This window comes from Balaenoptera acutorostrata, chromosome 6, assembly GCF_949987535.1.
Source record: "Balaenoptera acutorostrata chromosome 6, mBalAcu1.1, whole genome shotgun sequence".
Taxonomy (NCBI): domain Eukaryota; kingdom Metazoa; phylum Chordata; class Mammalia; order Artiodactyla; family Balaenopteridae; genus Balaenoptera; species Balaenoptera acutorostrata.
This window is the reverse complement of record NC_080069.1, coordinates 71492964-71565052: the sequence shown is the minus strand read 5'-3', so window position 1 is coordinate 71565052 and position 72089 is coordinate 71492964. Positions and strand designations below refer to the sequence as shown.

Below are 72089 nucleotides of genomic sequence, written 5' to 3'. Positions count from 1 at the left end.
GGAGCAACTAAGTCCATGTGCCACAACTACTGAGCCTGTGCTCTAGAACCCATGCACCACAACTACTGAAGCCCACGCACCTAGAGCTTGTGCTCCGCAACAAGAGAAGCCACCGCAGGGAGAAGCCCACACACTGCAATGAAGAGTAGCCCTCGCTCGCCTCAACCAGAGAAAGCCCACATGCAGCAACGAAAACCCAACGCAGCCTAAAATAAATAAATTTATTTTTTTAAAAAAAGATTGTTTGGCACAAAAGCTGTTAGTGTCTTTGCTCACAAGATTGTGCACAAATTGATAAAGAACTGTCTCCCCACAGTAATGATACAACACCTCTAAATATCTTGGCATGTGTACTCTAAATAAATTCTCCTGTATAATTACTATAACATTATCACAAATAAGAAATTTGACAATGATTTCAAAAATCACAACTCCAGTAATTAATATCCAGTCCATATTAAAATTTCTCCAAGTATGCCAATAAACTGTTTTATGGCTTAAAACACAAACCCAAAACAGAATCTTATAAAGGTTAACCATTACATTTGGTTGTTTTGTCTCTTTAGTATCATCTTGTCTAGCACAACCCCCTCTCCTTTATTTTTTCCTATTGGGGAAAAAAATCTCACATTCTGAATTCATCTGATAGCTTACTTGTGATACCATTTATTTATTTATTTTATTTAAAATTGATTTTTAATATTTTTTTAAACATTTTTATTGGAGTATAATTGCTTTACAATGGTGTGTTAGTTTCTGCTGTATAACGAAGTGAATCAGCTATACATATACATATATCCCCATATCTCTTCCCTCTTGCATCTCCCTCCCTCCTACTCTCCCTACCCCACCCCTCTAGGTGGTCACAAAGCACCGAGCTGATCTCCCTGTGCTATGCAACTGCTTCCCACTAGCTATCTATTTTACATTTGGTAGTGTATATATGTCCATGACACTCTCTCACTTTGTCCCAGCTTACCCTTCCCCGTCCCCGTGTCATCAAGTCCATTCTCTAGTAGGTCTGCGTCTCTATTCCCGTCTTGCCCCTAGGTTCTTCATGACCATTTGTGTGTGTGTGTGTGATATCATTTAACCTGCTCCTCTCCCCCATGTATTTATGATAAATTGGAAATTTAGTCTAGAGACTAGATGATTCAGATTAAGCCATTTTGGCAAAATTACTTCATAGGTGATGTTCATTTTAAATACAGCGAGAAAGCATCATAGCAGGAGGCACTTAATGTCACGTTGTCTTGCTACTAGTTTTATTACTTGGATAAAGTGACAACTGCAAGATCTCTCCTTCAAAGGTACCATCTTCTCCTTGAAATGTGTAAGCAATCTGAGATGTAATCGTTTTGGCATCAAGCAAATAGCCTATTCTCCAACAGATTTTAGCATCCATTGAAGTTTCTTTCCTGAATTAATTATCCAGTGGGGTTAGGCTTTGCTACTAATCATCAAAGCCAACCTTTTAAAATTAAAAGAAGTGAGAATGAAAGCAGGGAAGGAGGAAGAAGGAACACCTCTCTTCCTGTAAAAATGCATCTCTTAAAATTGACAGCTGTGGCTTTCAAGAGCTCATTTTGGAACAAGTAGTCAAGAATTTTACTCTGTTCTTAAAGGTCCCCAGCATCCACCCTTCCCTGGGGCGGTGAGCCTTAGTCCCAACAATGGAAAGAACACAGAACAAAGAAGAATTATTGAGAAGGAAAAATACACCAGGGAATATTTCAAATATTATCCGGCTATACCTAAATGGTAGGGGTAGAAAATCATCAAAGGATGCCAGAACTCATGGGCAAAGGTTTGAAGGGAAACAGTATTTACATAGTCTCAGCATACATTCCTCCAAATTCCTTATTAATTTAAAAAGAAGAAGTAGCTTTCAAGTTAAGAAGGCAGACCCTCCTTAACCAAAAGTTCAAAGTTAACTTCAGCAAAAATAGGACAAACTGAAGATGCCTCCTGATGTACCTGGGACACAACATCATTTCTGTGCTACTCCTGCCTAGATAAAGCAAACTCTGGGTTAAATCAGGCAAACCCAAGCTGAGGGACATTTTTGAAGGACGTGCTCTTCAAAAATGTTACAGTCAATCATGGCAAAGGAATGCTGAAGAACTACTGCAGATTAAAGGAGATTAAAGAGGCATAACAACTAAATGCCATATGTGATTCTGGAATAGACCATGGACTAAAAAAAAGAAGCCATAAAGGAACTTATTGGGATAATTGACAAGATTGTAATATAGACTGTGGATTAGAAAATAGTATTACATCACTGTTATATTTCTTGATTTTGAGAACTGTACTATGATTTTGTGAGAAAATGTCCTTGTCTAAGGAAAGAGATACAGATGTATTTAGGGATAAAGGGACATATCTCCAATTTACTCTCAAATCGTTCCAAAATACACATGTACAAAAATATGTTTAGAGAAAAAATGAGAACATGGGGCAAATATAAACAATTGGTGAATCAGGGTGAAGGGTATATGTATGATTCTTGCAACTTTTCGTAAGTTTCAAATTACATTTCCTCCACCACCCAAATAAAGCCACTCCTGTTTTTTTCACTTTCCTTACTTCCTGCTCAAAAATTCCTGTGGGAGAATGAGAACTGGCCTGGAGACAGAAAACCTGATTATAATTCTCACCTTCAACAATTCACCTTCAACAATTTCCCATCCTATATCACACAAGAAGCCTTGGTAATGCTACTAACAGAAGCCCACTTGTGTGTAATGCTCAGTTCATAAACACTTTCACACACACCATCTTACTTCATTCTGAACATAACCCTGAGCTATAGGCAGGGAGACAACTATTTCCACCTATCAAATGAGAGGAAAAAACAACAAAAAAACCAAAACCCGGAGGCTTAAAGTGGCTTGTCCAAGGTCACTGAGTCAGTGAGTAGCCAGGGTGGGACTAGACCCCAAGAACATGACTCCCTTTTGAATGCCATAGCCATTATGCCCTGCTGGTCCTAGTTCAGCAACTGGGGGACTTGGTTGCATAGGTCTTACTTTCATGTCCTTTTCCCCAAGGACAGTTGGAGTATGGAAGATTTGGGAAGTGAAGAGGTGGCTGTGAAGATGATGTCCAGGAACAGGATTTTGGTTATGAAGGCTAAGGTAAAGCCAGGAGAATACTGAGTCCCAGGCCAGGGATGTGGTGTATCACCGTACCATGGGATCAGGAAGAAAGCATTTGCCAGCTCATGACCCCTAACCTGAAAAAGAGTTCCTTAAACTGAAAGATGAAAGCAACAGAGAAAACTAACTAGATAAAATGGCAATAATTCCCACTAGGAAACCACAGAGTGGGTTCAGCTATAGCACTGATGACCTCAGATGTCTTTATAATGACGTACAAAAGGAATGACCATGGCAAACACGGAATTTTAATCTGAGGGAACTACAGTCTTACAAGTGTCAAGGAAACTTGGTGGGTTGAGGATCTCACAAAGTATGACCCCGTGGAAAGTTGAATCATTGAAAAGAAATATCTACAGAGGAGTAAGAAGAATCATATGAAATGTTAAGAGCGTGTAGACTTAGTTGGAAATCCATAGACCTGAAACAGACAGAGTGAAGAGCATGTGGGTGAAGCAAAAGGAGAGAGAACCAAAATTCTACCAGTGGAAGTATGCTTCTTATCAAAAAGGCTACAGCAAACATTATTAAGAGAGACACAAATGTCAAGACTGAAGAACCGATTAGAACTCTAGTTTCTTTCCATAAGGAAGGCCTCTAGACCCATAAGAAATTGCAGATCTGTTGGAGGGAAAGTAAATTCTGGCAAAATTACAAAAATAAAAATGATAAAGGTTAGACAAAATTCCAACTCTAGTCATTTCTGATTTCTCCCATGTCACATACCCAAAATAATCTGTGAAAGTGAAGAGAGACTGGACACAGACCATGTTCAAGTTTTCCGAGTGGGGAGAAGGAGAGATTCCAGAAACAATTGGCAAGCAATAAAAGTCCTCCCCCAGAGTGCTTAGCAGGTGGTTTGCCATTTAGAATGGAAAACAGTGGTCTTCAGGAGGCAGCATGGGTCACTGAAGCAAGCCATGACAAGGTGACTCCACTTCCTACAAGGACTGGACTGACAGCACAGAGGGGTGCAAGAATGTAGAGGACGTGCCGTTAGCAGAATTCCTGACATCTTCTCGGAATAGTGGACAAAGTATTTAGAAACATGGGCTGGATGTTAGTAAAAAGAGTTAAATCCGTAGCTTGTTGGGCTTGCCCAAAGAACGTTGATTGACGTATCCACAACAACTTGGACAACAGCAGAGAGTCCTCTAGTTGGCTTCCGAGCTTGATCCTTGGCTTGGTTTTGATCAAAATTTGTATTAATATCTTGAGTAAAGATATAGAAGCCGTAGTGTGCTGAAGCTGGCTTATGAGCATAGATCATTAAATTCTTAGAAGCTTTGTGAACAGGCTGACATGTTAGCTTGTAATTGGTCATAGTGGGGTATTTAGACTATAGAAATTAGCAAGCACTGTAAATCAGGGCCTTTCCTTTCCCTTCCCAACGAGAACTGGTTGTTAACATCTACTACCACACCACTAAGTAGAAAACAGTATATTAGTTAGGACTCATTTGACTGAAGCTAAAATCGGTTTAAGCAAACAAACAAAAGAACAGCAATTTCATGTAACTGGAAAGTCCAGGTCAGAGCCTTAGGCAGAGTTGGACACTGGCACAAATGGTGTCACAAAGACTCAGTCTCTCTCCTTCTACTGCTCTCCCTCTATTCTGCTTTCTTCCATGTTGGCTTCATTCAGTAGTAACTCAAGGCTTTTATCATATTGGCATTGCAATGCCAGTGGAAAGAGAGGCCCTCTTCCTCAATAATTTAAATGAACGATCCACTCACTATGATGAAGGGAATAGAGTGTTTTGATTGTTCAGTCCTGGGCTGTGTTCCTATCTCTGGGTATAAAGACTGAGAATGTGGAAGTGGCCAGCCAAATCATGATGATGTTACCAGGAGAAAGGGAGATGGATGCTGGGCATCTAAGGAACATGTGCCCAAAGTGCATTTACTTGATCTGTGAAAAAGACTGAGAAATTATAATTCAGCTAAAAAAGTGTAATCTCGGGATGACTGAATCAATGGGCATAGAGTGCCAAATCAGGAAATGTAAGAGCTGTTCTATAATTACTTAACTACTCGGAGTGTTGTATTCAGTTCTTGGCACTGCAGTTTACAAGCGCCATTAAATATTCATGAGAAAGTCCTAAAACCATGGATGTAGAAGAATGTACTAAAAATGGCTGAAGAAATCAAAGAATGTTTGCTTTGGAGAAAAGAAGATTTAGGAGCACATGGGATCTCTGTTTTCAAGTACTGAAAGTCCTCTTCTAACAGAGGCTGTCCTCTGTGTGACTCTAGAGGGTAGAGTCACAGGACCAGGGGGCAGATTTGGTTCAACGTAAGAAACTACTCCCTGACCCTGAAGGCTGCCCAACAACTTGACTGGGTTGACTCACATCAGGGAGCTCATGCAGGTTAGACTCTATAGTCAGTAAGGCAAAAATCACAGGCAGCCAAAATCACCTTGAAAATTACCTACAAAGAATGGTTAATATAGATCATGGGTTTGTGCCTGTGATATGTATGTATAAACATACAATGTATTTAATAATGTACAACATAATAGAGAGCACAATCTTTTAAACACTGGCCTGACAAAACCTTTGAGAAGTGTGTGGCGACCAAATAAAACCACCACTGATTCCAGTCTCCCATTCACATTCACTTTGGGGCACAGACTGATTGGGTGTGACAATCACTCTTCCCCCCCACTCCTCTACAAGCACATTTAGTTAAACCATCCTGTTGTGTAATAAAAAATTTGACTTTGCTTTGTCCCTGCTTCTTGGGAGAAAGACTCTTAATCCTTAGAATTTCCCAAGTAATAGGAGCATGTATTTATTCATGAGCCTCTTGGATCACACTTGAGTTTATGCTAAGAGATGAGATAAGTCAGGATGGGGGCTGGTCACCAGAAAGACTACACGATTGGAGTTTGGGGACTTGGAGCCAGCCCAACCTCCAGGGAGGGGAGGGGGACTGGAGATTAAGTCCGATCCCATAACCAATGATTCCATCTATCATGCCCACTAAAAACTCTAGAGATCAGCTAAGTGTAATTTCCTGATTAGGGAACACATTGAGGTGCTGAGAGAGTGATGTGTTCCACCAGGAGAGAGCACAGACGCCCTGCATTTGAGGCCCTCCCACACCTTGCCCTGTGCATCTCTTCCTTTGGCTAGTCCTGATTGTATCCTTTACAATAAAACTATAGTCACAGCGTGGTGCTTTCCTGAGTTTTCTAAGCCTTCTAGTGAATTACTGAGCCTGAGGGGTTGTGTGAACTCCTGAACTTGTAGCCAGTGGTCAGAAGTGTGGGTGGCCTGGGGACTCCTAAAGTGTGGCTGGCATCTGAAGAGAGGGCAGTCTTGTTGGGGACCATGCCCTTAAGTCTATGGATATGACACTAACTCTGGGTGATCAGCATCAAAAGCACACAGCAGTATTCCAGTTGGTGTCAGAGCAATCGTAACTTAAACATGGGATGTGATTGTACAGTACATCTAACAATAATTCTCTAATAACTCCAAAAATCTACATTTTTAAACTACAGACTTAACAAAATTAATACTTTTATCTTGGCCCATAGAAAAGCCATTAGGCAATAGTCTTGTACTATCTTACTTTACGAAATTTATGTTTAAAAGAGGCAAGAGGGCTTCCCTGGTGGTGCAGTGGTTAAGAATCTGTCTGTCAATGCAGGGGACACTGGTTCAAGCCTTGGTCCGGGAAGATCCCACATGCTGCAGAGCAACTAAGCCCGTGCGCCACAACTACTGAGCCTGCGCTCTAGAGCCCGGGCGCCACAACTGCTGAGCCCACATGCCACAACTACTGAAGCCCGCGTGCCTAGAGCCCGTGCTCTGCAACAAGAGAAGACTCCGCAACGAGAAGCCCATGCACCGCAACGAAGAGTAGCCCCTGCTGGCCACAACTAGAGAAAGCCTGTGTGCAGCAATGAAGACCCAATGCAGCCAAAAATAAATTAAAAAAAAAAAAAAAGAGGCAAGAAAACAGGAATCTGAGAGTCTCTGGCTCATGCAATTTCACATTACTGATTCAGGTTACCAGAGAGCAGCTAAGGTCTAGTGATGCAACAGCTTCTCCACAGTGAGGTCAGGCCAGTTAGGAAAGGAAAGCAGACACCCTCTTTCTAAATCAGAATATGACCCAGGAGACACTAGCACCATAATAACAAGATGGGCACTCCCATGCCTAATAGCTTAAAAGTTTGGCGAGATTTTTCTTTTCCTTTTTTCTTTGAGACAGATGTGAATCAAAAATATCCACTGCCAATTTCACAGAAATTTAGAGAGAGGGCAAATCCACTTGCAAGCTCTTTCAGGGCAGAAAGGACAATGCATTTTTTCCCCAGCCCCTTCAGTCAGAGGCCAACAGCAGCAGTATTCATCCCCAACACAACATCTATTCAAATCCCTTAAGATGACCCCAGAGATGTTGTCCTGCTCCCCCGGCAGTAAAGGGCAGGGAGTGAATTCCCAGAAAGCAGAACTGATCAAGGGGGGAAGTTATAGGGGTCCTTCTCAGCTGAGCGTAAGGAAGGACTTTCTGAGTGGAAGGTGCTTCTCAGGAGACTGGGGATGAACTCCCTGTTACTAGCAGGTCTAAGCTCAGGGTCACAGCCAACTCATGGGGACAACTGGACAAGGAGATGTGCAAACCCGATAAGGGATGAGGACATCAGAAGACATTTCAATCTCTGCAGCTCTGACAGCCTGTGGTTCTGTCTGTATGTTCAAAGTAAAACCAGGGAAAATAATCCCATGCAATGAGACTCATCCGCTGTGTCCTTATCACAGACATTTCTCAACAATAAATCCCACTAGAGTACTTCCTGCATGATGTTATTTAGGGAAGTTAAGGGAGATTTTGGAACTACTTCAATGCTCTTAAATTCATTATCTAATGCTAATTAAAATGATCTGTTTTGCTGTCACCAAGGAAAATCTTGTTAGCGAAACTGATGAGTTGCAGCGAGCTCTGTGTCACTGAGCTGGGAGCAGATGCATGCTTACAGCACCACACATCCTATGTCACCGACAGTTACAGGCCAAGGAGAATTAACCTGGCCGTGTACCTGGCCTCGAGCAGGTTTCTAGGGCCAGCCAGACATCTGACGAGCACTCGGCTGGACAGCAGGAGACCTGCCTCTGACCCTCTATGCCACCTTGGGGCAGTCACCTCATCTCTCTGAGTTGGTTTAGATCAGCCTCATTCAACCTATTAAAATCACCACAGGATCTTTCAACAATTCAGTACCCTGGCTCCACCCCAGACCAATTAAATCAGAATCCCTGGAAATGGGGCCCGGGCATCAGTATTTTAAAGCTCCCTAGGTGATTCCGATGTGCAGGTAAGGTTGATTATCACTGCATCTGATGGCCTCTAAGAACCCCTCCCTCCAGCCCTGTGCCCCTCCCCGTTTCCAGACTAATCAAATGATGGGCAATCATTTGCTCATTTCATCACTCTCTTGCAGACACTGGTCCTAATGAGTCTGATTCAACGGACTTCCACATGAGTATCAGCTGTTAAATCATGGAGATTAACTACTGTTAATCATGACCATGTCTTAGTTATTTTTGTATATGCTTAGCGCATACTAGGTGCTCAGTACTGATCTGACAGATGAACGATGCAAAGGCCAAAAATTCCATGTGCAATTCATCCCATCTCTCTGCTTCACTTTGAGTGGCATTTTAGTCATGTTGCTGCTCCTCATCACTCAGCAGAGCAAGTAGAGTTAGTTACTAAAGTTAAATAATGTATAAGACTCAACTTTAATAATAAAATAGCCCCAAATAGTGGCTTAAACAAGAAAAGTTTATTTCCCTAAATACATAAAACTTTGGCTTTCAAAACATGGTTCTGGGACCAGCACAATCCATATCACCTGGGAACTTGTTAAAAATGCAGACTCTTGGGCTCCAAACCATTATCTACTGAATCAGAGACTTTTGGGGTAGGGCCTAGAAATCTGTTTTAACAAGACATCCAGGTGATTTGAGAACCCTGCCTTTATAAAAGCATTTGAGAGCTGGTAGTCCAAGGCTAATATAGCAACTCCATGAAGTTGTCAGGGACACAGGCTCCCTTCTGCTCACACGCCTAGGGTAAAAACCTTGTCCACATTCTCCAATACAGCTGCTGAAGTTCCAGCCATCACATCTAAGTTCAAAGGAATGAGAGAAAGAAAAGAGCAGAGGAGGGCACTCTCTCTCCTTTAACGTGACTTCCTGAATGAGTACATTTATTCTTACATCTCATTGGCAAAAAAACTTTTCTGTGAAGAAGGCAGAAATGTTTTTGAGTTGGGCAGTCTACCCAGCCAAAAACTGGCGTTTTGTTTCTGAGGTACTGAGATAGGAAACTAGTTGTTTCTATCTCGACTAATCACCCAATAATGATAATAAGGAAAACTAAAACTTATGAGTGCTTTTCATGTCCAGGCACTGTGTTAAATACATCACATGACAGTATTCTATGGGGAATTGTTACACAGTATGCGTTCTTAGCCTCAAAGCTATGCTACTCTGATAAAAATGTTGGTGGAGGAGAAGAAAGAAGATGAGCAATAACCAATATTATATATCCATTCTTATTTAGCAGGAATAATACAGCACTGGTTTTGCCATCACTTAATAAAGTTGAGCTTCCAAAGCAACACCCACCCCCTTCCAAATGGCTGGTTTGTTCTTTCTAAGGGTGCACGTTCAGTTCACTAGGACAGGTGTGTAGTGATGTCTGTACATTAAGAAGCTTGCATCTTGTGCTTCCCTGGTGGCGCAGTGGTTAAGAATCCGCCTGCCAATGCAGGGGACACGGGTTCGAGCCCGGGTCCGGGAAGATCCCACATGCTGCGGAGCAACTAAGCCTGTGCACTACAACTACTGAGCCTGCACTCTAGGGCCTGCGAGCCACAACTACTGAGCCCGTGTGCCTAGAGCCCATGCTCCGCAAGAAAAGCCACCGCAATAAGAAGCCTGTGCACCACAATGAAGAGCAGCCCCCGCTTGCCGCAACTAGAGAAAGCCCGCAGCGCAGCAACGAAGACCCAACACAGCCAAAAGTAATAAATAAATTAAAAATAAATTTCTAAAAAAAAAAGAAGCTTGCATCTAACGCAAGGGATCCAGGATTCGTGGGGCCTAAAGCCTGTACAATTTAGGATCTCCCCTTAAGAAAAAATTAAATTATGAATACAAAATGATGTAGCAGGCTTTGGAATGCCAAGCAAGCAAGCGGCCCAGATGCTTAAGCCTCGCTGGCTTCACAGGAAATCTGCTTGCAGTCTAATGCCTCCCTTCTGGCTCAGCTTGCTGATTGCATGTGGCACTGAGGACACAGTGCAGGAGATTGCAATCTCAGTGGTTTTCTAGCTTTTTGTTTGTTTTTAACAGCAGAACCCTGTTACAAAAAGAAACCTAACTCCAAATCTGAACACGTTAAACAGATATTAGTGGGGCTGCTCTCACTGGAGCCCAGGTGGCTGGTCAAGAGCCCCATCGGCTCTGCCCCCACCTCCTACCACAGTGCTGCTCCCAAGGCATCTCAGGGCAAACGGGGACTTTGAGCACCCCATCTAGAAACCACCTGATCTACTGGTGGGTTGGGGGTTAGAACTCACATCTATCCCAAGCTCTTTTCATTCTACCATACTAATCCTTTGCTTCCCAGGCCAGGCCTCAAACGCCTTTTGCTGAGCTCTCACCTTATCCCAAATGCAGGATTTGTTGTACTGTAGAATCAAAGTACAACGTATTACCTGCTTCTAAGGTGAGTCAGAACATGCCTGTCCCACCACAATCCTGGTGGAGGAGGGCTGTGTACTTCTTGTATTAACTTAAGTCACCGAAGGTTATTCCCCTGAACTACTGGTCCTCTTTCTCCCCTTCTTCCACCCTGTACCTCTGGTCAAGTCGCTGGCACACTGCAACCCTCTGACTTGGGAACCAAGCAAGGCAAGGAATATCCAATCTATCTGGGGAATCATGAACACCTACAAAGTATTACAAGGCACCGTCACATACCAATCTCATTTGATTCTGACCTCAACCCTCTGAAATTTTCAGGTACTAACTCTATTTTTATAAATAAGAAAACAGAAGTTTCTAAAGATTGTGACTCACATTCCTGGTCAGTCTCAGGGCCGAGCTTCAAAACCAGATCTTCTGAAAACAAACTCCAAGTGCTTTTCACTGTGGCACTGCTCTCAAAAACCCCTCCCATTTGTAGTGAATGTTCTTGTTTAAAAAAGTGTATTAATTGAGGGAACATGAAGCAGGTGGCTTGTTTTGTAGATGAGTTAACTGAGGACCAAAATCACCTGCCTATAAGTGGCAGAACCCACGGCGGGTCCAAGCTTCTCAAACAAATCCAAGGCAACTTCCTCTACAAAGCAATCACCTGGAGTTGGCCCACAGTGTCTCCTGGTGCTGACTCATACCCATCTCTGCATGACAAGACCACTAAGCAAGTTGAAACCCTGTACTTCTCTGCTGTTCCTAGGCTTTTTGGCCCAGGTGAATGACCTCAAATTACCCCTTGCTCCTTCCCAAGGAAAGGAACTCCCTCTCCAAGCTGCCTAGCTCCCAGCATTCTACCCGAACAAGTTGATAGACTTTAAAGGAAGGTATTAATCACAGGCTACAGCTAAAGGTGCTGTTCCTATCAGGGTTATTTGCATTTAAAAAAGAGCCAATTTGGGCTCAAGTACTTTCACCCATGCTTCCTAAGCTGTGGGCAGAAGAGACTGCAGGGGGCCTGCAGACCCTACCTTGCCCCAAGCCCTAGCTACAAATGGAGTGAAGGCTTTTTAAAGGTACACAGCTGCTTTAAATTGACTGTAAAATATGTATTTAAAAGTGGTAATGAATCCATGGACCTTCCTGTGTGATTTCTTAGCCAATACAACTGCATTTTGGGGCAAGGGTTGCTGAAATGTTTGATGTCAAAAAAACTCAACAATGGGAACTTTGACTTCCAAGTCATGGCTTTGTGACAACAAAGCTTTCCAGCAATCTCCAAATCTCCCATGATTCTACCTGGCCACTAGAAAGCCTGGCCCTGGGAGTGAGCCCCAACCTGTGTATTCAGGCCCAGTTCTAGGTCCTTTTCACATATAAACTCAATTTAAGTTGAGTTAAACCTCACAGTGACCCAGTGAAGCCCCAGAGCTCTAAATGTTCTTGTTTTGGTCCCATGCCAGATTCTGATTTGATGCTATTTATCAAAAAGAGCACTTTACCCATTAACTAATCATCGTGGGCAAGTGAATGGTGTTATGATTTGGGAGACCTGGGTCACGTGCACCTGATGAAGACAGGTCATGATGGGCTCACCCTACACAAACGGGATGACTGAAACGTGAGAGGAGGCGAGCCCCCAAAAACGTACCAGCTAGACCAAAACACATGTCCACCAGGTTGTATTACACGCAGATGCAATGGGTTTCAATACATCTATGTTTAGAACTAGATTTAAGTATTAAGCAATACAGATGGGGCAGAATAGTTGATTGGGCAAGAAAAAAAATACTCAAGACTTGTCCATTTCCTCAAAAGCACTTCCTTGCTGTTACACAGGTCTTTAAAAATCATGTTCATTCTTTCTATCACTGTCTACTGTTGAATGTAACAGCAAGTCAATGTCTTTACTAGCAGGTTTATCAATAAGAACATGAGTTTTAAATGCAAGAGGATTTCTATCTGAAAGGAAAGTCTGTTTTCAAGCATCTGGAAGTCATTTAAAAATCTAAATTATTCATTATGCTTAATTATAGTCATCAAGAGCACAGTCAGATGATTCTCATAACCTTACCAGATTTCTATCACCTTCCACTTAAGTGCTATCACATATCGGCACAACTAAGAACTAATCATTTCCCCCAAGATAGAATTAATTCCCCTAAAAACAAGACAGCATGGACCAAGATTTCTCATTACCATGTTTTTGGAGCTCTCTTCGTCCACTTACATTCAGCAATGGGCATGAGGCCATGTTTAAACATTAGAAATCATTTTGATGAAAGATTCCAAACACCAGTCCTTCACAGGGATGCAAGTGGCAACATCGGCACTATCTTCCAAGTCACTGTTTTGGGTACAAACATGCCCACAGCAATCAGTGTCTGTTTGCAAACTCTGGAATGCAGAGCAGAGCGGCCCTTTAGTTACCATTCATAAAAGACCAATCCAAAGAACATATCTACTCGTTGACTTCATTTAAACCCTTAAGAATTCATCTGGGAAAAAGGGTAGGGAATTTGGAGGCACTGTGGTGGTGGAGCTTTTGAATTTAGAAAAGGAAAGGTGGTGTCTTAGTTTCCTAAGGCTGCCTAACAAATACCACAGACTGAGTGGCGAAAAGAACAGCAATTTATCTCCTCAAACAGCTTCTGGAGGCTGGAAATCCAAGATGAAGGTATCAGCAGGGTTTGTTTCATTTGGAGTCCTCTTTCCCTGGCTTGTGGATGGCCCTCTTCTCTCTTGCCTTCACATGATCTTCTCTTTATGTGTGTCCTGATCTCTTCTTACAAGGATACCAGTCATACTGACTAGGGCCTACCCATGAGACCTCATTTTACCCTAATTACCTCTTTAAAGACTCCATCTGCTGATACAGTCATTTTCTGAGGTACGGTACAGAGGTGGGAGTGGCGGTTAGGATTCCCACACACACACTTGAAGGGGACACGATGAATTCAGTCCTTAACAGATGGAGATGATTATAACCTTAGTTTCCTTAGGTTAAACAGTTTCAGAGGTGAGAAAAAAGTTCAAGTGGCAGATTTTTATGCTTATTTAAGTTCATTAGTTTTAGAAATAGTTTGATTAGTGGCTCAGTATAAACTGTTGCTGCTTTTTCTGAGACCTTGTGCTCTCTTAACCATTATTCTAAAAATATACACACACTCTTGTCTTTGTAAGACATACTCTTAAGAGTGACTAATCTGCTATGATTAAGATGTAACCTTTTCAAAATTTCATTGCAAACAGAAACAGAAGTGCTATCGCATATTTTAAAGAGCCTGTCCTTTGCGTTCAGGCAAGCAGGAAGCCTTATTCCATTAGGCAAACACACATTACCCCAGGCTTAAAGGGGAACAGGTTCTCCTTCATTCTAGGCAATGTCAGACCGATCCCTGAGAAAAGCATGGGGTGCAATCTGAAAGCTACAAAAGCTAAATTTTAAAATTAAAGACATTCTCTAAAGCAGGAAACTTTCCATGGAAAATACATCCTCCATTCAGCCAGGTAGGCTGTTCTCAATTTGGTTAAAACCATTTGTTGGGCTTCCCTGGTGGCGCAGTGGTTGAGAGTCTGCCTGCTAGTGCAGGGGACACGGGTTCGAGCCCTGGTCTGGGAAGATCCCACATGCCGCGGAGCGGCTGGGCCCGTGAGCCACAATTGCTGAGCCTGCGCGTCTGGAGCCTGTGCCCCGCGACGGGAGGGGCCGCGATAGAGAAAGGCCCGCGCACCGCGATGAAGAGTGGCCCCCGCTTGCCGTAACCAGAGAAAGCCCTCGCACGAACCGAAGACCCAACACAGCCAAAAATAAATAAATAAATAAATAAATAAATAAGAAAATCCTTTAAAAAAAAAAAAAAAACCATTTGTTGATTTCTGCTAAGAATAAATTAAAATGGTAGAAAGTCAAAACAAAGAAAAGAAACAAACAGGAGAGAAGCCATCAGTGAGTGAACAACAACAAATATCTGGAAAAAGAGGAAGCCACGGAGAAAGTTATCAGGGCCAAGAAAGCTGAATACCATGTATAAGCAGAGGAGCAAGTTAATTCTCACTGTGATCTACAGAAAATCGCAGCAAGTAGAGGTGCTAAGTACTGGGGAAAGCTGGAGTGAGGCCTAGGATGGAAAACAGGGGGATTGGCTAAAACTGGTGGACTACCTCCCCACACATTGGCAGAAGGCTGAGAGTTTATTTTGTGGACTCACAGTGGTTCGATTTCTTCAGACAAGGGGGTCCCAGGTATAAGAGAACATGAGGGAGAGGTGCTGTACTCAAAGCAGGTGGGTTAATGAAAATCTGCACACAGTGTTGAGCAACCAGAATTCTGGCTGCCAGGTGGATTTCCCTCTAGAGGCACAGAATGGCCCCGACACAAGGCCTATGGATCCTGACATCTGGAGGACTCCGGTGAAACAGGGGCATCCACACCTCGTCACCTGCGTAATGAGCAGTCGACAGTCCAGAAGGGCCTGCCCCCTTTCTGATCAGTTTTAAGTGTCTTAAGTATATAAAGGAGAGCCAAAGGTCTCTCCCAGAAAGTGTCAAACATGAGAGACCAAAATAAACAAAAAGTGCAGACACAAGAAAAGAGAGAAAGCAAGGTAAAACAAACAAACGAAAAAAGACAACATTCCCAGGGGTTTAGGAGATACTTCATTCAAGAAACAAGAAAAGAACACGTCAATGGAAGGGCTGACAGAGAAAGTGGAGGAAATATCTCACCCAGAAAGCAAAACAAAGAGCCAAAGAATTGAAAAAGAAAATTAGAGGATCAAATCAGTGTTCGAAATCTGCAAAACAGGAGTTTCAACGAGAAAAAATAGAGAAAATAGGGTTGGAGGAGGAGGGGGTTAGGGAGACAATACAGATACAGCCCCCATATGGAAGGGCTTCACGTCTCCGACTAAAATCCTCAAGCACCCAGCACGAAGAATAAAGACCAGACACACATGACACATAGCAATGCACATGATCCTGAAATACAAGGAGACTGCGGATAAAAAAAGTCCTGAAACCTTTCAGAGAAACCCTTCACAACCCCCCCCCCCAAAAAAGGCCACATATAAAAGACGGAGAAGAAGAATGGCATTAGACTTCCATAGTAACTCTGCAAGCCAAAGAAAATATTGACCAATGTCTTCAACATTCCAAGGCAAAATTAATTTCAAACTAGAATTCTATATCCAGCTAAACTAGGTGTCCAGGTATGAAAGGGTAGAATAGACATTCAGACTTTAAAATTTTACCTCATATGCATTCTTTCTCAGGAAGCTGCTAGAGATTGTGCCCCATTCAAAAGAGGATGTTAAGCAAGAAAATGAAATGCATGGGATCCTGGAATGGGCTTTCCCTAGGAGACATGAAGGGAAGGCCCGGGATGAGGATGGCTGTGCTGCGGGCTCTTAGGACACTCAGAAAGCCAGCTGGCTCCAGCGGAGGTGTCTGCCAGGTGACCTGACGTACTGGATGGTGTGGAAGGCAGTGTTCACTGACAGGTTAGCACCATTTTGGCTGCAAGTGTCTAAAGATCCAGCTCAAAATGGCCTAAATGATAAATGAAAGTTAATTCTCTCACATAACAGAAAGTTCAGGGGTAGGGCAGCTCCAGGAGTTGATTTATTCAGCAGTTCAACATCAAAGTTCCAGATTCTTTCAACCTTTTGCTCAGCCATCCTCAGTATGCTTTCTGCATATACTAAAGTCAACCAGCAGGAAAGGGACTCTGTTCCTTGTGGGTGTGAGACCAAAGGAACCTCTCCCAGGAATACACTTCTCTTCCGAGGTCCACTGGCCAGGCTTCTTCCTAAATCCATCACTGACTTAAGGAAAGGGCCCCTGGGATTAGTTCGTACCAGTGTTCTTTTGCATGAGCCACACAAGGGAAACGTTTGTATGGCCTGGTGGAGTAAGGGTTGAAGCTGTTAAAATTTCAGCACATCTATGACCCACTGGAGTCACACTAGATGGGTGGGACACACTGGAGCCATCGGGAAAGGGGTCGACCCCAGAATAACACGCGAGCCTTGACAGGCTGAAAAAAGAGGAAAATGCCTACTGGAGAAGAGTGTATGCAATTCTGATGGACAGTTTGAGAAAAATTAATTATAGGAATGTAGGAAAGTAAGCAAATAAAAATAAATGAGGCAATTTATTCATTCCGGGAAAAAAAAATGGTATAGGAAATGTCATGACAGCTGACTACTTCCTTCAGTATTTAACAACTGATGTCAACATAATCATATAAACTGAACACCAATTTATCAAAGATGATGCAATTCTACTGGGAAAATGGAAAGAAAAGAAGTACGGAGACAGTGGTGGTGAAGAGTCTTAATCTGTATTTTTCCATAACAGGAAGTTAAAAGAAAATGCCTAAAACAGATAGATTTTTTTTTTAACCCACAAAAATCATATATTTAAAAACTTAGCAGAGCTAAAAAGAACTGAAAGTCATTGCTTCTGGGGAGGACAAGGCAGGCGTGTGGAGGAGTGGGACAGAAGAAGGATTTCTGCTCTTGTTATATGCTTCATAATATTCTAACTTTCAAAACTACGGATGTTATTTTTTTAGTCTTATAGATGGAACAAACAGCAGAATTTCTGTCCCCCTCTCTTTCCAAATGGGCCCTTTATACGGAAAACAAACACGCAATATATCAGTCAAACAAAAGCAAGCTCTTCCCCATTGTCTCCCACCCCGCCCCCAGTTCCCCCAAGGGTCCCACCTCTACCCTTAGACCTGGCTGGGTAGGGGTTGGGGGAGGTGGGGTAGGGGGAGAATCCACACCAAAAGGGAATCACAGGCATCGGCTCTTTTGCTCCTGCAGGGTTCAATGCACCCGCAGGAGAGGGCAGCAGGTAACGTCCTGGCAGCTGGTGCGTTGGGAGTAGTCCTGGGACCCAGCGGTCTGGTAGGAAAGGCACAGCCGTTCTCCTGAGGTGTAACTGCAGTGACAGACCTGAGTGGGTGTCCTGTTACAGCAGGCTACTTAGAGAAAGCCCCAAAGCTCGGTTTCGAAAGCAGTCAGGTATTCATAGGCAGGGCTACATGAGCCTGGCTATGAATTCTTCCAAGGTCTACCAATCCTTCCAAGCTTTGTTGCTTGGAAGCCAAGTGTAGTTTTAAAATTCAAACATCCTACTTGTACTTAAATTCCAACTTCTGCACTGTTAACAAATTTGTGTATCCTTCTAACTCACACTCTGTAGGTCTCAACTACTTTAGGGAAAGTCCCAAGAGAGAAAGTCTCACTCCAAGGAGCTACTTACTTGGAAGGCCCAGTTTCAAAGACAGGAAGATTTTCCCTGTGACGATGACCTTAACACTGCTACCCACTATGATCCCCTAATTCATCCAGCACATTTCCCCCTACAAATCTTAACTTCCTGGAGTGGCTTGTTTCCAACAAAATCTAACATGGCACCCAATCCATAAGGCAGCTAGGAATGCAGCTGTCCTGGATGTAGAGTCTCCCCATCCCTGGACCCAACAAGCCCCAAGCCTTCCTGAAGTTCAGTTCAAAACCACTGACTGCCACCTCACTGCTCCCACCAAGGACTCCCCGTGGCTCTTCTTTACCACATCCTGCCTTCCTCTGAAGCAGGAAGCTCTCAGGTTCCTCCTCCTCCATGAAGCCCTCTCAGACTACTGTTCACTGAAGATGTCTTCTCCCCTGAATCAATGCACGCAACTACTTTATATAAATTTGGTTGGTCCCACTGCGTATGACTGTTAATTAAACCTTTTACATTGTGATTTGCTTACTATTCAACAAGATAAAAGAGAAGGCTGAGATTTTTTTCTTAAAAAGGCCATTTTTAGACATCATTTTATAAATAGATTCTTATACAAAGAAGAAACACATATACAGAGCACCCAAATTACCAGTAAGACAGACCCTAGCCCTTCTTTTCTGTACTGGGAAAACAGAAGAGGAAAAATGACTCCAACTTGTTCTTAACTGTTTCTACCTAGGCAGTCAGTTTTTCAAGTAGCATTTCTATTCCTTTGCTGGTGTTTTTGTTTTTTTCCAATGTGGGAATAAGGCTTTTCAATCCAGATTTGACTTTATTTGCAACATCTTGATCAGAGCTCTGGAGAAGGCTGAAGAGAGAAGACAAAAATTAACAAACAAAAAATTAAATTTCATAAAAAACCCTTAGATTGTCTGCAAATACTACCTTCGCACACAGTACAAAAAATTCATTGACTTGTGAGACAAGTTGTGTAACTATAAATACTTTTTTTTCCCCATTCATCAGATGAATGATGGGGGCTAGTAGCCTGTATTCTAAGACCACATAATTGGTCCTGCTTTCACTTTGTCTTAGGACGAACACCCTGCCTTAGAATTGTTTACTACATTTATTCTACCTTTCCTTCTCCACTTAGTAAAGCTCAGGAGCAAAAGGACCCTGTGCTTTATTTATCTCACGGCACCACGTACACAGAGCAGACAGGCAAGAAATGCTCACTGAGTGACTGAATTAACATGCGTGAATAGGTGTACACGAGGAAAGGTGGGGGGCATGAAAGATAAGCAGTTAATGAATGGCCTTCTTCCCAAACTCTATTGCCAAAACATTGAGTGAAGGGGTAAAGAGCTTTACCTTGGAGCTTAACTGCCCAGATTTGAAACCTGCCTCTGCCACTCAGTAACTATACAACCGAGAGCACGCTATTTAAATTCTCAAAGACTCAGTTTCCTGGCCTGCGGAATGGGAACAAAAGAACCCGCCTTCTTCACAGGGCTGTGTTTTGAGGCTCACGTGATCCCGTATCTGAAGCACCTAGCCAGAGCCTGGCTCCTAGTTAACCACTCGATCAGTGTGAGTCATTCAACAAAATGAGGTCAGCTCTGCTCTCTGAGACCTTGCTGGCGTACTTTATCACAGGTGAGCAGAGCTCTGCAGACTGGCAACAAGGAGGCCCCTTTCTCTAAATAGGGGCCAAGTCACAGGCACTCAACCACCAAACCCCAGGGCCGAATTTCCTATTCTCCCCCAACTTCCTCATGACCACGTTTAAATGCTGACCACTGAAACACAACCCAGAAAGAAATCACTTGGCATGTTTGAAAGACCCTGGTCCCAATAATTTCCATCATGTCCACAGAGAGGAGGACATGCTTGTGGAAGACAAGCAACAAGTATTGCTTGCCACCTGCAAAGCTGAAAAGTAAAGTGCCCTCTCAATAGACTTGTGACTCATAGGTGTTCTTATTTTATAAACCTTGGCTAAACACACAGTCACACAGTGCATAATAGTGATACAAGTTAATATTTACTGAACACACGCATTAGACATAATGCTAAGCATTATGTATGCATCATCCCATTTAGTTTTCATAACAACCTAGGATTATTATTAATCTCCTTTTACATCCAAGAAAATTAAGGCTCAGAAAAGCTGAATAATTTGCCCAAGGCCACACAGTGAGCTGGGACTGGAACCCAGGCAGTCTGTCTAGAGCTCATGCATTTAAATGCTAGAGAATTATGCTTCCCTGAGTTATTTTTCAGACTGCATACAAGGCTGATTTTTTCACCCAGAATGACACTTTGTCACTTACTCTAAAAAAGATTCAGCAAAACAAACAAACAAAAACAAACACGCACACACACACATACTGCACGAGTTTTAAAGAAAAATATAAACAAGGAAAGAATTTTGCCAAACAAGCACATGACAATATTCTAAAGCCAAATAAAAATAATTATTATATTAATCAATTATTAATTTATCACCAGTTTCACTTCCCTTTAGAACCTCAGATACTTCATGTTCAGATATTTCATATTCCCGTTTTAAGGAGTATTCCATAATAAACCTACAGTATCCTTCTCATGTTTGAAACCCACCCAAGGGGAGCTCTGATTGATGAGCAATCTTTAAAAATTAATTATGTTGAGGATTTTTGCATCTATGTTCATCAGTGATATTGGCCTGTAGTTTTATTTTTTTGTGACATCTTTGTCTGGTTTTGGTATCAGGCTGATGGTGGCCTCGTAGGATGACTTTGCAAGTGTTCCTCCCTCTGCTACATTTTGGAAGAGTTTGAGAAGGATAGGTGTTAGCTCTTCTCTAAATGTTTTATAGAATTTGCCTGTGAAGCCATCTGGTCCTGGACTTTTGTTTGTTGGAAGATTTTTAATCACAGTCTCAATTTCAGTGCTTGTGACTGGTCTGTTTATATTTTCTATTTCTTCCTGGTTCTGTGGCACATATACAGTGGAATATTACTCAGCCATAAAAAGAAACGAAATTGAGTTATTTGTAGTGAGGTGGATGGACCTAGAGTCTGTCATTCAGACTGAAGTACTGAAGTAAGTCAGAAAGAGAAAAGCAAATACCGTACGCTAACACATATACATGGAATCTAAAAAAAAAAAAAACTGCTTCTGATAAACCTAGGGGCAGGACAGGAATAAAGATGCAGACGTAGAGAATGGACTTGAGGACATGGGGAGGGAGAAGGGTAAGCTGGGACAAAGTGAGAGAGTGGCATTGACATATATACACTACCAAATATAAAATAGATAGCTAGTGGGAAGCAGCTGCATAGCACAGGGAGATCAGCTCGGTGCTTTGTGACCACCTAGAGGGGTGGGAGAGGGAGGGTGGGAGGGAGATGCAAGAGGGAAGGGATATGGGGATATATGTATACATATAGCTGTATAACAAAGTGAATCAGCAACTATACTCCAATAAAGATGTTAAAAAAAAAATTAATTTTACGGCATTGCCAGAATTTTTAGTTAATTGAGTGTAATGAAAGAATGTGTCAGTAGGTGTTAACATTCCAAATGCCCAATAAAGAAATTCATGTCAAAAAAGTTCATGTTTCAGCTAATGGACTCTGGCTGTTCAACATCAACTGGAAAATTAGCTAATTTTAATGAGAAATAAACTAGTGATCTGTATCACCCATATATTTGGAGATACTGATATACCTAAAAATAATGAATGCCCATTTGGAATGTACGCATTTGTGAGTATATGTGTACCAAATCAAAATATATATTGAAGAAATGCCTACAACATTTATAAAGATATACAAATTAAATTGCATAGTAACTTGCATGTGAAATACTGTGGGAAATTCAAGCTGAGACTGGTAACTGTTTTTCCAAATCTCGATAACACAGCAGGGTGAAAAAAATCAACAGTGATTACTTCAAAACAACACACAAATCTATTTTAAAATGAATATCCTTAATAAAAGGGTTTTATCTGGGAATAGAATACATGGAAATTTCAATGACCTGTAAATTATAAACTCAACCTATGTCCAAACAACAATATACAAGTTAAGCATATGTCTCAATTTACAAATCATCAGTTTTCTATCATTTTAATTAGAAACAAAGATTAATTAGCATGTAGACTTTAATAGCAAATGCTTCTCGAATCCTTTTAGAATAGTTGAAAACAAAGTCAGTAAAGTCAGTCACGATTTGAAAAACAACTCTGTCAGTTTTTACAGGAACAAAACTAATCCATTAAAAAAGAATACAAGTAAACTTTGGTCAAAACCATAAATGTGGTGAAACAATCAAATGATGCCTTGTGAATGCCATATTTTATGATGCTTGCCATCCAAAAGAGGGCATATGAAGAAAACTGTAAGGACTGATGGAAAGAGTTACATTTGCTCTCTAATACACTTGTGTAGACCAAGAGTAACTGACAGGAATGCTGGACTATTGGAAACAGACATGAGAACTGAGAAGTGTGTGTGAAGGAAGCATGTTCTGCGCTCACGGGCACTGAGGACGAGGGCCCTGAGCAGAAAAAGGCACACGTTCTACATACCTAGAAAGAATAATGGCTCCTCGATTGACACTAGCCCAGGACTTCAGGTTATTCATACCAACAAGCTCCACGAGTGTTTTTGCAAAACAACCTGTAAAATAAACTTAATGAACATCATATACCAAGATTTAAACTCCCAATCTCTCTCTCTACTACCCTTAAAGCTGGAAACATGTTTTAATGAGAAAGCTAATAAAGAGGTCTCACCCAGTATCACTTAACACTAAAAATTCTAGCTCAGCTTTATGTAATACGTTTTTAATACAGCCATTTCTCTCAACTCTGACCCAAATCCTCAGCTATGTTTAGCAGTAATTACTCAAGAGAAACAATGACTTCTTATAAAATGCTCGCTTGGTCATGTTTGCATTTCTTTGTACTATTTAATGATTTAACCCTGACCTGAAAATTATTCAGGAAGTAAATGTTTGACAGCAGCACCTCGTGTTTGGTTAAAATCAAGTTTCCCCTCAAGGAAAACGCTCACTCAGAAGGCGCCGTGAACACAATTAACAGTCAGATGACCATTCGGGCGGACACCTGGCAATTTCTCTCTACAATACTAAACATTCGTTCACCCATCAAAAATACGATTCATCTGTTGTGATTATAGCACATCTGATTCCCAGGGTCTCAGAGTGTGTTATCTTATTCACTGTGCCATCTAAGTGTTAACTAACTCTTGGACAAAGGAGAAGTTCTGAAGACTAGGATCTGGTACAGATGGAGGTGGGGACTACCTATCTTAAAGGCAAACATCTTGGGTAGGTAGCACGTAAAATTCAAAGATAGCCAAATATGAGGAGCCTCTAAAAGCCAAGAGGCCTGTGACTATTTTACTCTTCGTGGCACATGCTCAAGAGGGACAGAAATCAGCTGGTGAGGCAGACAATGTTTTCCAAAGGTGACCACAACAATATCTCCTGTCTGTGTACGCTTCTAGAATAGTGCCACTCCCTCATCTAAAGGTGGAACTGATGTCTTCTCCTTTCGAACTGGGTGGGCCTTTGTGACTGACTTAATCAAGAGAGTACAGTACAACTGCCCTTAAATAACTTCTGAGGCTAAATCATGAAAGTACCATGCACCTACTTTGTCCTCCTAAAACTCAACCACTATATTGTGAGGAAACCCAACAGCCTAGGGAGAGGAACCAAGGCTGCTGGACTTAGCCACTGCCAGCCATTGTGAAAGTGGATAATCCAACCCCAAGCCAAGCAGCCCCAGATGACTCAGAGTAGAGCTTCTGAGCTCCACCAAACACCGACCAAATGACTGTTGTTTTGAAAACTAAGTTTTGAGGTGGCTTGTTACACAGCAACAGATAACCAAGACAGCTAGCCACTCATTTGGTGCTACATGAAAATGACAAATACATCAAGTTCAAACAGATGTGTTTTAGGGTTGCCAGGGCAATTTAAATAAGGAGAAAAGTCACTAGAAAATTGCTTGGATTTTAAAAGCAAGACAACTTTTCTCACATAAACTCAGCTCAACTATGCACCAACTTTTTAATAATAAAGAGATAATTCAATACATTATTTTTTCTTCAAAATTTATTACCAGAAGCTTCCTGTTTTATAAAAAATTTACAGTGAGGAACAGGCCCAAGTCTCTGTTCTTAAAGGTAGAGTGAGAAGTGACAGTTCTACTACTATACTGACTGCCTCACTAGCCATTAGAACTGCAACTTGCCTCAAGACATAAATTCATGATCTGTCACTTTTTTCAGACACAGTAATAGAAAGCCCAACCTGTTTTAACTCAGTGGGAGGAAGCCTCTTTAGTGGCTAAAATACCAGATGGAGTTTGAATTTAGAAAGAGAAGGTCTGGTCAAAGACAGGACTGAGAGGGGAATGATATGCAAATTTTCACTCATCAATAAATAAAAGATGCTGTCCTCCTCTTGAGAGCTGAGTTTCTACAGAGCAGCTGTAAGGTTTATGAAAAACCAGGAAGTGCCAAGGACTGGCTTGCTCTTTGGTCATATATATTTCAATGCCAAATAGGCACCAGTTCAAAATTCTCTGATGAGGATAATTTTCTTCTGCTTATCCTTTCCTCAAAACTAAAGATAAATATGCTTTTCAATTGCGATGATGATACTCACAAACCGGCCCTCCTACTCTGCTCTCACCATCCTCAAAGAATAAAACGGCATTTTAGAACGCTGGACAAGCCCGTTTTGAAGTCTGAAGTAGCAGAGGAGGGAAGAGAGAAAGGGGGGGAGGGTGGGAAAGGGAAAGAAAATGAAAGGATTCTAGGGGACAAATTTCCAGGGGGAAAAAGCATTATTTGCAACCACTAAATCATTTCTTACTCACAAACTCAACAGACTTTCATTTGAACTTAAATGGCCGGCATAAAGTTCAGGGATGCCAGACATTACTGAAATTCCACATCCAATACAAGAAAAGGTCAAGTTGCACAGCCTACCTTCTCGTCCACTTTCTTTCATCTTTTTATCTTGCTCTATTAACCACTTCAGCACTAGATGTCCTGCAGGATGTTCTGCAACGTGAAGCTGTGAGGGGTCAAGAACATATTAATTAAAAAGCTGTTTTCATCCACTCTATATCACCACATACGGATAAAGTCTCAGGCGAGTTGAAAGTTCCAAAAGGCTTAAGAGGTCTTTACCTACAATGACTACTACACCTGGAGGGACGAGAGATCTACTCCAACCCTGACTGAAATGAAGATGGTTATTCAGGATAACGTGGCCACTGAGGCAGCTCACATTCAGCTTCGTGAGCTCCAGTTTGAACAGCTCTACCACCAGGCTCATCTTAAGATCACGCTAACCACTTTCCAGACTGTCATACGCCATTCTGAGGAGCAAAGAAACCGATGGGACAGAACACTACAGCAGAAACATTAAAACCTAATGCTGAATGGTGTTTAAATCATCGTTTAAGGTGATGCCCGAGGAGCACTACCTGATGAGCAGGCCAAGAAAGCATCGTTCAGCTTAATCTCACTCCTTTCCAAGGGCCATACCGACTGTTCGCACAGAGACCCCCTAGGATCTCTCCTTGTCCAGCACGGGAGACAACAGGCCCTGTGTCCTTACAGAGGGACTCTCATTACACAGGCATCGTCCCAATTTGTTAACAGGATCTGCTCTGTGAGGGCAGGAGCCAGGGCGTCTCTAAGATCCATGGCCCATTTCTTTCCCCATCTCCTGTGTCAGAAAACAGTGGGCTCCCCATCCATGTGGGTCCATCAGGAGCTCACAACCCAGTGCGGGGCGAGGGCCGGGCAGGATCTGGCTTCCGCCTTCCTCTTCCCTTTGCTCACTGATTTCCAGCCCCCTGAGCCTCCTGTTCTCAAACATGCCGAGCTTCTTCCTTCCTCCAAGGCGGCTGCACATGCTCTTCTCTCTGCCTAGAATCTTCTTTCTTCACTCAGCTACCAGTCCTTTGGGTCTCAGCTTAGCTTTCACTGCCTCAGGAAGTCCTCCTAGGACAGGCTGGCTCCCATTTGTACATAATCCCATAGAACCTGGCGTTTTCCTTCACAGCACGTATCTCTATTCTACAATAAATAATCATTTGTGTGCATATTTATTTAAGTATTGTGTTTCCCCAAATGGTATTCTCTTTTTTGGGGGTGGGGGGGTGTTGACCACTGCCTAGCACATATCCAGTGCATGAACCAAGAAACTTAAGATACAAGGCAGAATAACACAAGGCCCAAATAACATAGGCAGGAGCTATCAGAAAGAGCAAAGACTTTCTGAGAGGGAATTAAGGAAGACTTCACGGAGAAGGATTCCGAGGACCTGGAAGGATTAATAAGGCTTTCTACAGGAAGAGCGTAGGAAAATGGAAACATAAGCAGCACTTGAGGTTGACAAAAGAAGTACATACAAATGAAAGAAGTGCAAAAGTCCACAGCAAATTCAAAACAAAATTAAGAACACAGAATATGCTGGAAAGACAGCCTGGGTCAATCATGGACAGCATTAAGAGGATTTTGTTTTTCCTCTGCAGGTATGTGGAGTCATCAAAAGACAGTGAGTGTTAACAGCACTGTTTTGAATTCGCAATTTCCAAATGTACTGTGGGTATGAGGTGAGTTCATTATCACTAAAATTCTCTTTATAGCAATGTTCCCAGTGATTGGAGTTTTTGCAGCCACTGTGGCTTTCCCACCTGTCTCATGATAGCACAGTACCTCTCCATCCTTGCCACCAGGATGCAGCTCTGCCGCTGCCAAACTGGCGACGGCATTCATGGCGGGCTGCACGTCTCCAATGGCAGCTCCCAGGATGTCAGCCACAAGCACACACGCAGACTTATCCAGCACCACCTCTTGAGCATGTCCTTGCAGGTAGCTTAGCAAAGCTGGAGAAATGGATTCTAAGAGCTCTCGTTGGCGGATCTCTGTATCTTTCTTACTGTGGTAACATGTTGAAAGAAGAATTAAGGCAAAATAAATAGCAAAGAAAATATGGTGTTTTATTATCACAGAAATCTCTAAGGGCTTATAACAGTTTGTGCCACACTCTGTTGTCTAATTTCTGTTGTGCACGTAGATGAGCAGTTTGAGGGCTGGATATCTGTCTTTCATCTTTGTGTCCCCAGGATCTGAACAGTGCCTGGCACAGAACGAGCACTCAATAATTGAAGCTTGCCTTGTGTAATACAAAAAAAAAAAATCTCAAACCAACCCCAAACCAAATAACGACAATAACAAAATATCTGACAACACATGTTTAGACTACTTCATGGATTCCGCTCCCTAGCGTACTTGATTAAGTGGTACCAGTTGCTTTAAACATAAAGCAAAACACACACCTGAGCGCCTACTATGTGCTGGGCCTCAGAGGCATTCTTTTGGCATGATGCTTTCATTTCCTTTTCAGGATTAAAAACTTTAAGAATCTGCCAAAACTACAGGCTTAAAAGTGGAATTCACCTTTGGAGTTATAGAGAGGGAGGGAGCATGAGAGGTGTACACATGTGAGTAGATTTATGGACGCACATGCCACTCAAAACGAATGAACAATCAGAGCACAGGAATAAAGGGCCCAAGCCCTTTATTCTACTGTCCCTCACCTGTGTGCGTTACCGTCTCCTTTCTGCAGAACTTCAATGATCTCTCTTACCGTGTGTGCAGGATCTCTGGGGCTTAGTAAATACAACAGGACCTTCCTTCCATATTTGTCATTTACTATGTTAGGCAAGGAATTAATAAGTTCCTGTAAAATTATAGAAACAAAAAGTGAACCTATATGCTTAAAATAAACTATGATTGGAATCTGAATGGTAAAGAAGGATACATAACTTTTCCCCAACGTACTTAATGAAAAATGTACAGCTAGTTCTGAAGTCGTCTCATTAAAGCACAAAGAAATTTACACTCGGAATACAGAACTGCCTCTCTACTGGGACTAGCATTACTGAACAATCCATTTATATTTAACTGACCAAGCTCAAGGACTTGAAAAATATATATCTAAAGGAGTTATCTCATTCATTGTAACCAACATTTCTTAGGCCACTATTACTAGGGACATTGCTTGCTGGGGCCACTGAGCAGATACAGTTAATTTGCAGCTGCACTTAAATCCAGCAGCAGCATTGATGACGACCATTCTTATTAGAATTTCCCTAATGAGATGTATGTGAAGGGAGATAAAGAAACTCTGTTAAATAGAACAAGTGGATAAAGGCTTTTAAAGTTAGGTTACTTACTCATGGCAAATGAAGGCTGTTTAAGTATCACATCGAAAACAAAAAGACGGGGGAGGGAAATAAATGCAGAAAGAGTCCATGGAGCAGTTACAAATAATTGCATTCTATGACATTTCCAATCAACTTAACAAGAACAGTAACCTCCTTTTCTAGTTGTTTGATTAAGGAACAAAGGCAATGTCATCCCCACCCCAACTGAGCTCCTGTGTAGATTTGGTGATATTTGCAAAGACAGAAAAGTCACTGTTTAAAAATTCGTTTATCCTACGTATTCAACAGAAAAATCATTAGTCTTTCCCTCTCTAACATTCCTATTTCTTATAACAAACCTATTATTCAAAGCCATGTGTGTCTGAACACCAGAGATTCTTCAGAACTGGCTGGGGTCACAGAAAGAATTCAGTCCAACCACCCAGCTTTACAGGATGAGGGACCCAGAAAGGGGGGAGGTGACCTGCAGGAGGACGTGACCGTGTCAGTGAAAGGGCTCTCACTAGCTCTGGTCCTCTGACTTCAACTCTAGTCTCTTTCAAAGAAAACATACACCCCATTCTTAAGGAAAGGAATTCTCCAGGAGATGATATACTCAGATCTGCTATTCTCTTAAGTGCCTACTGATTACAACGAGATTAGTAATTTCAGTGCAGGAAAAAAAAAAAAAAAGCTAGAAAATAGGTGCAACAGATCTAACCACCTCAAAATCAATATAAATTTTAACCACTCAGAAAAAATGACTTAAAATTTCAGTACTAAAGGAGAAGACAGAAAAAAAATGTACATCACTTCATGGGGATGGGAGCTCTTTTGCAATTTCAAGGTAAACATGACCCAAAGTAGACCCAACATATGCATTTTTGAAAAAAGAGGCATTTAGTGCCACAAATATGGGCTACTTTTAGTGTGGCTTTATTTAAGGTTTAACCAACTCATAAAAGAAGATAAATGCTTTAATCAGTTTAAAGAAGAGACTGAGAATGATACATAGCTTAGGGCAATTTGTACAATCATTAAAAAACCTCCACAACTTTGCTGTCCTTAAAAAACCCTCTCGGGTATTTATACCTTTAAAACAATTGCTTTAAAAAAAAAAGGGGGGGGGGGAGTATGCAGTGAAGAACTATGAATGGCTGCTATTTATTTTTAATTAACTTTTTTTTTCTTGGTCTAGGAGGAAAAGGGGTGGCATGAAGCCAGCAATGTAGTCTTCAATGTACTTGATCTTCTCTGTGGGTTCTACACTTAAGGACTAGTGCATCGTACCTCGCTTGGGCAGAAATGGTTTCACCTTAACACAAGATGCATATAAAATCCATGCAAAAATACTACTCAAGGACTAGTGCCCAAATTCACTGAACTTTTACTACCTTTCAGTATGTAATTAAGGAATTTTAGAATCTACACTTAGGTTGGTCTAAGATTCTTAAAAGAGTGCAACGTTTATAAACTAACAATCATATGAAACTAAAAAATGTTTACTTAAAAATGTGATATCATTTAATTCTCCCCCAACTCCCCTGTATTCCTGGTTTCCTACCATCAAAAACATTCTCTTGGAAAAAATAAAACAGTATGAGTGATGCTATTTTATGGAGTACTAATTCATTTCTCTTTAACCTGGGTCACACACAGAGGAGAGAAATTTCTAGATGATCACCTGGAGAACACTGAGTGTCAAAACACATAGAGATAGAGAAAAGGCAGCTACAGAGCAGTTGATTTGTGCTGAATTTGGTCTCTGGGTTCAAGCTGTGTAGCCTTTAGAAAATCCTTTAACCTCTCTATACATCAATTCCCTTATCTGCAAAAGGAAATGATACACCTGCCTGACCTGTGGGCCACTACCAGGAGCAAATCAGAAAATTCACTCTGTAAACTGCAAACTGCTATAAAGTAATTATCTTCATATGAAAAACACCCATCAATATACAGCATCTTTAACTACGGAGATTAAATAAAGTGACGGAGTCATGAGTTTGGCATCCTCAAAAGAGAAAGAACCCCAACGATGAAGTTTCAAACGTAAAGGTTTTCAATTCACTTTCCCTCTTACTTAGAGAAAATCACAAGAAGGACCACTGTTGTAATATCTTCCCCTTATGCTTTACTCTAAAGCAGGTATGTAAACAGAAGAAAAGTGCAGGAAGAACAAAAGATCTCCCTTGTGAAAATGTGTGGCCATTCTGACCTTATGTTGGACCCTTATCAGATTCTTTGGCATTCTTGTTTTGCCAACCCTCTTTTAAAAGGGAAAGGTAAAGGTCAAAATGAAAGGTGCACACTGGAAGTAAGGTTAGAGCACACATGCATTTTCAGTGGAAGAAAGAAATGCAAAGTGCAACATACATTACTGAGCACCATGCCCATCTGTGGTGCATGTTCCTCTATGGAAGGTTGTGTGTGAACAAAAAGAAACACAGGCTGACCTTAACCTTAAAGAGCTAAAATCTAGCAGAAGAGGCAAGAGGAACTCTTTAAAAGTTAAAAATAAAAATAAGAGATTTAAATAATGGATAAAAACAGAAGTGTAAAAAGGTTAAATCACCGGCAGTGACTGAAGCCTCTTGAGTATTTTGTTTTAAAAAATGCGGTGATTTTATACAAAAGTCTAACTTTTTGGCTGCACTCAAAAAATTGGGATGAGGTTATTAAACGTACAGAGTTTTGGTTTTGCAAGATGAAAAAGTTCTGGAGATTGGTTGTACAACAATGTGACTACACCTAATACCACTTAACCATATACTTAAAAATGGCTAAGATGGTAAATTTTATCACAATTAAAAAAGAAAAATAAATTGAAATATCTATCACCATGGGGCTCACACTCCCAGAGGCTGGAGCCAAGGGTGGCCACCGCCTTGGACAGGGCATGTGCATTCTAGTTCCCCCCGCCCCTCCCAACCTGGCCTGCCTCACTCATTTACCTGCCTGGTCAATGAATGTTTCTGAGTTTGTAAGCCCTGGGTCAGATCACAATTAACTGCTAAATGAATAGACGGCAAAGACAAAAATTATAAGAGCTGAGAGAACGGGGAGAGCAGGTCTGGCTGAGAGATCAGAGAACATTATCTGGAGATTGAATTGGAGCCTGGTCTTAAAGAGAAAAGGAGTGTTTGTTAGGCTATGATTTCAACCTGGCATTTCAGGAAATCCAGTTACTCTGAATAGAATGCTTAGCAACACTAAATTTTCTTGGCTATTTTTAAAAGCACTGCATAATGCAACAGGTTTTGTAGTGGCTGGGCGGGAAACACAGACACACGACTCTATATAACATATGGGCAGCATATCTGGCAACCCACAGTTCTGCTAAGTAAATGCGTTTGAGAAACGAGGAGACATAAAAGAATGCTTACAGAATTATCTGGAATAGCAAAAAATAATATGAATGTTTAAAGTTACAAATACTATAAACAACCTAAATGTCCATCAACAGAAAAAATGGAAAAATCAACTGTGGTATATTCATAGAGTGGAAAACTATTTGGCATTGAAAAATGAATGGTTTAGAACAGCGGTGGGTAAACCATGGCCTGTAGGTCAAATCTAACCAGCAGCCTTTTTTTGTACATCCTGTGAGCTAAGAATATATATATTTTTTTACATTTTAAAGTGTTGCTAAACAAAAAACAAAAAACAAAGCAAACAAGAATATGCGACAGAGACCATACACGACTCACAAACCCTAAAATAATTACTATCTGACCCTTTATTAAAAAAGCTTCCTGACCCTTGATGATGACTCACAAACATATGCCAAAAGGAAAAAGCAAGTTGCAGGAGAAAACACATCACTTATATAGAATCTGTAAACATGCAAAATAATACCATAAACATCTACATATAGCAAAAGGATAAGGGAATGCATGCAAATAATAAGCACCAATCCATCACAGCGGGGGTGGGGGGGCGGGTACAAGGATATGCAAAAAAAAAAAAAAAGTACACAAAGGGCTTGAACTTCAACTGTATTTGGCAAGTTTTACTTCTTCCTGCCCCATCAGGTGGGAGGCTGGGTGTTCACTGTTATGATTCTTTATATCTTCTGTATAGCATCTTAAAGATACTACACTTCAAAGTATGTATCAATATTCACTCTCAAAGAGCAACTGGCCAGTGCACTTACTTCCTTTTTAGAGGATCACTGCTGTCAAAGCAGTTGCATCATACCAACAATTCCAGGATCGGATTTTATAAGTATGTTTATTTTAGAAAGTAAAGTAAGTGGGAAACAATGTGTATCCATTTTGAAAGGTGAGGGCTCAACTGACCAGGCTGTGATTTCAACCTGACATTTGCAGGAATCTGGTTACCCTGAACAGAATGTTTTGCAACATTAAGCTTTCTTGGGTATTTTTAACAAGCACTGCATACTGCAACAGGTTTTGTGGTGGATGGCAGGGGAAAATGCAAGAGCAATTAGCATTCCATAATTTTATCACTGGCTACATAGTTTAATGATACACAAAACCCGTTGAGCATTTGTCAGCTAGAGGCAAGACATCAGCAAATGAGGCCATTCTCAGGGAAAGCTGCCCTAAGTATGAGAAAGTCACTAGGAATGTGGGTTAAACAGTTGTGGGAATCAAACTGATAAGCACAAGGAATTAAAACTGTTTCAACAGCGACTTTAAGTGGGATAAATCTTTGGAAAAAATTAATCTAGCAGACAATTGTGGCAAATCCTGAAGGAAGTTTGGTTTCTCTTAAAATCCATTTGGAACAGTTATGCAAATTTTAGTTGTCATGAAAATATTAAACAAAAGCAAGCTTTCAATAGCCCAGCCTGTTTCCATTTTCATGAAACAACTTTATTCATTAGCTAATCTATGGCCTCACATTTCTGTCACTGGAATGAAAAACAATCATTATTGATTGGAGTCAAAAGGGTAATAAAGTCACAAGGAACATGTCAAAATACTCAGTTTGTAACATCAAAGACCTGCCAACTTGTTTCTTCCCACAATCCTATCCCAAAGAAAATCATCACAATCTTAAAACAGTCAAGGGGAAAGCTGGAAAATGACAGCAAGGGCATGAGAAATTCACACACTGGGACCTACAGCTGGCATCTGAGAAAACAAATCTCCTATCCCTTCACTAGTTGGGACATTTTTCCTAATCACCCAGCTCTAACTGGCCCAGATAGGCTACAAAGAGGCCACAGCACCACCACAGGCCAACAGGTAAATTCTCTATCTGAACATCAATATGCTTCTCCCTGCAGGTGGTGTGGAAGTCGCTTTTGTCACTAAGATTTCTGCAAGGGCCCCATCCATGTGTACCAACTTTCAAATGAATAATCTGTGTCTATACAGGTTATGTGCTTTTTAAAACATTTCCAGGTTCGGTCCCTGCTACCAATGCTGCAATTTCTTACGCCTTCCCCTGAAACCTCTATCATACACCTAACACAACTTGCATGCTAGAAATAAAGGAAGGAAAAATAAAACAGGATCACAGAATCTCAAGTCAGAAATGGGGCAGTCATTGCAGAATGAAGAAAATTATTTCATAATATAGTTTTTACTTGGGTGGAGTTTTTATAAGAGAACAGCTCAGTTTTTCTGAAGGCAAATTTAGGGTGAAGTAAACCGCATTCAATTATTACCACTTTACGGTCATTATACCAGGCTAAAAAGCTAAAATGAAAAAAGGAAGCTAGTATTCTAATTTTAGTTAAAATTTTTAATCTAACTCTACACCAGCTTTCATGAAGTCTCTAAGAAGCCATCACAATTGAGTGAACTTCATCAGTTTTTCTTCTCCAGTTCAAGTCAGGACAGATGTATTGATAAGCTATGCAGAGCTAGTTTCTCCAAAGGGAGAGAAAAAAAGGTCATGGATAGCTTCTGCCTGGGGGGACATGAGTTCTTGAATAACTGAAGAATTACTATGAAAATAAATTTCCGATCAAATCTAAACACTGCATCGCTAATTTTTCTTTTAGTATGTTACATGGTCTAAAAAGTCACATTACCCTAATTTAAGCAGTCTTTTACATATTTAAAGCAACATTAATTAGTAATAATCAAGTAACAGGATTATGGTTTGTACGGGAATAAAGCACCCCCCAAAATAGGCTTAAGGCAACTAAAAAATAAGAAATACTGGCAGAAAGTATTTACACACTTCAAAGTCTTTACACATCTACGTGTGAAATCAAACTTACACATTCACAAATGATGTATCAATTTAACTTAAATTGAAGACTATGTGAATTACTTACTGATATGATTATCTGCCTCACAAGCTTAGTATCATCAATACAGTCAAATGCCGCCAATAAAACCAAGTGGGAGTATTGTCCCTGTGGGAATTGAAAGCCAGTAAAGGTTAAAAAAATACACAGATTCTCCCTTTTCTTCCACCTAAAGAGTTACGTTAAAAGGTTAACACCCTGACAACGTATCCAGCATAATATAACGGAGATGGATAAAAGTCATTCAAAGAAATGTGCTCTTGTATCAGGACCTAGTTAATTATATTCTAGGTTGAGTAAGAAAAAGACAGAAACAGATAAGCACATTCTTCAATGTTAAATAGCTGAGACTCATTTTTTTAAACTAATCAGAATATAACACCTCTCAAAAATAGGTATCCTGTTAAAGAATAGCTACTTGAAAATTAAACTCAAAGAAAATTACAGTGACAAGTGGGGAAAAAAAAACTAGAGTATTGCAATCATGAAAAAGAAAATATATAAACTCAGATATAATTATATACACAAAATATACATAATACACATACACAGAAAATCCTGGAAGGAAAAACACTGTCACCACTGGGTTGAAGGATTACAAATAATTTTTCATTTTCTTTGGTATACTGTACAATTTCTTTAAAATAATCCTATATAATTAAAATAGAAACACTAAAAAAAAAGAACTAGAAGAATATACTTATATAGTGAATATGAGAATAAGATAAAAACAACTGCTTTCAAAAAGTAGAGCAGCATGAGATCATACAAATATACATTAGGACTTTCACAATCATTACTATTGAAATAATAGAATTTTTTCCATGATGCTGATATTGTTCCAAGATTTAAAGAACTTCTACTTTATGTTAAAAAAAAAAAGTTTTCAAAGGTTGAGGCATATTCCTTTTAAGTATCCCAGATGATGAGATAAATCTTTTTTTACTTTAAGAGGGATTTGACTTTTGCTACCAGCCAACACTCATTCAGAGCCAGATCCGATGAATATGGCAGGAATAACATCTCAACTAGAAACAAATTGGAGAAAAACAACAAAGGTCTAACATCTTTACTATATATAAGACCAACAATCAACTAAAAATGGGCTAAGAACATGAAGAATCAGTTCACAAAGAGAAGTACAAATGGCTTTAAGCATATGAAATAATGCTCATTAATTAAGGGCTATAATTAAAACAATGAAATACTATATCCCACCTGTCCTATACACAAAAGTGAAAGCCCTTGATAATATACTAATTCAGCAAAGGTTTGGGGAAAGGCAGGCACACTTTTATGTTGCTGATGAGAATGTAAAGTGGTTCAACCTCTTTAAGGGCAACTGACAACAACACTAAAAATTTAAAATGCATGTACTTTCTGATCCAGCAATTGTAGTTCTAGGGAGGTATCTTACAGACATGCTTCCACATACGAACAAAGGATATGCCCTGGAGAATTATTTGAAATAAAAAACTAGAAACTAACGTGTCCGATAGTAGGGACTGGTTAAATGAACTATGGAAGTCATATAATAAAATATCATAAAGTCATTAACAAGAGAGAGGTAGACAGATGAATATATATTGAAATAAAATGACCCCTGAGATGAATTAAATGAAGCAAACAAAGTAGAGAATGTTGTGCATATAGTACACAACCACGGGTTTCTGGTTTTTTAAGTCCCACACACGGAAACACACCCAAGCGTAAAATATCTCAGGGTGAATACAGAAGGTGGAACAGAATTTAAGTGAGAAATAGACAATTCTACAATTATACTTGGAAGTTTGAATTCACTTCCCCAGCAACTGATAGAACTAGACAATGATAAATAAAATCAGTAAAAACATCCATGATCTGAAAACACTACAAACCATTTTGATCTAACTGACGTTTATAGAGGATGACACTCACATATTCTTTTCAAGACATTAACATAGACCATACATTGGTCCATAAAATAAGTCATTATAAATTTCAAAAGACTGAAATAATACAGAGTATATCAAGAAATCCCTAATATTTGGAAATTAAATACTTCCAAATAACCCATAGACCAAATCCATGGGTTGTATTAGTTTATCTCACCCCTTTAGAAGCAACTCCTTGAGATAAAAAAGACATTGAATTGTTAATTTGCTAACATCGCAATACCTTGTGGGGATGAGGTTCTCCAAAAAATTTACTGTTGATGTAACCAAATTGTATAATTAAAACAATCTAATTTTATTACAAAAGAGTGTCTTTTACTATTAATACCTTTCAGAACGTTTTTTTCCGATGTTATTTTATTTTTATATTTTTATTTTATGTTGGACTATAGTTGATTTACAATGTTGTATGTTTCAGGTGTATAGCAAAGTGATTGAGTCATACATATACATATATCCATCTTTTTTTCAGAATCTCTTCCCATCTAGATTATTACAGAATATTAAGTAGAGTTCCCTGTGCTATACAGTAGGTCCTTGTTGATTATCCACTCTATATAGTAGTGTGTATATGTTAATCCCAAATCCTAGTTTATCCCTCCCTTCCACCTAATAGAAATTTCTATTAACATTCTATTTTCACTCATTTCTAATTTAAAATATTCAAACTAAAATGTTATACAAAAAGATTTACTTAATGATGAATTATGAATCATAAAATTTTCTCATACTCTGAAAACCCCTCACTAGAGAGCCTCTTATTTTGTTACAGGCAAGTTAGCTACCTTCTACGTGGTTTTATACTCTCTTCCTAGTCTTGAATCCTACAGAAGACAACAGATATGTATACAATCACAGAACACCAGTTTATCTGAATTTGAATTAGCATTTACTATATCAAGTATTCACTAGATGCCAGTAGTTCTTATTGGATTTTTCAGAGGGAAAAGTTGTTGATATCACTAACTTTAGTTCATCTGTAAATGAGACGCTATAAAACATAATATATAAAACAGTTCAAAAATTGAAAACTAATGCTTACTACTACATATATTTTAGAATTATTATGGAAAACTATTTAGTATTTAAATACACAGAAATACTATTTTTTGAGGCAACTAATCCTTCAGAAAAAACACTTTTTATATCCTCCAATTTCATTAGAAAAGCTGTTATAGCATCTCCAAAAAAGATTCCAAAGAATTATAAAAGTTAACTAAAATTTTCTTTGACCACACTACAAATTTAATCTAAGGAAAAAAAAGAGACAAGTTTCACTTTCTGTTATGTTTTGGTGGTAATGAAAATTGGTAACAAGTTTCTGAAGTGCAATTTACCTAGAGACTAAATATCAGGTCTTCAAAACTTATCTAATAAAAATGGAAAATTGCCACAGTACAATGTTAAATGAAAAGAGGAGAAATTCATTTTGTGTAAATTTAATAATATATAAAAAGACATGCATATGCATAAAAATAGATTATAACAAAATGAAACAACAAATAATTTTCTTGGTAATTTTCTGAACTCTTCAAATTTCCTATAATAGATATAAATACATTTTATTGTTAAAAATAGTTAAAAGAAATATGTAGTTTTTATACTTACATTAGCCACCTTTTCAACATAAGTCTTCATTGTTTTCACAATCACTTTCCTGTCCTTAAAAAAGAAAAACTGTCTCAATGAACTTATAGCTACAGGTTTAGTTATAGATTAGCTATAGATTAAGGTATTTCATAGTTAAAAATTTTATATAATATTAAACTTTCATTGGAGTGGCATACTTTTCATTAGTGAAAATAGTTATTGAACCAGAACCAAAAAATGCAATACACTATAAGAAGTCCTCTCAGAGCTATTATAATCTTAGACTTCTATGTGACAATCCATTGAGACATAAATATGGAACCATAAAATTATTAGTTGGAAGGCAAATCTAGCGAAACTACCTCCTTTTATACTAAGAACTGAGATCCCTCTTCCAATGTCTGAACTGTCTTCAAATGCATAAAAGTCTAGCATACAGATGGCATTCAATACATTACTTGTTGAGGAGAAATTAAATTTGTATTAAAAAGTGGACGAAAGAAAAAAAGTGGACAAAATACAACTGTCTTTTAAAGGCAGAATTATACCAATCAAGGAAATGAGGATCATTTCTGTTAAGCTTCTATAATTAATATGGATCTTTACCTTTTCCCTCAAAGTACTTAAGAACCATGGGAGCAAATGCACAGCTGCTCATTTTCTTCTCTTTCCTCTCCCTCTCCCACAACAAGATCATTCAATGAGGAATCAAAGAGGCTGACAGGTACCAAAACTTTTATAAACTTAAGCCTAACATAAATAGTGTGTTTACTTGCTTGACACACCCCTCCCCATACAAGACAACCCAAGGTTTTCAAACTTTAAGAAGACTCCAGTAGAGAAGAAACAAAAGACTCACAGGGGAGCCAGTTTCTGTGAGGCCTTGAGGCACAACTTTGCAAAGATAACATTGCTGTGCGCAAGAGGGCAAAACCCCAAGGAGACCGAGAAAGTCTAAGGAGGGGCAAGTCAAGCCCTGAGTGCCGCTTACCTTGGGCGTGCCGTGCCACAGGCAGTGCATGGCCACTCTGGCGCCATCGCGTGTGTGCGCCAGGTATACCACTGCCTCTCGGATGGCTTCAATCATTTCCTGGGGAATGAATGCAGTTCAGGGCTTTGGTTTACTCTTTCTTGTTGCTTTTTCACAATCTGCCTACTAAGGAGCATTTATGCACAGAGAATGAAAGGCAGAAAGTATCGGTAGCAAACAATTTAATGTTTAATTTTGTGGACAGGCATAACATCCATACACCCTCTTCCTGGAAACATTCTTTTCCATCAAGAGCAGTAAGTACTGCTGGCAGGCAATTTCTATTAAAATCCCTGAGTTTTACCAATGTCTGTTCAAAAAAGTATGTATACAGTTGACCCCTGAGGGCAATTTGAACCAGGCGGGTCCACTTATACGCGGATTTTTTTCAGTAAATATGTACTATAGCACTACACCATCTGAAGGTGGGTAAATCCGCAATCAGAACTGCTGATGGGGAGGGCTGATTATAGGCGGATTTTCCACTGAGGGGGACGGGAGTGTCGGCACCCCAACCTCGTGTTGTTGTAGGGTCAACTGTTTACGTACAGTATATTCTGAAGGACTTCTCAAGGGAAAAAAAAAAATCTAAGAGTTGGCTGTGGGAAAAAGGGAGTTTTTAATAAAAAAGCCAGATAAAATAAATAAAATGTTCTTCCCTAAAAGAGTCATGTATATAACAAGCAGAAAACCAAAACACTAATTTTGTCTGAAAAAGTTTTTCTTTTTTAATTTATCACTGGATTACCTCTGGAAATCATATTAATAATTCACCATAAAGACACTTAAATAACATTTTTCTAAGAAATATTTATCCCTACATTAACGTTTAGACTAGGCCTTCACTAGGCCTTTACTCAATGACCTTTAAGTAAAAACCCAATCATTAATTTATTACAAGGTAATTTTAGCTTATTTTTAATCTTTATTCCTTATTTTCAATGTATGTAATTTCGTAATTATATTTGGAAGTCTAGCATATAGGACATAAGTGAGTTCTGCCAGCTAACAGCTGCGGGGCCACTTTAGTCCATTCCCAATTTATATTAAATAAATACAAAGTCTCCTGCCAGGAAGGAGAAAAGTGGCCTATTTTTATCAATAAGGAACAGCAATTTCACCCTGAACTATCTCACAATCCTTTTCCAGGATAAATCTCAAGAACATAGCTTTCAGCTTACATACCTGAACTTATGAATCTCTTCAAAGCTATCCAGTTGGGGAGTTAAACATATATTCCAATTATGCTTCCTTTACCTCCAAAAGTTTTTTTTTTTTTTAAAAAGTCTCTCTATTGAAAATGCCCCTGGGGCCACAAAGACCTGTCTGATTATTTTATATTCACACTAAGTTCCCAATGATTTTTTGCTATTACTAAGACACATTCAACATTAAAAAGATAAAGACTTTCCACTACGGAATATATTCAAACGATCATTTTCTCAGTTCTGAAAATGAAGTCCTGCCTCAGTAGATCCAGAACTGTGAGATACTGCGCTGTGCCAGAACAAGAGAGAAATCCCCCGAAGAGAATCAGCAGCTGCTGTGGTCACTGAGCCACATGCTTAGGTAGGTGGCTACTCTTGGAAAACTATTTTGCATGTCAATTTGGAGAGGGTCAAAATTCCTATGAATGTTTAATCTGGCGTATTTGTTAAAAAGACGCGAGTCTCGTTACTTGGTTATCGCTTATTATTAGAATGAGAACAAATGGATGATGAGTTCACAGTATGATGAGGCAAGCAAAATTCAGGGGACTAAAATGAATTCTCATCTATATTCCCATAACTGACTTGAAGGGCAGTGCAATTAACCTTCACTCTCATGTAAGGTCCAGTTTTTCACGGTTCACTTAGTTTTACCTAAGTGTCCTCCCGTAACCTTTTAACACCAATATAATTTTTTTTTTTGTATCAATACAGGTGAATTTCAAACTCCCTGAATGCTGAATATTCCTCCATGTTAGTTAATTTTCTGATTAGGGTAAGCTAGAGGATGCTCTCTGGATTATAATTAAAATATAAAAATTCAATGAAATTGATAACATTATGGTCAATTCTACTGTCTTTCTGGCAAAAATCTAAGTGGAATTAGTAGACTTCTTCAAAGGGAGTTTAGCGCATTATCTTTTCTAAATAAGGAAACAATTCTTTAAAATTTTCAAAAGCCAATATACATCAAAGCAGTATTCCACATTTTTTACACAGCTCTACATGTTTCAGTTTAAAACCTAAAACCAAGAACTTACTGATCTCAGCTTCGGGGGTGCATAGGTAAAAAAGTCCAAGAATACTTTATGTACCAGTGAGTGCTTAATCACAGCTTCTCTGAAAACAGAAAAAAAGAAGAAAAAAAAAGTCAGAAATGGCACCACAATAATACCGAGATAGGTAACCTCGGTCACCCTAAAATAATCAAAACAAGTGAAATGGTTTCAGCAAATGTCATTTGTCATAAAATAAATCATATCTTTAGCAATACTAAGACTAAAAAAAAAAAAAAAAAAACTTTTAGACCTATTAAAATATTTATAGGTCTTGGTTGCCATCTACAACCAAGACCAGAGTACAAGTTTCTAGTATCTAATCAGCAAATATGAAATTATCATTCAAAATACACTCAACTTTCTTAAATAAGGACATCTATATTCTTTTACACAACAGTGGACATGTGATTAGAAATCCACATGTCGACTATTTTTTAATGGCTATTTTCTTTCTGTCAAGCCTCCTTTATAATGTGTCAGTTTCATAAAATCATTTTAGCAGTTAAATCCTAAATAGATCAAAACAGTATCAGCAGTTGCAACAACACCTAATTGATCCGAGCCTCCTAGTGTGACACTTGGTGAATTCAGGTGTGCAGTGGAGGCTAATGATCGGGCACCAAAGACTTCAAGTTCACACGCAGTATCCACGTAGACGGCAAAAACATGTTGTTCTTAATGGCAAGGCACTGTTCTGAGCACGCTGGAAATATGAGCCCATTTAATCTTCATAAAACGCTATGAAATATATACTATTATTATCGTAATTTTACAGATATGGAAACTGAGGCACGGAGAAGTTAAGTTGCCCAAGGTCACACAGTTAGCAACTGAGAGAGGCACCAGGATTCACACCCAGGAAGTCTTGTCCCAGACGTAATGCCCCGACCACTCCACTGTGGTACAAATTCCAAGAAGGCCAAATGCATGGGCTTTTAAGTCTCACAATCCAATTTAAATAACAGACTATAATTGGGAAACTATCCACCTTTTCTCTGCAAAGGCTATATAAAACTTTCCTCCTTCAAATGCCATTTGTTAAGAAAAAAAAAAAACCCCAGCTTCCTTACTTTTGGGCCATTGGAGTTAGAATCTGTTTCATTTCATCCATGATAAGCTCTAGTTTTTCTGGCTGTACTTTTAATACTTTGTCCAGAGTTGGGTGATCTGCTGACTGCAACAGAAGAAAAATCAAACCCCTCTAAATTTAATCAAGTTTCTTCAACTTCAGAACAAAGAAAATCAATTATTGTCATTTTACATAAACTTAAATTTTTAGATTTGCCATATTTACATAACAAAAGCCCCGCTGTAGATACACTCACAGGGTAATTCTTGATTATCTAATTCTCATTCTATACACCCACCATCGTACTTCCAGAGCCAAGCTAAATAACCAACCAGCCAGTTCATACTCGCCAAGCACCTAGCATGTGCCTAATCATAAGATCAAGTAGTCAGTTAACAAATTCTTGCCACCATGTTTTGTAATTAGCTGGATATTCCTATAGTGACTGTGACAAAGGAAACAGAGCACTAAGTTCAACCCAGGAGCTGACACTGACTAGCAGAAGGAACCCAGGAATCAATCCATCTCCCTTGAGATACATATGTGTATTTGTGTCCTAAAGTCTGAAATTGATCCTTTAACTGTTCTACTCCCATTACTAGCCTTGTACTAAATCCAAGGTTGGGTCTCGCTACTCTGCTTCCTCTCTGCATATGACCCGGGGAAGGGTAATCCACAAACATGAGGAAACATGGGAGAAGGCAGCAACAGGGAGCTCGAGGCCCTTCAACCAGAGCTGGTTAGGGGGTGTTTACAGAGCTTCACTGACTATTAAGAATCTTCTTCCTTGGTCTATCTGACTGCAGAAACAGAAGTACCAAAGCATTACACACAGTACTTGGGAAGGAGTAACAAAAGTAGTTTTAATTTATAGGGGATTTAAAGATTGTGCTCTGGGAGAAAGAAATGTAAGTATGATCACTTGCTTACTACACCAGAGACAAAATAATCCAAGAGGATAAAGGCTATGAGGTAGTCTCTTAAAGGAACAACCAAAGTAAAAATACATTCTGAAAACAGGGCATTGGAAGGTAAGGAACAGCACACAGAGAAAGTAAAATCTCTAGGCAAGATGTCTTGAAATGTCACCTTGTAAAGCTGAAATGTGTTCCCATAGAGCTCTTCTGTCAGCATGTTCCTCTGCTCCAAGATGGCTTTATCATTGTAGGCGTACTCCACGATGGCGGACGCTTCCGCATGCCGCAGCATCTTCCTCACGTGACCTTTAAAGCTTCTCATTATCTCTGTAATCTGTGCTTTATTCCTAAACCCAGCGTGACCGTGGGAAAAGAGAAGCGACAGAAGGAGAAAGCTGGGTGGCAACAAAACATGACACACTTCTCCTGAGACCAGCTCGTCATTGTATGTGGAGGTGGCTAACATAGAGAAATGCTACGAGAAGGGAAATCAAATTGCCTTGTATTTCTACCTTGTATTTCTTTCTTTTCTTTTTCTGTTTTTTTTCTTTTTTTTGGCTGCGCTGCATGGCTTGCAGGATCTTAGTTCCCCAGCCAGGGCTTGAACCTGGGCCCTCAACAATGAAACTGCGCACTGGACCGCCAGGGAATTCCCTCTACCTTGCATTTCTAAGTGACTCGGGGGCCAGCCTGCCTAGGTTTGAAAAGACCTAGGGTCTTACCAGCTGAAAGACCCTGAGCAAGGTATTTCACCGCTCTGTGACTCAGCTTCTTTAGTCATAAAATAGAAAGAATAAGGTTGATGTGAGGATAAGTGAGTTAAGATGCACTGAGAACTGTAACCAGCACATAGTAAGTGCTCAATAAATGTCAGTTCCCATTAGTAAATTGTTCAGCTTAAAAAAAGTGGGGTAGAAGGAGAAAAGGAGAAGGTAAAAGTCAAACATGCAGGATAATATGAATAAACCATACTCCAGGATTCTCTTTTAAAACAGGACTTAATCACAAGTATTTCTATTCTATCCTAAAATAATCAAGCGGCCAGTAATTCTAGTCAGGAATAGTTTTTGAAAATTTGTCAGCTGTACTTTTTTGTTGTTGGTTAGCATATTTTGGCCCATTATTATACTTGAGACAGCAAGACAAGTATCAATTCCACCTAGTTTAGGAAATCCTCCCATCTTGACATTTCCTAACCCACTAACCCTGCTTCTGAGCCTACTCACCTGCCCCTCTCATCACTCCATCTTCTAAATAACTGGTGACTAATTTAAAGTTCATTATAACCATTTCTCTTCTTCCAGGGCTTCAAGATACACTCGTAAGAACAATGAAGACAATACCATCATTTTACATTAATTTTAATAACATTAATTTTTTAAGACCACACTCCTTGCAAACATCACAAGCATCTGCTTAAGCCTACTATTATGGTAACAGACTTTTAAGCAACATTTATTTGCACACAATAGGTATCCACACCTTTAAAAAACTAATAAAAAAATATTTTATAAATAGAACAACTCACCCATACATGAGAAACTTCTTAACAATATTTCTGGAATATTTAGCTTTACTTAATTCAACCAAATCGCCTGAAAAACAAAATACATTACATTAATGATAACCTCATTTCAGTCCTCCAGAAACAAGGGAAGAACTAACTGCACAATCTTGGGAACACAAAAGAATAACTCCCTATTTGTCCCAGGCAAAAAAACAAATAAACAGAAAAGGTCCTGGCAGAGGACACACTGCTATCCCTCAACAGAATTCTTTTCCAAGACAGTGTTGGGTATTTCAAGAGAAAACAAGCGACTTTTTACAAACAATTACAAAATATATATATGAAATACCTCGCAGTTCTTCAAAAGCCTGTTTCCTCTGCTCTTCATTGCCATACTGAATGTAACACTGGATCACACGAGTTGAATCATGTGCAAACGCAATCTGTAGGAAAACAGTTGGGGCCTTTAGACGAATTCTCCCTGAAAATATATGTTTCTATCATATTATTTATGTTGTATTGCTGCCTCTTTTACAATTCCTTGTGAGGAAAAAAAAGTAGGGTCTTCATGGCTAATCAAACCTAGGTTACTTGGGAGCAGAAATTCTTGTTTAATTGTTCAGAATGGCATTCTTTGGTTTTGCTGGCTACTGTACGGCATTGAGACAGGAATGCATTTAAGTATTCTGCAAGATTCTATCATTATAATTCAAACCAAACCTGTCTAATGATTATACACACTACATTTTTCATTTCTCTAAGTTACTTTCCTTAAAAGAGGAATTTTCCAATGCAAAAATTCTATTATTCTATGATTTTTAAAAAAATATAAATGATCTAAGAATGTTTGGCTTTGGCAACCAAAGTATTGCTACATAAATAATTATACCTAATTATTATAATAATCTAGATACACATTGGCAATTACCTTATGAGCTAATCACTCCATTTCTCACATTTTCATTATAATCCCTGAACATACATCCAGTTATATTCCTAGAATTTCAAATCTGATTCTCCAACCCAACCCCCCTCACAACCATTGGATGGATTAGATCCTCACTGAAGGACTTGCTGATCAATTTTCTAAAGCAATGACCACAGATAATCAGTCATGCACTATTATTTTTTATATGCTAGAGTCTACTTTAATAGTCCTTATTACTCGTTGCTGAGTCTGTCTTTAAATTTTTAAATTCTAACAAGTCAGAAGGTGAAGGTATACCTTCATCAAAGTCATGGATTTCCGAAGAATTTCCTTAAGGGAGATTTGCATAGACATTTTTGATAAAACTTTAAAAATAATTTAAAAAAAAATAAGGCTGTTTTGTGCATATGTTGATTACCTACTATGTAACCAGTATATGTGCTTTAAGTGTATTTTTCTCATTTAACCTCAAAGCAACCTTAAAAGTGGGTTGTTGTTATTAGCACTTTATAGATTAAAGTAAGTTTATGAGAAGTTAAGGAACTTGCTATCTTTGTGACCCTGGGGATGAAACTTAACTTCTCTGAGCCCAGATGTATCAAACGTTTAATAGGGATGATGAATAAGTTAAAGGATACAAAGTATGCACTGGTTAGCATAATTCCTAGCACACAGTAAACAATCAATAAATAGGATGTTATTGTCTAAAGGCACACATATTTTAAATAGCAGAGTGAGTATTTGAATACCAGACTAACTCCCAAGTCCATGGGCATGCAGTAATAACCTAAGGGTAACTGGGAAAGGATCTTGAGTGTAAATTATTTATAAATTGAGTATAACAGACTACTGCTAGAGATGAGGAGGAGTTCCAACCTAAAAAGACCTTGCTGGCTTTAAGAAAGCAGCAGCTGGGAACTCACTATTTTAAGACAGCCCTTCAAACTGCAATACAGCATCTGGTTAGACCCACGCACGTGGTTCGGCAAAGGCTGCCCCTCAAGGGTCTCCAGAGATACCGAGTCTGTTGGCTTACTAGTGAATATCACTAAGTATTTATCCAAATACACAAGAATCAATAGAAGTTTACTATAAAACAGGATTAAACAGCAACAACGAAAATCAGTTCAGAAGTCCCAAATCTATTATATTTTAAAGATCTTTGCATGATGCTTGTAAAAGCAGGAAGAAAGTAATCATGTGTTTGCATCACACATACAAAATAGCCAGCAATTCAGAACATGCAAAAGTATAGAGTTCACAGCAAGACATTCTAACGAACACTGTTGAACTAACAAATTCCTCGAGATAACTTTAAGAGAACACTGACTTATTTTAAGTAAATTATTTTAGAATGAACAGCCAAATACTTGATAGCCTTTTTATAATTTCCCAGCAGTAAGGTCTCTCACTATTAAATTTTTTAATCAGTATTATAAAAGGTATTTGAAATTTGAGGCCAAATACATTAAAAACAGAAACAATTTCACCTGCCACAATGGTCAACTGCGAGTCAATTTCAATTGTTAAAATTGCAACTGAGTATGCCCTACTTACAGTTTTAATTTTCCCTTGAATCAACTTCTGCATATCACTCATCAACTTCACTCTTTTTTCTTTGTCACAATCTTTTCTATAAAAGAGGCAGGAAACATAGCCTAAGTAAAGACATTATTTTAAGCACACAAAAATAAAAACCATACCAGTGTATGTTCACCCAGTTCAGTATGATTTTCTCTTCAAAGAGAGCAAACTGGACATTAAAATGACTATTCCAGAGCAGCCAGAGAAAAGTAATTTTCTCAAAGGCAGAAACTCATCTCACAAGGTATAATTTTATGCATCAATCTAAATCTTAACAGCCAGAACTTCGAAAGTAAAGAAAATAATAAAACAAGTCCAAGACACCAAGTACTCAAGTATTTCAAAACCTAGCCGAAAAGAATTGTCCTTCATTTTCTCAGAAATTTCTCAGGAAGGACGTCAAATCCATTTAAACTCTCATTCATTTTCATATGCAGATCTGACACCATCCTAATGATTCCACACGTTTCTGCAATGGGCACACATCCAAATACTGATACCTCTACTGGAGTGTTATGAGTACTCCCTAAATAACCCAAGCGCTATGCCATTTATCTTAGGACATTTCACTATTTACTAGGTACACTGTTACTCTTCCATCATCTCAAAGGGCCTAATAAAGATGCCATTAAGTAGCATTACCTTCTTAAGATCTCCCAGATCTGCTTTGCCCGAACAACAACGTCGTAGTTGGTTTTATCACTGAGTTGCCTGCTCTGCTTCAGTTCTTTTTTCTTTTTTTTGAACTCATCCCATTTGGGTTTCTTGGCTGCTGTGTCTAGTCATTACAGAAATTATTTTCAATTACATTTAACATTCTCAGTGCCATACACAAGTACAAATTAGGTACCTATGGCAATCACTAATCAAGATCAATACTCATTGAGGAAACTAGAAAGGGGAAAACATCATTCCCTACCAACTTATACTTTATTTCATTTTCTGAGCAGTTTACACATTTTAAATTTGGTTGACACCAACTGTTCATTTATTCAACAGCTATTTATTGAATCTTAACAGGACACCTATTAAGAAAAAAAAAAGGGAAACTAAACAGATTATAAAAGCAATTTAAAAAGTTTAAGCATCTTTCTCAATTGTAAAATAAAATTTTACTCTAGAACATTAAGATCATTGGACTTTAGGTATAATCAGTTCTCAATGAAAACAAAAATTAGTCCAAATTAACACAGGAAAAACAATATTCAAAAATTCACTCTTCTGAGTGCTGTTATGTATTAAGTAATTTAATTCTTACAACAACCCTATGAGGTGGGTACTATTATTATCCCCTTCATGTCAGGGAAACAAAGGCACCAAGCAGGTAAGTTCCTTGTCCAAGGTCACGTTAACTCCTAAGTGGCAGAGTCAGGATTCAAACCCAGATATGGCTCTAAAACTTTATTCTCTGATGTCTCTTACTCATGACAATGCACAATCAAAATTCCTCAGTTCTCTACAATTAGGGTCATGCTATAAAAGTCGAGTATCTTTCTATTGGTTATTTTTGGTCTTCACAATCTAACTTATTAATTGAATGAAAAACCCAAAGAGGCCAAACAAAAAAAAAACTTAATAAAATGGGTATTATTTACATGAGTACCCTGCAAAGAACCCTTAGGAGAATAAGTTATTTCTAGATATCTCCCCTTCTCTGATTAGAAATACACTCAAAAAACAAAATTCTCCTATAATCTCAAAACCTAGGGATTAACATTTTATTCCCTTCTTGTCTTTTCCCCTACACGTTTTATATTAATTTCCGTATTGTCTTTACTTAAACATTATTATGTTGTAAGCATTCTTCCATGAAACTAAATATTCCTCAAGAATATAATTTTTAATGGCATTCAAGATACTACAGTGTATTTAGTTACTCCTCTTTCTGCTCACTTGCTTATTCCCAGCCTTATTCCTACAGGCAACAGAAGGCATATTTACCATTAATATTAGGGCATCATGTACTATACAGCAGAGAATAATAACCAATCCAGAGTTCATTTAGTTCTACAAATATTTGGGCACCCTTGACATATGCCATGCTGGGTTGCAGCAGATACAACCAATTTTGGGGATGTCTAGTATCCAATCCCCCTCAGTTGCTGGTATAAAACTGAGAAAATAAAATCAAAGTTCCATTTTGAGATGCTGGGAACTTATCTCCTATAGCAAAAGGAACCAGAGCTCCACTATAATAAGATGAGGATGTGTGTGCATTTAAAATGCAGGTGTCAAGAACTCCAGTGTGGAAAGGAAGATTTAGGACCTAACAGAGAAACTAGGAAAGAGTAGGTAGGAAAGAGAAGCTGGAAGAGAAGGGGGAAAGAGAAAAGATGGAAGCTAGAGCATGAAAGAATTCTCCAGGCCTAATGAGAAATAATGAAAATTTCCCTCCTTCCCTCTCTCCCTACACCCCTGTCTTGGAGCAGCCCTAGGCAGAGCAGAGAACAGGGACCAGGTCTAAAGAACTGGAGTAAAAAGGCCCCATGGCAGTGGTCTCAGTTGGCAGCAGAGGAGCAGTGTCAGGCTATGCCACGCTGGAGAAAAAGAGTATGAAAGACACCAGAGAAATTCTCATGATGCTGCAGAGAAGGCATATGCATGTCAGCACGTGTAACCTGGAAGCTGCTCGTTTGAGACCAGTGCAGGACAGACGATGCACAGCAAGGGCAGGCTGTACAACAGACAGCAAAGCTCTGGGTTAGAGACAACCACTTAAACATCATGATGAAGAGATTAGTAGTTTGTTTCAACAAAGAGGAGCCTTGCCAACACTTCTAATCAGTTAGCAACCTATCCTGTTCAACCAATTCAAGTCAAGTCTGTCACATGTATACTATACCTTCTCTGGAAGTGTTTACCGGGTCTGAGCCATCTGATGGGTTGATGATATTAGAGTGGCCTGAGCTCTGTGAGGGCAGGGTCTATATGTTTCTTGTTCACCAGGGCATCCTTAGCCAAGGTGGATGTTTAGCTGGGACACACTGGTTATTTAAGTATTAAATTTAAGTATTAAGTATTTGTTTGTTGAATGAATGAGTTCATTAATTTTAGCCTACAGAAAGGAATGTTTTATTGAGGTTCCAATGCATAAAGCCATTACAATTTAGCCTAATTCCACAGCTAGGGGAATTCAGCAAGGGCCTAGGAAGTAAGGAATTCTAGGTACCAGAGGACAATTTTGACCAGAGAAGATGCTTTCTGTTTTTTATTTAATCCCATCTACCCTCCCACCCCCACCCCAAGTGTTGCCTGTCAAGGAACAAGAACAGAAGGTCTCTACCAGACTTCTAGAGTCCCTGTGCACAGTGGTTCAGGCAATAGCTCAGGCAGGGCAAGGCTTCTGCAAAAACTCTGCTAAAGGAATCAGTGCTTACCATCATTTTTACTGTCTGGCTGGAATTTTCTCTTCCTGTTGAATTTATCTGCCTGCTGGAATTTGTTCTTTGGTATTTTATCCCCTTGCTGCTTATTCTTGAACTGCTTCACACCTTTTTTCCCAGGTTTTGTGGCAGTTTTCTCAAAGTTCTTAGATGTGATTTTAGGTCCACCTTCCTTAACAACTTTTTTTGGGAATGTCTTTGAAGAACCAGAATCTAGTGACAATAATGAATAATTGTTAGTTCAATGATCCTGGGCCTAGATCTTTTATCCACTGGATTGTATTTGTTACAGAAAATTACACACTCTTTAGTGAAACATACTTTGTTTTATTCTCAAAAACGGAGCACAGTAGGACTTAAAAAATCAAAACAAAATTTAAAAACTTACTCTGATTATAAAATTATAATACAGGTTCATTATAGAAAACCTACGAAGTAGAGAAATACATAATAAAAACTACCCATAATTCGAGAGATAACCACTACTGCCAGTTGGGTGTACTTCTGTTTTAAGCACATATCACAAGATGAGATATTATTTATATGTCTGTGTGTGTGTGTGTGTGTGTGTGTGTGTGTGTGTGTGTGTATTCAGGGGGTCAATAACATAATAAGAATCTAAGAATAAAATGAACATTTAAAATTTAGAAAGTATATCATATATAAACAAATTTAAAATGTTTATTTTTCAGAATTTCTAGTTGCAAGAAAAAAAAAAGATTGCTTAGGAAACTAGTCATTGACACAATTCCTGACTTTTCTATTTTGCAATACTGACACCTGATGGAACAATAAAGACATCACAATGAGAAATCCTGAAGACCTGGCTCACCAGTAGACGTATTAATCAGCCACAATTTATCAAACGCTAAAATAAAATGTTGTTGTGAACTAGTGAGGGAACAGCATCACTAGCCGACATGTCTTTCAAAAGTACAGCATCCACCAATTATCCTGGCAATTTCTCAAAGGTCTAAGTTTCACAGGGAACATGCAAACTCATATATAGTAACACCTACTTTTTCCTACTACTTTAATCCTAACTCTAACCCATGAATAGATTGGAATCTGCTACATGCCCCCTCATCGCACCAACCGCTCCCTCCAAGGGCCAAAACAACCACATGGGAAGCATGTTTTGAGAATCTTACCACTGTTTTTATGAAATCTGTTTTTTTCTTGTGATGGCTTTGTACCTTTTCCTGCGATTTTTTTTTTCCCTTTGACTTCCATTACAGCAACTCTGGAAAACAAAAACAAAATCCAAAAAAGGATCACTGAATTGCTCTCATCCAATAAAAGTCATTAGTGGTCACTGCCACATTTACTCCTTCAAGTCACAGATGCAGGACAAATTAGCTGCGTCCAGCACAGGCACCCATGAGTCCAGGAACTACACAACCATGACTTCTAAGATTGTAAAAGTGACAATAAATACGATACCAATACAAAAACTAACAACACACACACACACACACCTTGGCTAGTGTGTGATGTTTTGGAGGCAACATTTCAGCAATAGTAATGGCTAAAAATAAATCATTATTTACACTAAGCATGATAAAACTGTCAGTGTTTGCATTACTTACAACCTGGGAAGACTCTGTGATGAGAAACTGACAATATTACCACTTGATTTTTTGGTCTCTATCCTAAAAAGCCAGGAACAAACATTGCACTTATCACATATCCAAATTTAATGAAAGATTATCTAAAAGTTCCTTATGTAACCCAAGGTAGCTAAAAAAAACTAACTTCAAACGTTTAATCTGTTATTCTTTTAGAGGCAACCAAGTAATTTTCAAAGACCTCCGAAATAAGATTGTTGAAATATTTAATATTTCATTTTAAAGAAATCTGCCTAACAGGCTGCTTCTGGATAGAGACCCCACCGTGCACAGGGCAAACAACAGATAACCCCTCAGCTGCCCAAGGCTCCTGAAAGCAGACGAATGTATCAAGAGCAAAAGTTATTATGTTTTATTTGTCTATTTCTGTACCTTCCAAAGTTGCATATTCAACTCATTTCAAAATTTCTAAAGTTGACCCTCGCGAGTAGATGCTAGGGATCCCTAGACAATTCCAGATATTTCTAGACAAGAATTTTCCATTGAAGAACAACAAATTTCTCAAGATATTAATAGATATAAGAGAAACAAGGGGTTCGGGGGTGAAATGTATTTGGGAAACTCTTAAATGAAAATAATGAAGGAGGCGTCTTTAAGGAAAGGCAGATTCTTTTAATTTGCTAATTTAAGCCATTAATCACCAAGCACAAGCTGAAGTATGCAGGATTTCCCAACCGTAGTTGAACCACTTTTTCCTGGAATATCTCAAGGGACCAGTAGGGTCCCAAAGAGCACTCTGGAAAATGAATGGCCTCTGAATTACTCCGTTTCCTTAGATCATTAATGACTGTAGGGTCACTGTCACTTGGCTATAGCCTTCATAACCACATCTGCATCCCTTAGCTCTTCTGTGCATGAACTTTTTATTTTGATATAAGTTTAGTTTTAAAGAAGAGTTGGGAAAGACACAGAGAAAGGTCCAGTATACCTCTCAGCCTCCCCTAATGCATTTACCCAAACTAAGAAATAACATTAATATGATGCTATTAAATTTGGATTTCGCCAGTTTTTCCACTGACGTCGTTTTTCAATTCCAGAATACCTTGCATTTAATCATCAAATCTTCTTAGTTTCCACCAATCTGTGACAGCTTCTCCATCTCTACTTGTTTCTCATGACCAAGACACTTTTGGAGAGTACTGGTCAGGCACTGTGTAGAATATCCCACATTTGGGGTCTGTCTGACATTTTCCTATGATTCTACTGGCCTTACGGATTTGAGGGAAGAATACCACAGAGATGAAGTGCCCTTCTCATCCCATCACATTAGGAGGAGCATGATATCGACATGACTAGCGATATTAACCTTGATCACTTGGTTAACATAGTGTTTGCAAGGTGTCTCTGCTGTAAAGTTACTATGTCTCCCTTTCCATACTCTGTTAGAAGCAAGTCACTAAAATTCAGCCCAAACTTAGGGGGAGGAGAATTAAGCTCCACTTTCTAGAGCGGGGAGTATTAAAGAATTTGAATCAATGCATTAAAATCCCCAGAGCAATTAATAAATATTTTGGATATGTTTTGAGATCATGCAAATATCCTGTATCCCCCACTGATTTTAGCACTCTCCAGTGGATCTTGCCTGCAGCAATTTCCGTGGTGTTTACATGATGATTTTCTATTTCCCTTACTTTTACCTTCATTATTTTGTATTCTTCTGTAGGGAACATTTAATCCTTCTCCTCATTCACTTAATCATTTATTTACATCAGTATGGCCTCATAGTATTTTATTATTTGCGATATGGACTAATAGTATCTTTATTTTGTTGCTAAAATTGTTCCAGCTTTGAAATCTCTAAGGTTGCTTCTGTGTCCTTTTCATATGGTCCATCCTTTTTTTTTTCCCCTTAGCATATCCTTAATTCCTGGCACTTGTTCCAAGTTTACCTTTTATTTTCCTTGCACAAGCCCTAAAATCAGACACTTCTCCAAGGCACCCTAGAGAAATCCTCTCATTGAGATCTGAGTGCTAGGTGTGCTTGTCACTGGGGTGTCACTGCTTCTAGGTCTTTTCACCAGACAGGGCTAGGTAATATATGTATGTATATTAGCCTATGTGTATACACAAACCTGTATCTCTGTACCTATTAAGTAAGTTCATACTAATGTCTCCAACTCTAATCACGTGCCACAGGGTTATAGTCGGTAAAAACAAATGTACCAACTATAATGTGGTGTTTATTTACAGTTCTTTTTGTCTTTTCCCTCACAGTATCCACTCAAAACACTGCTTTCCAAAGTTACTTAGGTCAGCTCTTTTCCCTCCACTCCTTCAGTGAGGTCTTTTTATACATTTGTACTAGTTAGATGCATTTTGTTTCAGTCTGCATTCCATCTCCTGACATGTCAGTTGACTTTCTTTTCATCTGCCTATGGTCAAGTTCATTCTTTTTGGTGTACAGTGCTGATTTTGACAAACCCACAGTCAAGTATCCTCCACCACAACACCTTACAGAACTGTCCCACACTCCTAAAAGTCCCCTGCGGAACCCCTTTGCAATCATCCTCTCCTGGCTCTCTTGGCAATGCTTGATCATTTTTCTACCCTCTAGCTTTGTGCCTTTTCAAAAATGTCCTATAAATGGAATTAGACAATATACAGCCTTTGGGGTCTTGCTTCTCTCACTTAGCAAAATGCATTTGCTTGGGGACCCTGTACCATCACATCCAACCATCACACTCCAGTGTCTTGGAATTGTCTCCTCTTTTTCCCTTCCCTCTACTACCCCACTCAGACTCTATCTCTTGCTCACATTGTTTTCCGCCGTTAGACCCAGTCTGCTATGATCCACCGCCTGCTGCCCGATTAGTCTTCCACTATCACATCCATTTCATGTCATTTCCCTGCTCTAACACCTTCAAAAGCTTCCCACTGCTTATACGAAAAATTTCAAACTCAGTGTGGCATTCATGGCCATTCAAAACTTAGTCCTAACTTACCCACATCACAATACCACACTGAAGCCAACCTTACTCCCTCACTATTCTTTTTCAGGAGCCAAACTTTAAAGCCATTCTCTATCAATATAAATCCTACCCATCCTTCACATCCAGCCTAAATGACAATTTCTTATCATTCCTCCTCCAGATGCCTTCTTTCTTTCTCAAATGATTCTCCTTATTCCTATGGCACATTTTGATGACCTTCTTATAACAACGCTTTGGACTTGAAATGTATTGAATACCTACACACTATGTGCTAGAGAGCTAATGGGTTTTAAAAATACATATACAAAAAAAAATCAGGGCTTCCCTGGTGGCGCAGTGGTTGAGAATCTGCCTGCCAATGCAGGGGACACGGGTTCGAGCCCTGGTCTGGGAAGGTCCCACATGCCGCGGAGCGACTGTGCCCGTGAGCCACAACTACTGAGCCTGCGCGTCTGGAGCCTGTGCTCCGCAACAAGAGAGGCCGCGATAGTGAGAGGCCCGCGCGCCGCGATGAAGAGTGGCCCCCGCTCGCCGCAACTGGGGAAAGCCCTCGCACTGAAACGAGGACCCAGCACAGCCATAATTTTAATTTTTTAAATTAATTAATTTAAAAAAAATCAAAGTGTGGTGTGATAGAGACAGACGAGCAGAAAATTAAAACATGGCATAATTAAGCATTATAACTGAAGTATATAAAAAGTGTTCAGAGAGCCACAGAGCCGAGAGAGCCCAATTCTGCCTCGTGAAGGAAAAGAGGAGAGATTTCCCAGACATAGAGGGACACGTGACTGATCATGACTGATCTTTACTCCTCCCAGCAGGCTCAGCATTGCACTTTGAAAGTAATGACCATTCAGTACCCAACTTCTAAATGCTGGCATTCCTCAAGTCTTCCCCTCTCTCTTCTCCCTAGGTGACCTCGTGCAATCCCATGCTGGACTCCCAAATTCTCTCTCCATTAGGAGCATCTCCTTGGGCTCCAGGCTTGTGTATCTAACTGCCTACCTGAAACTTCCGTTTAGGTGTCTAACAAACACCGTACACTTAATAGAACCGAAATAAAATTCTTTAGCTATATGACCACTGCAAACCACCCCCAAACAATAACTTCCTCATCTGATTTCCCCACCCTATTCCTCCCCATTTCAGCAATGCCACAGCATCCACTCCACTGCTCAAGGAAGAAACCTAAGATTTACCTGTGAGAGTTTACTCTTCCTGGTCTGCTACATTCAATTTTTCAATAATTCTTCTTGAATCTTTAAAAACACCTCTAACCCTTCAAATTCAATCTCCAGTACCACCACCCTAATTCAAACCATCATCAATAATTCAACGATAAAATCAACAATAACCCAAATTATTATCCATTTTCCAAAAAGAACCAGGGCCTATTGTGTTTCTCCCTTGCTTATAAGCCTTCACTGTGTTCTAATAAGGGGAATATTTTTCCATTGTAGAGAAAATCGAAACTCCCACCACGGCCTTCAAAGCCCTACAGAACCTTCTCTCACCCTACCCCTTTATATTATATGGCTGAACTTCTAGCTCACTAACATCGGTCCCCCTTCCACCTCAGGGACTTAGCCCAAGTCACGGCCTCTGCTGAAAGTAGTTTTCCCTGGGCTTTCAGATTTCAGGGTTGCCTCTCGCCACGCTCTAGGTCTCGGCTTCAGGATCACATCAGACTCCCCTATCTTGTGTCTCGGCACCCAGGTCATTTCCTTCCCAGCGCTTACAACCTGCAACTGTACATTCAGGTTGCAAACTGGGCATCTAGCACTGACCGAGCGCAGAGCGGATGTCTGTCAAATACACGACAAAAAGGCTGAAAGCGTGGTAGGGAGAGGAGTTGTAAACCGCCCTTGTCGCCAGGCTCCCGTCAACCCCCAAACTCCCAGAACAGAAAAGGGCACAGAAGGCCGCCCAGCGGGTGACATGTGTGAACACCTCTACCCGAGAGACCCTCGGACTTCAGCGCCGAGCAGGCGGCAAAGCCCTCCCGGGAGCGGGCGCGGAGGACGCAGCACTCACCGCACACGTGTGACCCCGACCAGGCGCGCATCCCAGTTCCGCCGCCACAGCTTCCGCTTCCTCGCTTTGCCCCGCCCCCTAGGCGCCTTTTCCCTTCTTCCTCGGCCGAGTTCGGTTAAGGGGTGGGGATTAGCCGGAAAAACGGAAATTCGGCATTTCTATTGGCCCGCTTCTGTTCTCACTTCGACCAGAGGCGCGAGGGCTGCGTCACAGGCGGGTTTTGGCCCTTGAAAGGATCCGTGGGGCGAGGACGTGATAGCGGCTCCTGAAAGTGACGTCATTAACCCTGTCGCTTCCCGGCCGGGGGAGCCGGCGGCATCTCACGAGACCTGACCAGTTGTGGAAGCGGAGGCTTGGTTGGCTCGGCTAATTTGTAGCTGGAACTGAGGCTAAACTAGTTAACGCTTCGAGAGTGCGTTCATTTGCATCCTCCCTGGCAGTCCAGCGGGGGACATTAAAGGGAAACCTCGGGAGTCGGCTAGAATTGCGATCTCTTTTCCGCTTCTTAGCTGTATGCCTTTGGGCAAAAGACTGAATGTCTCTGAGCCTTGGTTATGTGATTAATAAAATAGAGACGGCTGAGTCATACAGGGAAAGCGCCTAGCACATTGAATGATCAGGACAAGCGCTCAATAAACGTTTGCCGTTTTAAACGTCTGCGCATTCCTCCAGACTGCAGTTACCCCACTTAACATTTCAGGAAATGAGACTAGTTAGGATGTTATCCCCATTTTACAGATGAAGAAACACCACAAACCTGGTCTGGTCAAACAACAGAATTTATTCTCTAACAGTTCTGGAGGTTGGAAGTCGGAAATCATGCTGGTGGCGCGGTTGTGCACTCTCTGAAGGCTCTAGGGGAGCATTCTTTGCCCCTTTCAGCTTCTGGTGGTTCCAGGAGTTACTTGGCTTGGGCTGCAAGACTTCAACCTCTGCCTCTGTCTTCACACGGCTTTCTCTTCTATGTCTTCCCCTCTTCTACGTTTTATAAAGACACTTGTCATTGGATTTAGGGCCCATCAGGGTAATCAAGGATGATCTCATTTGGAGGTCCTTACTTAACTACATCTGCAAAGATCCTTTTCCCGAATAAGCTCACTTTCATAGCTTCTGCAGGTTGGTACACTGACATATCTTTTGGAGGGCCACTCGGAAAGTTGAGGAATGGGAATTGATCCCAGGGGTGTTAAGGATCAGATTTTACTGTCTTCTAAATCACATTGCTTCCCGCCTCTTAAGGCATTAGGCTTGAGACTGATGATTCACTAGACTACGCTTCTTGAGAGCGGGGGCCATCATTACTTCCCAGACACCTATCCCACTCTTCAGCACACAGACCGTTGACAAGTACTTATTGTCTGCCTTAAGTATTATGTTTGGATAAGCTCATTTAAGTCTCGTAAGAACAGTTAAGTATGCCTTTCCCCCTCATGTTATGGACAAAGGGGAAACATTCAGTATTTCTCATCCAGTGAGTCTGACTCCAAACTCAATGTGACTGACTCTGGACTGCTTTGTCTAATTCATTAGTTCCCCAGTGAAAGCTCAAAAGGAGAGAATACAGAACAGGAATGGCAGGAGGTCCATCAGCAGCACCTATTAGGCAAATAGTATGGTATGTGCTAATAATAATAATAACAACAACAAAATCTTAACATATACACCCTACCTGGAAGAGATTCATTTGTATTTTCAGCACCCCATATCCTCTAAGACACATCCATGTAGCTGTCTTAAACATATACATCAAACTCTAATATTCTTCTGCCTTCTCACCAAGGAGAAAAAAAGTTGCCACATACCTAAGTCCTAGATTATTATTTATGGTGTTATTTATCAAATCTGTGCTGTCAAAAAGTTGACAAGAAAGATTGACTTGAGTGTTTTGTTTGGAGTGAGTAGGAAGTATCTTGCGGTTTCGCAGACCACCACCACCACCAACAAAAGTTTTCTATAATTTTACAGTTGACCAAGTTAAGCCTGTTAATTCTTCAAATATTTAATGATCTAAATGTTGAACGTTATATGTATTCCTAGAAGCATAAAATGCTCTTCCTAAATGATATGGCATGCAATTTAATCAGGACAACCAGACCTGTACACATGCAAGAGGTTTATAGCAACATAATTAAGAGCATTGGCATTGGAATCAAAAGAACCTGGCTTAAAATCCAAGGAATATGTGACGGTGGACAAGATAACTAATTTGTATGGGCCTCAGTTTCTGCATATGTAAAATGGGAATAACAGCACTTATCTTTTGGGGTTGCTGTGTGACCCAAAAGCCGATAAAGTTATCAGCTAATAGTAAATGTTTAGTGATTTGTATCTTGGGGTGGAGGGGGAGAGAGAGAGCACATGCCAAGGTGTATCCATTAGAAATTATTTTGGTTGCAAGTAATGGAAAGTTCAGCTAATAGTGGCTTAATCGATAATTTTCTTCCCCCAACAAAAATCCTGAAGGCTATTGGTTGCTGTAGTTCAGTGGCTCAACAGTGTCATCACAGACCCAAGCTGCTTTCATTCTTTCCTTTTTCGTTTGTGCCTTTGGACCACCTTCACCCATTTCCCCTATGCTTGATCCCCCCGCCTCTGACAACCACCAATCTGTTCTCTGTTTTTATGAATTCGGGTTTTTTGAGATTCCACATATAAGTGAGATCACACAGTAATTTGTTTTTCTCTGTCTTATTTCACTATTGTTTTCTGATTGCAAGACGTACTTCTCAGTTTCCAGATTTATATCAGAGTTCAGGGCTAGGAGAATGGAGAAAAGATGAAATCCACTTTTTTCCCCCCAGTAGGGCGCTATCCTTTTATCTCAGAGGGAAAAGACCTGGTAGGGTTCCCCTTCTATTTAAGCACCTAGAACTCAGTCACATGGCCACCCCCAGGATTGGAAGGCCATCAGACATAATGTTAACCAGGCATTTGGAGTTCATTCTTTTTCCAGCACTCTAGTAAAATTAAAGGTAACTTGGCAAATATGCTTTCATCCAACAGTAGAGGTTTGTTATTTAAACTGGTTTAAAACTTAAAATAACTGTAGTAAGCTTAAACTTAAAATAATTGTAGTATCCAAGGTAGTGGATCTCAATCTTGGCCACACATCACCTGTGGATTAAAAAACAGCAACAACAACCACAGTAATTCTGATTTAATTAGTCTGAAGTGGGACCTGGGCATTGAGAATTTGGAAAGTTCCCCCAGAACATGCTAAGGTGCAGCTAAAATTAAGAGTTGCTTATTTAGGGAATGGAGTTCAAGTTGGTGATTTTATTTGATTTTACAGTTAACTGAGGATTAAACCCTGTTTAATCCTTTTGCAGTCACTAGAATTAGAGAATTAAATGTATAGTGCACTTGTTTCTGTAAGTAGAATGTCTTGGACATAACTATCTCTCTTGTTGCTTGAGGTCTCCTACAGTGATTTAACATCATTAGATATTGAAAATGGTTTAAATTTGAACTATACACTTCCAAATGTATTCTGGAAAATATTCACTTTTTTTTCAATTCATCATGATTTTGTACAATTTTTCTTTTTCATAAAAATAAAGTGTTAGGTGTCAGCTCCCACACATCTCCCCTCCCTCCAGATCAGTTTAGAGTTCTAACTAATGGATTTTTAACTAATTGGTGTAGTTTCTCTGTTTCCCAAATGAATAAGCAGGGATAAAGGGCATGTTATTGATATAAAGCATTAAGTGAGATTTTGGCAAAGACTGGGTTTTATTTTCAGGACCTATTAGAATCATAAATCCATGGAAACGGAGCAGTTGCCAACACATTTTCATTTAGTAAAAAAGAACTGCTTCTGAGTAGAGTGGATTATGTTTTTCAATACATTTGCTGAAAAGTGCACAAATATAGTCTAAACATTAATTGTGCATTTAGAATGTTCTAGTTACTGTCTAGTAAACATAAAATTGACCTTGTCCGAATTTTACTTTCTTTGGTGACACCCACAGGAGCCACAGAAAGAAAAATCAGACCATCAAAATGAAAGTGTATCTGACTGTAGTATAAAATACCACCTTTAATGAAAGATCATGTCAAAGATTAGTTAATATCACTTAAAGCCCACGAGTTATCACTTATACATGGAGCATTAACAATGCACTATGGTAAAACAAAACTCCTCAAGCAAAATGTACCAGCCCCAGGTTTTAGCGAGGATGAGAACAACTAACACGTTTTTGGTTTAAGTTTTTGTTAAATTTTTGTTTTCAGGCTTTATAAGAGGTATTTCCTTTGGAAACTAGTGACTGGTTTTGGCTTGTGATTTCCTTGATTTCTGAGCAATAAAGACTTGATAACCAAGCTTATTAATAAATTAATAATTTTCTAACTATTTCTGCCATTTTACTTTTAAAAACTATAGACAGGTTAAGTCAGGGCTTACAATGATGTCTAGCTCTACGTACCTACCCAACTTTCCTCCTACTTTTAAGATGGAGAAAAGATTAGCCAACTAACCTAAGCCCATTATGTCAGTTTGAATTCTCCACGAAACAGACGCCAAGATAGAAGGCCAAGACATTTATTGGGGGGAAAGCCTGTGAAAGGCAAGGATAGAGGGAACAGGACTAAGAGGGAAGCCTCAGACCATAATACTGATCTAATACTGATCTGACACCTGTGAAGGGCGGGACAAAGGGAGAAGGAGGTGGTAAAGAAGATCTTTTAATTGAGGGTTCTGAGACTCTGGTAATCGTACCCCTGTAAGGCAAGGACTACTACAGAGGTCCGCTTACAGATATAATGGGGGCTAAGGAGTACCGAGAGGCACCTAAGTGGATCGCCTGGGCTCTACAGCGATCCCACACGTCCCCGTCTCCTCCTCCTGATGAGAGTTCATCACTCCTGCCAACACAGTGACTCCTCACTGTTGGTCCTGGACACAGTGAGTCCAAAATGTCCAGGTAGCAGCCATAGTTCAGGGGAACTCTGGCTCTGTCCTCTGCCAAGAATATGTCCCCTTTGAGACAAAGACCTCGAACTCCGCAGAGCCCAGAGCTGCAAGAACACGAAACACAAATGGCCCCAGAGGGCCATTTACAATGATGGCAAGTGGGGCCATTCCTGCTTCTGCTCCTTAGGTCTCAGGCCTATGGAGTCTTCTTCTTACAGCACTATATAGAGAGCTCTGATTTAGATTTATTTATTCTGCATTCTGGAAGATAGCATCCCATTTTTGCAGATTATGGCCTCTAAGCTGGTGCTTCAACTGCACCTTTAGAAAGCCAATGCAAAGCTCTGTCAGGTTGGCTGCCTCTGGATGGTGCAGTATGTGATATGTCCTGTGGATCACATGACCTCCCTTGTTGTGAAGTGTGTTCTCTATTCAGATGCCATGTTGTGTAGTTTTCCATGACCATGGATCAGGCACTTCTTAGCTCCTGGACAGCGGTGCTGGCTGAGGCTCTTGGGCAGGAAAGGCGAGTCCATACTTGGAATAGGACTCTATCCCTATGAGGAGAAACAGCTGGCCGTTCCAGAATAAAAGGAGCCCAGCGTCATCAACTTTCCAGCAGGTGGCCTGTTGGTCTCTGGGAAACAGTGCCATATCAGGGGCTCAGCACTGGTTTCTGTTGCTGGCAGGTTCTACATTCAGAGGAATCACTAGTTAGATTGGCTTTGGTTAAGTGTAAGTTCATGCTGCTGGGCCCATGTGTAGCCTCCGTCTCTGCCATTGTGGCCTCTCTGTTCATGTACCCATCAGGCCAGCTGTAGAGTGCCCAGTGCTGCAAGCTCACTAATGTCAACTGGCCGAGTCATTTTTGTCTTCTTGGTTGTTCAGTGTTTATTGTGGATGCCTTTTGATGGGTATTAACAATGTGAAAATTGTCACTTGCTGTGTCCACTCCCATCTGCCTCTACCCTGGACCTCCTTGTTTCCCATTGTCCTTTTCCTTCCAGGTCCCTGACCAGCTGGTTGGGGCATTGGCCAATGATAGGAATTTCTACATGTTCTCACCTTGGGCCACTTCTCCTTCCACATAAATTGGATGACCAGGAGCACTGCTTGCCCATTAGGAAGATTCTCCCCCTCTGCTGTCTTTCAGCCTGAATGAGGTTGTAATGCTATTTAGTTTCAGTTTGCACCCCCAAGCCTAGGCAACTCATCTGTAAACTATGCTTGGGCTTTCTCCTCCTCCATCGGCTATTTGTAAGGCACCCTGGTCTGTGGCCATCGGGGAGAGACGAGGAAGCGGGGCTGGTGTAATCACGTGGGTGATATGGAGGTCTGGGTTTTCTATTCTTGCAGCTGACTCATGCCCTCTGGTCTTACTTGGGTTCAATCCCTGATATACCATTTCCATGTTATAATGGATTGCTGCTGGGCCCTTTTCACTTTATGCATTGACAGGAGAGACAGAACCCACCTCCTAACAGGCAGTTGTGGGTGGATGGTCATTGGTACACTATAATCAAGCACTCTATCTCTATGAGGGCTCAGTAACACGCTAGGAGCTATTTCTTCAGATGCACATAATTCTCCATTACAGATGGCAAGGCCTTGCTAAAGAACCCCAAGGCCCTGTGTTATGATCCTCCTACTTGGGCTTACCATGAACTCTGCGCTTGCATCTTTTCTCACCACTGACACTTCCCACGCCACAGGGTCTGCCCCATGTTCTGCTCTAAGTGGAGAGGCTGCTTTCACTACAGCCTAGACCCGCTGTACAGGTCCTTCCTGACCCAGGCTCCACTCAAAGGTGGCAGCCTTCCACACCCTCCAGCGCATGGACCAGAGCAAGATTCCCAGATGTGGACTATTTGGCCTCCAGAACCCGAAGAGGTTCCCCAGATATTGTACTTCCTTGTTTGTTAATAGGGAATCCAAGAGGCAACAACGTGTCTTTACTTTGGAGGGATATCCTGACATGCCCCTGACCCTAAAAATGTGTACCTCCTTTTTTTTAGTCCTAGCTTTTTAGGATTCCTGAAAACTTTACTGAAGTGGCCTGTCCCTGAAACTCTGTAGAGTTTATCTCCCACCTTCTTGAACACATGCTTCTTACCAAGGTCTCTAGCATGCTAGCCATGTCTTTATTTTACAAATGTAATGCATCAGTGTGATGTTCTGCGGGATGTCCAGATGGTCCAGATCTCTTTGGACTATATTAAGACAGAAGGTGGGCGAGCTAACATAGCCCTGGTGCAAAACTGTAAATGAATATTGTTGTTCATTCCAAGGAGTGTGAACTGTTTCTGATCCGATTTTCCATCTGTTTTTTCCATCCTATTTTATTTACCATCTGCTGTGGTAACTCAAGCATTTCACCTCTGCTCTGTGATCTGAGTAAAAACATAGTGTTTGCCCCATTCCCCCAGGGTCCTCACTGGAGTGTTAAATCCCATGTCCCAAGAAAGTGACCCCAAGTCAGAGTTTTCCCGCTTGTTCACTCTTATCTTCCAGCCCCTTGGTCAAGCACCCTCATAACCCAGTCCCTGGGTAGTCTTCTCCCCTGACAGTTATATGCTGGCCAACTCGTGCTGGTCCCATGGGAGGGGGGTAGTTTCTCTTCTCCTTCATCAGGCCCAGCATGTCCTCTGCTGGGCTATGCTGGACTTAACCCTAGTTACTGGCCTGGCAGCCAGCAGAGGCAGCGGGGGCAGCTCCTGAGAGCAGGGCTTCGGGGAGCAGGTTTGTCTTGCAGGGAGAGGCCTCTGCAGTGTCTTCCTGCTCAAGCAGAGTGTGGGTCTTTACGAGGCAGTGTGGCCACCTCTGCAAGCTCTGCATGTTCAGGGCAGTCAGCAGAGCAAAACTGGGGGCACCCACTCATGTCCCCATCCCATAGCTCAGGGTCTCAAGTTCTCCCAAGCGGGCCACTGGCCTCAGTGTAACAGGCTGCCTTGGCTAAGCATTTTAAAGGTTCTGGAGACCCATGACTCTGGAATCTTGGGCTTGCTCTTCACGTTGTCCTCTCCCGCAAGGGACAGAAGCCTCTTTGCAAGTGACCAGAGATGCCTCTGCTTCCTTCACTCGCCTTTAACTATCTGTTTCGTCCTCACCGTCACTCTGCAGGGAGTCCTCCAACTCCACTCCCCTTAGATACACGGAAGCCCCCCATAACCTTCAAATGCCTGAACCGCCGCCCTGGCAAGGGCATTCCTCTCCACCAGGGGACCCCCTGCTCGCCAGTGGTGATTGTTTTTAGTAGTTGAACAACCATCTGTGCCAAGGACTGGCTGTGCCCCCCTGACCGCTTGGGCTGGGGTCCTCCTCACCGGCCTGTGGCGAGGGGACCCGTCTCCAACCCCACCTTCCTGCCAGCTTCTGGAACCACTCCTGGTGCCAGTGGTGTTATTTCAAGTTTTCTGGGAAGCAAAAGCAGAGTTAGAAACGTAAGATTTATGCAGGGAATAGCCTGTAAAGATAAAGGGAAGAGGAAGCGGGGTAAGAGGAAGGGCCTCGGACTGCGATGCGGGAAGGAAGGATTGTACAGGAAGAGCCCCAGAGAACAGCTCTGAGAACGCTTTGGCCAGGCTGGTGTGGAGACTCAAAGCAAAAACTGGCCGTTAGAAGAGTCCCAAGTTGGGCAGGGATGGCCTGGCTCTTGCATCGCAGCCACGTTCTGTGGTTGGCTTGGAGCAGCCCCGGAAGCCTGTGGCCTTGGTTTGGACACTGTGGTGGATGCCGAAGGTCTGAGAGCTGGAGGCCTTCAGCTAACCCCACCTCTCACCTCCTGCAGCAAGCTCTCTCCTGAAGGAAGACCCGAGCGGTGCACACTCTCTGCCTGTCACTGTCATATGACTGGTTTAGTGTCAAGACCAGGACAAAAACCAGAACCATCACCAGGGCTTTAGAAGCCTAACCTTATGTCTTTTCTATATTTAGGGGGACAAGATAAGTTTCTACCATATACTCTTTAACATATTATCTAGTATTTAGCAACTCAAAGCAATATATGTCTTCCAAAAAAATAGCTCCTTAGACAATAAATTATATAAACTATTGAATCAAAACATGACTTCGCATTGAAAGTAGACGTTAGGTTGTTGGGGAGTACACAGTCCAGTGTTTGTCTTAATACACTTTATTGCTGAGGTTTAGCATGTGCAAGGCCGGGTGCTCTTGGTGTTCTGTCCACAAGACAGGGACGTGAAAATAACGATCTGAAATTTTTAATTTGGTGGCTGAGTATTTCACATACATTAACACCTGAATTTTTACAACATCATATCATTTCACGAGGATTAGCTGTGTGAAAGCAGGGAAACTGTCCTCTGTTTGCTGCAGTATCTCTAGGGCCTTGCAGATTGCCTGGCACATATTCAGTTGTCGATCACATTTGTGAAATGGGCGTCACTGTTAAACTATAATTGCACAAGTATAAGGATCAGAGCTATTTTATTTGTGGGCACATAGTAAGAACTTGAGTCAACAAATTCAGCAACTATATTTATTCAGTGGCTATTCTGTCCCAGGCACTGTTCTAGGCACTTGGGATATATATTAGTCAACAAAACTAAGACTTGCTGATAATAAACACCAAACAATAACAAACACTATATAAGGGCACTGTAGGATACATGAGAAGTACTATAGTAAAAAGAATAGGGCTGGGTAAAGAGAGAACCAGAGTGGGGGAACCGGTTATAATATCAAATAGGGTGGTCAGAGTAGTGGTCAGAGTAGGTGTCACTAAGGAGAGGTTTGAGGAGAAATCTGGGGAGGTTGGGAGTTTGCCAAACATGCATCTGGGAAAGGAGCCTTCCAGGCAGAGGAAAGAACTGGAGCAAAGGACCCAAGGCAGGAGTCAGGACCCCACATGACTATGTCTTTGAGGAACGGGGGCAGGCCAAGGAGGCTGGAATCGGCCAGGGAGAGGAGTAACGGGAAACAAGTTCAGGAGGAGGGCGGGGCTGGTTGGCAGGTGGGGAAAGGGTTTTTAGGCCATTTTAAGGACTTTGGGTTTTATTCTGAGTGAAAAAGAAGAGCCGTCTGAGGGTTTTGAGCAGGGGAGAAAAATGATCTGACATCGAAACAATAAACTTCTGTAGGATTAATGAATATGTGAGGTAGATAGAATCATGCTACTTTATTGCCCATGAACTGGTTCAATAAAACTCAATGTAATGATACATATTTTTTTGCTGATTTTTCCTGATACTCATTCTTTATCTCTAGGGAGCTGCTTGTCTTACGTAACTTTATCATTCCCACTTTCAGCAGCAGCAGAAGGAATTATTTGCCAACCACTTAATCATGACTAACTAGATACTGTTGGATAGTTTCGAGAGCACTTTTCATATGTATTATGTCACTCAAATCATCACAACTGTATGTAGTGTTACATTACCGATATATCACTAATACAGAAACGAGTTCAAAGAGACGATATATATATTGCTCAGTCACACATTTAATAAATGGCAGAGTATGAATTTTGTCTCCTCACCTAGTGTTTGTAAACCTACATTCTAGGTCCTAAAGACAGAAAGTGGTTTAACTTCCCTAGGAGGGGTTCACAGTTAGGTGGGAGGCCAGGAGAGGAATAAAGAAAAATATGGTAAATATCAGAATAAAGAAGTAAAGGCAAAGTGCCAAAGTTATGGTGTGTTCAGCAAAAAGATCCACAAAGAGGACAACGGTCCTGATGGTTGGTGGCCTCAGATACACTGAAGCAGCGGGGCGTGGGGCTCAGGTGGTGGGAATAGTACCGGCAGATGCTTGGGGGTCAAGACGAGCATTGTACCCTCTGGGAATGGTTGAAACCTCCATTTTGAGTGGAAGGAAGTTGTAGGAGACAGGATTACAGAAGGCAGAAAAAAGCCACATGATATAGAATCTTAAGCCATAGGCTAAGACCATCTGTAATTTATCCACTGGAAGTTGCCAATAATTTCTGAGTGGAGATGGTGATGTTTACAAAGTTTTTGTTTTTTAACCTCCTTGAACTTTTAAAGAAAGTTCAATATAACATGACTGTTTAGTGGGGGTTGACATGAGAGGCAATGTCTTAGAATGAGTTCCTCCAGAAGTCAACCTGAAAACCAAGACTCAAGTGAAAATAACTGATTTTGGGGGTGGTGCCAGGACATACCAACACGGGACGGGGGGAGAGAGACGGGGAACAGAAGGCAGACAGTAAAGTATTCATTGTCAAGTAATTTATCATTGTGGATAACTGGAGATTAGTCTTGTTGGGGGACTCTGGGAGCCCGTGTAGAACATACAACTCAGAGGTATCCCACCCAAGGGATGCAGGAGCTGAGGTGTTTACACATGAGCTCCCAGCAGTCATTGGTTGAGGGCTGCTCCTGGGGGCGGGGATTCGAGGTTCCCCAGAACCATCAAAATGGCATCTGGTAGCACTGGAGAAACAGACATAAATGCACCTGCTGGCAATGGGGTGGGGGCAGTGTGCAGAATAGAAAGGGGTGGGTGATACGGACAGGCTACTGGCAGGATCTGCTACAGGCAGGAGTACCAGTAGGTTAAGACCCCTAAGCAGAGAGTCACATGGGTCCAGACCAATGTGCTGACAGCAGGAAACGAAAAGAAGGAACAGATTTCAAGAGCTTTTATAAAGGAAGAACTGCAAGGCTTGGTTTTATAGACCCTTGCCTTAGAAGGCAACAAGGGACTCTGTCCACTTAATGACTGTGGAGTTAACCTCTGAAAAAAGCTCACCTGCCCCACATGTATTCCTTTTAATACATTAGGGAAAATAAGTACTTACAAGACTAATCATTTATAACACCTATGAAATACACATATTAGGGAAGGATCTGGGGAAAGGAATGGTAAAGCTTATAAACAGACTCATGGGAGAGTAACACACATCCAAATTCCAGACTTGCTCATTTTAGCCAATCTGTCTTTTGCATGGGAACAAAAGAAAAAGTAATGAAGAAATAATGTAAACCAAGAAACATTACCTATGGATAACGGAGATAAAAAATAAGGTAAGTATATATAACCTAGCAGTTCGTTCAAATATTTCAAGCAGGAGCTTTTGAGAAAACTCACCAAAGACTGAGGGTAGAAAATGGAAGGAGCATGGGAGAGTAATTTACTGAGGCGTTCATTCAACCTCACTCTCAAAGCTGTCACTAAAAAATAAGAGGTCTTTTCCCCTTTTCTCACCCCTATGCTCCTTGGCAAGATAGTCAGACTTATTTAAAAAAAAGAAAGAAAGGGAAAAAGAAAAAAAAGAAAAAGGCTGTGTTCCTGGAAGAATGGAGCTGAAATGTCCAACAGGGAAAACACTGCGGGGATTGGAAGGGCAAAATCGGGGAGGTGATGGGCAGTGGCGTGGAGGCGGGGTCAGGGACTCCTGGAATGTGGGCGATACAAGGTGGAGCAGGGGCACCTGCCTCAGAAGGTCACGGGACCTGGGAAATGGGCATTTCCTCGGCCGCCATCACAAACTAAAGATTAAAGGCTCACTCCTCAGTTTTGGGGGCAGCTGACATCCTGTAGGATTCTTTAAGATCCACGAGCGAGGGAGCGGTTTCCACAAACCCAGCTGAAAATATTCACTACCTCTGGCGGTTGGGAGCACAGCCCAATCAATCTGATTTCAAAAGAAAAAATGCTGATTCCTGCAGCAAATTCATCCCTGCAGTAGAAGAAATATATAACCTTTCCTTTTTCTGTTTGCTTTGTTGAAACTATGCGCGCCGTTCTGAGGTTCGGATGGGAGGGCAGCGAGTGATATTTTGCCAAGTGTATGGATGGAACCATCCTCCGCGTGACTTTTCCCAGACCTTGCTCGTCTCTGGAGGCTCCTCCACGCTGACATTCTCAGTGATGCAACGAGAATTGATTTTTTCCCCTTTCTTCTCCTAAATTCTTCTCATCTTTCCATCACATTTGACAGGAGAACAAGAATGGGCACATATGCCCAAGGGGATGGAGATCTTTGAAAGGTACATATTTGAAAGGAAAAAGGAAAAAGGAAAAAGCAAGGAGAGTAAGCAAAGCAAGGAGAACAGGAAGATGAAATGGGAGAGTGAAGCAGAAGAGGAGGCTGGGGTATAGGGGGGAGGAAGCGGAGAAAAAGCAGAGTAGAAAGGCTGAGAGAGGAGAGGGAGGGAGGGAGGGAGGGAGGGGACAGGCTTGGTCACCCTCTGATCCTTTTGCCTTAAAGAATACCGTGGATGCTGACCATTCAGGGTTCCTTCCTGTCGGCGAGACAATCTGCAAAAGTACATTTGGGCCAACGTTTACAGGTATAGGAGAACTAGCCAAATGTCTCCTTGTAATATTTAATTTATTTAGTGACATGGACATACTCAAAGCCACATTTAAAATAAGATACAAATTTGGAAATATTGTTTGCTTTTATGTTTCATTTAATAAAGCCTTCATATTCTTTTTTTTTTTTGTCTAGGATGTCTTTTTTGTTATTTTTTTTAGCTTGCCTTATTCATATTCATTTTCTTTAAAAATTTATTTATTTAATTTATTTATTTTTGGCTGCGTTGGGTCTTTGTTGCTGTGCATGGGCTTTCTCTAGTTGCAGCGAGCGGCGGCCACTCTTCGTTGAGGTGCGCGGGCTTCTCATTACGGTGCCTTCTCGTTGCGGAGCACAGGCTCTAGGCGCGTGCGTGCTTCAGTAATTGTGGCACTCAGGCTTCAGTAGTCGTGGCTCGTGGGCTCTAGAGTGCAGGCTCAGTAGTTGTGATGCATGGGCCCACCTGCTCTGCAGCATGTGGGATCTTCCCGGACCAGGGCTCAAACCCGTGTCCCCTGCATTGGCAGGCGGACTCCCAACCAGTGCGCCACCAGGGAAGCCCCATATTCATTTTTGATGGAAGCATCCTTGTCATCAATAGAGACACTTTTGGAGTCACCCAATACTGTTTTCAGAAAGGACTTTCAACATTCAAGTTTACCACCCAGGAATAATGACTGTATAATATTTCTTTGCCCCTTAAAAAAAACCCCAAGAAACAAAAAAAACCTGATTCTCTCAGGAGCCTTCTACTCATATCCAAAATCTGCATTGATCTCTAGTTCTGCACTGAACTGGTTTATGGCTCATCTTCTCTAAGCAATATTCTATTTTTCAACATAAGGTAATTGAGAGAAAATCTTATAAATGAGAAAGTCTGTAAGGACTGGATGCAAAGGTGATTTGCTTTCATTTTTCTTTGAAGTAAAATTCAGGCAAGTATGACACAGTTTTTCTAGAAGAGAGAATTTGATGGCTCAAGGCAAAGCTGATTAGTTTTAGCTTAAAATATTCCAGAGACTCCTTGAGACCTCTGCTGTCAGACCAGACCTGGAACAAACTCCAACTGAATCACACATAGAGAACACCTTCTAGGAGGTATTTTAGCTTCCATTAGGTTCTGGACTCTTCTAGCCAGGTCAGCCTCTCCAGAAACTATGCCGTGAAGGGAGCCTCACCTGTCACCAGCGGTGGTTCTCAACTGAGACTATTCTGCCCCCCAGTGGTCACCTGGCAATGTCTGGAGATATTTTGGGTTGTTATTACTGGGGTGTATTCGTCAGAGTTCTCCAGAGAAAGAATCCATAGGATCTGTGTATACGTACATAGAGAGAAAGAGAGACATTGATTTTAAACAACTGACTCACGTGATTATGGAGGCTAGCAAATCCGAAATCTGTAGTTCAAGTCGAGAGGCGATCAAGATGAAGACCCAGGGAAGAGCTGACATTGCAGTTCAAGTCCAAAGGCCGTCTGCTGGCAGAAC

General features: G+C 40.6%; 1 protein-coding gene across 1 annotated transcript; it reads right to left on the bottom strand.

Moving 5' to 3' along the window:
* Window positions 1–17208: 17208 nt before the first annotated feature.
* On the bottom strand, window positions 17209–57542 carry PUM3 (pumilio RNA binding family member 3). The gene is made up of 18 exons (XM_007182220.2): window positions 57408–57542; window positions 51967–52058; window positions 50810–51028; window positions 48075–48210; window positions 47406–47481; window positions 45270–45363; window positions 44942–45008; window positions 43586–43760; window positions 42498–42601; window positions 41410–41488; window positions 39123–39221; window positions 38150–38203; window positions 34635–34715; window positions 27770–27912; window positions 26886–27108; window positions 25143–25230; window positions 22706–22796; window positions 17209–18994 (listed from the first exon to the last, which is right to left on the bottom strand). Exons 2-18 carry the CDS (start codon window positions 52046–52048, stop codon window positions 18862–18864), a joined length of 1944 nt encoding a protein of 647 aa, XP_007182282.2. The 5' UTR covers window positions 52049–52058; window positions 57408–57542; the 3' UTR covers window positions 17209–18861.
* Window positions 57543–72089: the final 14547 nt, after the last annotated feature.

Bases quoted from the DNA above. Each gene is read 5' to 3' on its own strand.
- PUM3 (XM_007182220.2), bottom strand. From the start codon at position 52,048: ATGGAAGTCAAAGGGAAAAAAAAAATCGCAGGAAAAGGTACAAAGCCA. The intron at 51,029-51,966 runs GTAAGATTCTCA...TATTGTCACTAG, and splicing joins CAGATTTCATAAAAACAGTG to ATTCTGGTTCTTCAAAGACA. The intron at 45,364-47,405 runs GTAAGTAGGGCA...GTTTTCCTACAG, and splicing joins TTCAAGGGAAAATTAAAACT to ATTGCGTTTGCACATGATTC.